Source organism: Littorina saxatilis, linkage group LG13 (genome assembly GCF_037325665.1).
Source record: "Littorina saxatilis isolate snail1 linkage group LG13, US_GU_Lsax_2.0, whole genome shotgun sequence".
In the NCBI taxonomy this organism is placed as follows: Eukaryota; Metazoa; Mollusca; class Gastropoda; order Littorinimorpha; family Littorinidae; genus Littorina; species Littorina saxatilis.
Window position 1 is genome coordinate 40,880,735 of NC_090257.1, and position 72,089 is coordinate 40,952,823.

Sequence of the window (72,089 nt, forward strand, 5' to 3'; positions counted from 1 at the left end):
AGTCTCACACGATCATCAACCTGTAGCCTACCTTTGGGTGTTTTTCTTTGGGGGTTGTCCGTACAAAACTTACCAAACTGTTTCTTTGTTAGTGACTTGTCTTTCTTTCATGTATCAGTCAATAACCACTCTGTTTTTCAACGACCACGCCTGATCAACTCAAACCAGGACTTTCTTTCTTTTCTCGGTGAAATCAGTGACCATGACATTCTAGAACAAGTTAGACTCGAACGCCCAAACTCTCGGTATTCTGTTCACACCATCATGTCTTCCAGTTTCTATGTCACGCCTTTGTCTGACTTTCCTATCGGATGAGTCTGTGGTAGTCTACCTAACTACATCACAAACACACAGTTCTTGCACAAGTTACAAAAAGACGAGCATCATCATTTTCCTTATACTGACGGTCTGTGTCTCTTTCGCTGTCTTGCTTTGCACAAAGGACCCTTGCCTCATTCTTTGCAAAAACCCACAAAAACCTTGTTCAAACAGTGGACCGGACATTCCCACCAGTTTGTCAAATTAAACAGACACACCTACTACAATATAAACTAGAAAAATCTGATCAACAAAACAAAAAAAAAAACCAAAAAACAAAAAAAATGTTTTACAAAAATACAATCTCACTACGAGGGGCGCGATAACCAAAAACACACCACAAGCAAGAGAATCTCTTGGTATCAGTAGTTGTCTCTTCTAATACGTTAGTAGCAACAGTTGTATCTTCAGCAGACAAGGCGTCCTCAGCCATAACTACTCTGAATACTGTCTAAGACTATCAGCTGAGATCCATGTGTCAAATGACGTTGGGTTTTGTGAACAAGAAACAATTAACAATTAAGTGTCTCTATCCCATTTCCCCCCCATTCCCTGTCGCGATATAACCTTGAACGTTTGAAAACGACGTTAAACACCAAATAAAGAAAGAAAGAAAATGACGTTGGGTACCCAAACCAATGCACTAAATACTCTTTTTTTCCTCCCTTACCAAGTCGTTCTTTTAGTACTTTGTCAATACGATACATTTCTTTCTCTCCTACTTTTTGTAGTTCTTCTTTGTAAAAAAACAAACTACCTTGTAGTTCTTCTGCGTGAGCGTCTTTCAGCTTATAGGTCACTGGAGTTGTTTTCAACACATTGCTAACTGTAAATAATTCTTCTGTTCACGCAGGTAAATAACCTTTTTTAAAGAGTCGCCGTGTTTTACTTAGTCTCACACGATCATCAACCTGTAGCCTACCTTTGGGTGTTTTTCTTTGGGGGTTGTCCGTACAAAACTTACCAAACTGTTTCTTTGTTAGCGAGGCAAACTTTAACAGGTGTTGGTTTTATACTTCTGTGAAACGAATGGTTATACGCGTGTACCAGGTGTTGTAATTCTTCTATATATCTTACACGATTAGTGTGTGTAAAAAAGCGCCACATTTTCTCTTTTAAGAGGAACCCTTGTTCTGATTTCCCTGATTGGTACGAGTCGCTTCTTGATCTGTTCCATGAGCAAAACAAACGCTTCAAAATCAATTTTTCTCACTCCTTTCTTCTCAAAAACAAAGAGTCGGGTGACTTGTCTTTCTTTCATGCCTCAGTCAATAACCACTCTGTCTTACAACGACCACGCCTGAGTTGTCAAAGCAGGACTTTCTTTCTTTTCTCGGTGAAATCAGTGACCATGACATTCTAGAACAAGTTAGACTCGAACGCTCAAACTCTCGGTATTTTGTTCACAACATCATGTCTTCCAGTTTTTATGTCACGCCTTTGTCTGACTTTCCTATCGAACAGAGGGAAAAAAGAAGACCCCTAAAAGACCTCCTTTCAAGTTTGTTGTTAAACGTAACAATCAATATATGTGTCTTTGTACAGACAAACTTCGGTTTCTCGACATCAACAATTTTCTTGCGCCAGGTTTTAGTTATTCCAAGTACCTCTAGGCGTTCGGTGTCGAAGAGGAAAAGGGTTTTTTCTGCTATGAATACGTCACTAGTCTAAGTACACTAGACGAAAGAGAACTCCCACCCCATGCAGCTTTTTTTAGTAAGCTCAAAAACTCAAATATTTCTGATATAGAGTACGCTTTTTGTCAGCGTGTGTGGACTGAAAACAAAATGACGACTTTGAAGGCTTTTTTTGGTGTGGTACAACAACCTAGACACAGTACCGTTTCTGGTTGCTTTGCAGCATCAGATTAGTATGTACGCTAGTCTGCGAGTTGATTTGCTGAAAGACGGTATTATTTCTGTCCCCCGGTGTGACACTGAAGTGTCTGTTTGACACGTTGTCTTCAGATACCTACTTTTCACTTTTTAACGAAAAACAAAAAGACGTTCAAGCACTTTTGCGAAAGAACATTGTCGAGGGTCCGTCTATTGTCTTTCACAGATACCACGAAAAAGACAAAACACACATTCGTGGTAATCAGGACAAACCGGTACAGGCTGTTCAGGGATTTGATGCGCTGTATTTAGCTGCACTCATGCAAGACATGCCCACAGAGCACCCTGTCATTCGTAGAAAAGAAAACGCTTTTAAAGCGGAAAAAAACAGATCCCTACGGTCAGCTAGCTCGGGAATGGTTGGAGTGGGTTATGGATTCAATCGGGTTGATATAGTGTGATATTTATGTACCTGATCATCTAAAAGAACATTTCAGTGAAATGTAGCCTATTTTCAAAAATGAGTCTGTCAGCTGAGAACAGATCGGGGATTTTATGAAAGACTACGCTGAAAAAACACAAGCTTTTATCCCAGCCACACCGTACACTTGTAGGGAGTTACCACGGTGAACAAATTCTGCTAGCTACACCCCTCTTGTTTTGGTACGTGCAACACGGGTTGATTGTTAAAACATCACGCTGATCGTAGAGTATCAACCCAAAACCTGTTTCCGTCAGTTTGGTGACAGCGTTTCAAACGCAAGACGAGTAGGAGACCAAGACTCATCAAAAACTATCTTAGCTGAAACTTTCAAACTGCTCGGTAACTCAGTCTACGGGAAAACCTTAACTAACGTGGCCAACCATCGTGATATTCATTACGTTTTGTCTGATAAGGCCTCAAAACTGATCAACAATGGTCGTTTTCAAAAACTAACAGAAGTAACAGATTCTGTCACTGAAGTAGAGATGGTTAAAAAAATCAACTGGTCACTCCCCTCTCAGATTGGTTACTTTGTTTACCAGTACGCTAAACTACGCATGTTGGAGTTTCATTTTGATTTTCTAGATAAGTTTGTGTCCAGAGCCGACCACCAGCTTTTGGAAATGGATACAGATTCTCTATACATGGCGCTTAGCGCTTCAACGTTAGAAGAGGTGGTTCGTCCTGAACTGCGAGAGCAGTTTTACCAAGTGTATAACCAATGGTTCCCCGCACAAGCCTGTGACCAACCAACATGTTCTAGCATGTGAGGTCTTGTGTCTCTGTGGACAACCAATACTCAGACGTGATCAGGCTCTAACCTAACATTATGTATGACTGACTGTAGAACAACTCGTGTTCGGTGTAAAATGTACTTGCGATGTTTATAACACCTACATAAAACCAACAGGTAGCTATCTGAGTCTAGTTGTTAAAGCTTTTTATATTTTTGTAAATCAGCTCTCATCTCTCCCGCCTCACCAGTCGAGCTAACTCCTCCACCCACCCCACACCATTTGTCTAGCACTAATCTAAGCATTAAAACCTAATCAACCCTCGGGGTAGGGAAACCAGGTCCTATTAAACTTCTCTAACTGCTGGCCACCTCTGGTGGTTTTATCGGTGAGGGGGCTCCGCAAAGAGTAGGGGTACCATTTTTATCGCCTTATCCTGACACCTCCCCTGACAGGGCACCAAACTACATAGCTATTAAAGAGAGAGGGCTCCGTGAAGCGCGGAGAAAATGGGGGGAATTACTGCTTTTTATTGGTGCTTACCCCAGCTGGAGTGGTCATTAGTACCGAACAACAGGTACAGGCACATGAAATCACATGACAAAATATAAAACGCAATAAACCGTTTAAACGCAATCCCTCTTTATCACTACTTAAACACAGGCACCTTAACCTATCACTTTATGATGGACCCTACCCTTGCGCATTGCGCATTGCGCCGAGGGGTGAGGCATACCTCTCCCTACTACTCTTAACATTTCTTACATACTGCTTGACTAAAATCTTTACAAAAATTGGCCTGTCATGACAGATGTTCTAGTAGAGATAATAAAGGGACTACAAATGTCCTTTACTGGGAGGTGCCCTCTCATGTACCACTGTAAATTATTTGTAATTCCAGGCAGGGAAATTGTCTGTATAAATAACATTGAGGGTCTGCCAGGAAAATAATTTGTTTTACTGCATGCCCTATGAAATTTTAAAAAACCAAGTAAGCATCCGGTGAACATTGTGTGTTTTACTTGGTTTTATTTGTGACTTTTTTCTCTCAATGGAAATGAAACCCTAAAAATACCTCAAGCTGCTTAGATGTTTGATTGATGAGGGAACTTGTTTGGTTTGTTTGTTTGTTGTTGGGTTTTTGTGGGGGGGAGTGGGGGTGACAATCCGAACCCCATGGTGTTTTTTTTTTTTTTGGGGGGGGGGGTTCTTTCTGTCTTCTTCTTCTTCTTCTGCGTTCGTGGGCTGAAACTCCCACGTACACTCGTGTTTTTTGCACGAGTGGAATTTTACGTGTATGACCGTTTTTTACCCCGCCATTTAGGCAGCCATACGCCGTTTTCGGAGGAAGCATGCTGGGTATTTTCGTGTTTCTATAACCCACCGAACTCTGACATGGATTACAGGATCTTTTTTGTGCGCACTTGGTCTTGTGCTTGCGTGTACACACGGGGGTGTTCGGACACCGAGGAGAGTCTGCACACAAAGTTGACTCTGAGAAATAAATCTCTCGCCGAACGTGGGGACGAACTCACGCTGACAGCGGCCAACTGGATACAAATCCAACGCGCTGCCGACTGAGCTACATCCCCGCCCCAATTCTTTCTGTCAAATCCCATGCCTTTCTTGATCTTATTGGCCAACACATTGTCACCATGTTGCCTCCAAACTCCAAACAGGTTTATACACTGCATGTTGCCTCCAAACTCCAAACAGGTTTATACACTGCATATTTCATTTGTAATACTTTGCATACGTACAAGCAGTGCCTACAACCACATCAATGTCACTCGGATTATTTCTACTATACAATCATATTCACTACAAATTATTTGTGTATCAAATAACATTCTAACAAGAAAACAACACTTTTTCAATCAACATGTTCTTAAAAGGGGTGTTCTTCTGTAAATACCAGTGTATTCATACACACTTCTGAGATTCATTCTAGGGCAAAGATACTCTGAAAAACATGTTTAGGCGACTGACTATAGACCAGAATCCAAAAATTAATAGATAGTTATTTTAATCAAACGTTCCATAAAATAAGCATTTAATTTTCATATTCTCGCCAGTATGTGTCAGATTTTTGTATCACGACAAAGCTGGAACAAAAGTTATTGTTATACACTTAAAAGTGTACGCCGAAAAGTGTGTCATATCACAGAAACAAACACACAGGTGCACAAATCCAATAAAATTTAAAATTCATTAGTCAGATAAATCTAACTAAAGTCACAACCATACAGGAAATACTCTTAAATCAAACCAAGGTCCCTTAAGAATGACATTGTAACTAACTAAAAACAACAACAGCAAAAACCTTGTTTCTTTTTTGATAAAATTGAAAATAAACAAGTTACATGTATGAACGACATTATACAGTGTTCTAGATGATCAAACGTGTAGCAAAGACCTGTACGCGTACGTGTAGATATTGCGTCACCGTGACTCACTTTTTTCTCCAATGTTCCAAATCATACGTTGTTTTGCTCCCACCAAGACTGCGGATCTTGGGAAACGCGTGACGTAAAAACTAGCTTTGATGACGTTACCCGTACACGTTACCTTACACGTGCTGAAAAGCTCCACATCTAGATCTCGCTAATAACAACAGCAACCACAAGAACACATCAATATGTACAGAGTATCACAGATGTATAACTATTAAATGAAAATTAACAGTGAATTGTCTTGTGGACCCAGAAGAAAAAGCATAAGGCAAACACTCGGCTGATCCCAAATAATATCTAACACCAGGCATACAAATAATATCTAACACCAGGCATACAAATAATATCTAACACCAGGCATACAAATAATATCCGCTTGTGTGCATACACAAATTCTAAATACTTCTTGTATGAAAACAGGACATGCAGTGATGGCGCTAGTATTTTTTTCAAACCGGTACGCACACTTTTATGATGCAAACTGTCCAGAACAAAACAGTAGGCTGGTCATTGGAACCAGTAAGAGTCCAACTCAGATTACTGGTTTTGTTGTTTTCCAAGCGAAAAAATACGGTAATATTAAAAATCAACCGGTAGGTCATACCGGCAGCCAATTTTGTTCCGGTATTTTATCATTTCATCCAGTAAAATACTGGTAATTACCGGTTAACGCCAATACTGTACATGTAGCCTAATGGGTTATACATACATGCAAACTAGGTTCCAGGGTCTTTTATGTAATACAGTGGAACCCCTCTTTTAAGGCATAACAAAAGCTGAGAAAGTCAGGTCTTTTAAAGGAGGGAATAACTAGAGATAAATTGACAGAGGTTATGAACAGAACATGGAACAAATCAAGGTCTTAAAAAGGGAGAAGTCTTAAATTGGGTGCCTTAAAAGGAGGGTTCCACTGTATACTTTAAAATGAAGCAGTTGCTGAAACTCCCACATACGTGTTTTGCATGAGGGTTTTTACATGTGTGACTGTTTTTTACCGGCCGTTTTTAAGGAATGTATACTTTGTATTTTTATTGTTTCAATAATTCACCGACATGGATTACAGGATCTTTTCCGTACGCACTTGGTCTTGTGCTTGCATGTACACACGAAGGGGGATAAGGCACTCGCAGGTCTGCATGGAAGTTGACCTGGGAGATCGGAAAAATCTCAACCCACCTGTGAAGCCGGCGTTCAAATACACAACCATCCACATTTGGAGGCTGATGTCCTATCCACTAGGCCATTACGCCCATTATAGACTAATCTGTGAGACTTTGCACATATCATTTGCTAAAAACACACACACACAATTCCAATGCAATTAAAACAAATATATCATACTGACTGAGTGAAATGCAATACTCCACACTGCGCGAAGAGCACTCACTAACATTTAGTAAATACTTGAAACAAAAAACACAAAACTGTCAAAACATTAGAGCAAACGATGTACATACTCTACAAATGACGATTAAACTTGTTATAGTGGCACCTTGAAATCTTGCACTCGTCCACAGTTATGGCGACAACAACAGAAAGTTACAATGGCAAGACAAACGTGTGGTTTACGCACCACCAGATTGGTGTTTTCATTTCACGCAAAAACTGTTCAAGGTGCAAGAAATAGCACATCCAGTCTTCATGTGCAAACACAAGTACTTATGGACAAAACACGAAAATAGTAATAAGATCAGTAAAACTATTTTCTCCTCCAATAAAATAAAACCTTTGAGATTCATACTGAAACACACTGTATGAAATAAACACAATCTGTGACAGTTTGCACCCTCAAGTGGTGTGCCCTGAAGTAAACTGAGTCTCATTGCACATACCTTGAGGTATTAACATACACTGGAACCCCCCTTTAATTTCACGACATAGCACCAGTATACTGGCGGTAGGAAGAAAAATGTATAAAAAAAAATTCACAGACACCAGAGACGGTAAAGGGAGGCAATCGTTTCCACTGCCAGTTTGCTAAATAGGCCAGAAAGGATGAGTTGTTTCCCATGAACCGTTTTCTACCTGGAAGTGTGTTTCCAACCCCACCCAAAAGTGTGTTGGTGTCTCAAAGAGCAAAACTTTTTCCGAAATCCAATAATATACCAATTTCTTTGAAAATATTTGGATTATGTGTTAAATTTACCCTTGTACATGTTATGTTAATTAGAAACATTTAAGAATCAAATATTTCACAAAAGCAAACCAATTTAATGTAAGTGCATCAGATATTTAATGATATTTTTTGGAAATGTGTCAAAATTCGGCAAAATTCGGTGTGTTGAAAGTTAAGATCTCAACAAATCTCAGAAAATCAGGTTCTAAAAAGAAGAAATCTAGAAATGGAGATCAATTTACAGATATTATGAACAGAAAATCTGAACAAGCAAGGTCTTGAAAGAGGGGACTGGTCTTCAAATGAGGGGTCTTTAAAAGGGGGTCTTCAAATGAGGGGTCTTTAAATGAGGGGTCTTCAAATGAGGGGTCTTTAAATGAGGGGTCTTCAAATGAGGGGTCTTTAAATGAGGGGTCTTTAAATGAGGGGTCTTCAAATGAGGGGTCTTTAAATGAGGGGTCTTTAAATGAGGGGTCTTCAAATGAGGGGTCTTTAAATGAGGGGTCTTCAAATGAGGGGTCTTTAAAAGGGGGTCCTACTGTAAAAGGCAGATACAAATATTGACCTACTGAGGTAATTTCTTTATACAGTAATGCCAAGTTAATTTTGGTGTTGATAAACACCCAATATTCAAAGGGAAGTATCAGAAGTAGACATGACGAAGATTGTCACAGGAAACATGTTTCCATGTCCCAGCTATGACAAACAGAAAACAGCATGCATTCCTGCAGCACAAACTTTTTTCAAACTCCCACTGACATCTCTGTTTGCCTTTTTCTGTTGACGTAAAGTTATAAACGATGTTCAGAAATAACCGGACCCTGTCGGGTATGTATGGGTTGTGAAAGAGTGAATACCCTTGCTTTTGTTGAGGCAAACTTTCCCACTTGACATTATTGGCCAGTCACTAGCGAGGACTGTGTCTGAAACATGTGGACAAGGAGCATGTGTGGAAAGTTTGCCTCAATGAAGGCAGGAGTATTCACTCTTTCACACCAGATACAAACCCCCAAAGAGTTATTTGCGAACATGGTTTATTTCCCCCACAATATCAAAACACTCTGGCCTATTTTGTTTAAGATAAAATGAACAGCACCCATATTCAGAAAAATGAAATAATTACAATCCATACACAGAGCTCAATAATAGTATCCGTCAAAAGTGCAGAACAAATCTTTCAAACAGAAGTCATTATCTTCTGTGCCCAATACTAAAAACTGTAACAGTATTCTGTCAAAAGTGCACAACAAACATTTCAAACAGCAGTCAATATCTTCTGTGCCCAATACTGAAAACTTCACTGCTGTCACACAACTCAATGACAGGGTGAACACTACAATACAATCTCTTTGGTGACAAAACGTGCACGAGTATCCACACATCAAATGTAAAATAGACAATGGCAGTTCACGCTAGCGGCAAAAAGCACTATAATGTCCTGTACATGTTGGTCAGTGTTATGATATTAATCACTCAAATCAACACACTAATCCAAACGTCTCACGGCTGTTCCCAGGGATTCATTTCTGCCTTCTTTGCTGCAGGCAGACTGAGCTATCTTTAGCACCCGCTGCTAGCCCCCTCAAAGCCTGGTTACACTGATAAGGCCCATTTCCCAGTGTAGCGCGGAAGCATTTGGGTATAACAAGCAAGCGATCCTAATGGTGTGCTGGCTGCAGCTGTTGGTAGCCAAATGATTCCCTCTGCCTTGGCTATTTTTAGAATGCACTCAAATGCAAGCTAGGAACAGCCACGTCTTGCTTTTTCAGCACTTTCAAAACACTTTAACAGCACAGCAGATCCATAGTTTAACAGATTAAACAGTTTTTCTTGATTAAAGTTTGGTAGACTTAACCACCAAGGTTATCAGCTGTTTGGTGTGATGATGGGGACAAAATGATGATGACAAAAGTTCCACAACATAAGTACTTGATTCAAGTAATTGATTCAAGTACTGCAAATACATGCCCTCTACTATTAGTCTCAACTAGTAATTTCGCAGATCTAACAAGTTGTGTTGAATCTTATGTGAATCTGTCAGCATAGCATTTCTCCATGCCTGAAACTCGTTAAACAGCACCAGTGATTCGTGTTAAACCTCTCTAAAACTCTTGTGATTCACTGATTACCAAACTTTCAGGACGATAAGGAGCAACTTTTTTCCTAAACTTTGACCCCTGGGCCCCACTGACTGGTAACGCATGACTAAAGAAGAGTACACATGTACCCACATCGCAATACAAAGAAACATAACTCTCCCTCTGTAATACTATGCATGTTTTCGCCGATGTGACCTTGGCAAAGTTTCTTGGGACAACCCATCTCAGACATCAAAGGTGTCTGTGTCAGTTGAAAATTGTGTCATTGACGTGTCACAGTGCCTGTGTCAGTTGAAAACTGTGTCATTGACGTGAGTCACAGTGCCTGTGTCAGTTGAAAACTGTGTCATTGACGTGAGTCACAGTGCCTGTGTCTATAAACAAGGGCACCACACTGTGTGGGTAGAGCAGTCATTGTTACTATGGCTACTTGACAAAGTTTCTGAAGGGGCTTGGTTCATGGGGCAGCACCACACTGCGAGGATAGAAGGTGTAGTCGCTGGGATAGTTACTATGGCTACTTGACAAAGTTTCTGAAGGGGCTTGGTTCATGGGGCAGCACCACACTGCGAGGATAGAAGGTGTAGTCGCTGGGATAGTTACTATGGCTACTTGACAAAGTTTCTGAAGGGGCTTGGTTCATGGGGCAGCACCACACTGCGAGGATAGAAGGTGTAGTCGCTGGGATAGTTACTATGGCTACTTGACAAAGTTTCTGAAGGGGCTTGGTTCATGGGGCAGCACCACACTGCGAGGATAGAAGGTGTAGTCGCTGGGATAGTTACTATGGCTACTTGACAAAGTTTCTGAAGGGGCTTGGTTCATGGGGCAGCACCACACTGCGAGGATAGAAGGTGTAGTCGCTGGGATAGTTACTATGGCTACTTGACAAAGTTTCTGAAGGGGCTTGGTTCATGGGGCAGCACCACACTGCGAGGATAGAAGGTGTAGTCGCTGGGATAGTTACTATGGCTACTTGACAAAGTTTCTGAAGGGGCTGGGTGCATGGGGTAGCACCACCCTGCGAGGATAGGTGTAGTCGCTGGGATAGTTACTATGGCTACTTGACAAAGTTTCTGAAGGGGCTGGGTGCATGGGGAAGCGCCACCCTGCGAGGATAGAAGGTGTAGTCGCTGGGATAGTTACTATGGCTACTTGACAAAGTTTCTGAAGGGGCTGGGTTCATGGGGCAGTTGCCACCCTGCGAGGATAGAAGGTGTAGTCGCTGGGATAGTTACTATGGCTACTTGACAAAAGTGCATGGGGAAGCACCACCCTGTGAGAATAGAAGGTGTAGTCACTGGGATAGTTACTATGGCTACTTGACAAAGTTTCTGAAGGGCCTTGGTTCATGGGGTAGCACCACCCTGTGAGAATAGAAGGTGTAGTCGCTGGGATAGTTACTATGGCTACTTGACAAAGTTTCTGAAGGGGCTGGGTTCATGGGGCAGCACCACCCTGTGAGGATAGAAGGTGTAGTCGCTGGGATAGTGCAGCATGTTGGTGAGACTGGAGGTGTAGATGTCGGCAAAGCGCGCCAGGCGACGGAAGAAGTACGTCGGGTTGTGATGTGTCCGGAACAGGCTTCCGAAGTGAGGGTTGAACACAGACTTGGCGAACACTCTGCAACCAATAGAATGTAAGGGATGTCAGTCTTGCACACTTATTAAAAGAGCATACAGTGGAAAGCCCTCCCCCCTCTTTTAACATCTGGGCGTCTTTAAATAGAGGTAAATTTACACACATTATGTGCAAAAAGTCTGAAAAAAACAAGTCCTTGTAAACGGGAAGCAGTCTTAAATTTGAGGGTCACACACACGCACGCACCCATGCAAACACCCACACGCACACACACACAAACAAACACAGTGCTATGCAAACAAAACGATCAACAAAATGTAAGTTAACTAACTGAAACATACAATCAAATAAAAAACAAGTCGCGTAAGGCGAAATTACTACATTTAGTCAAGCTGTGGAACTCACAGAATGAAACTGAACGTAGTCCGCCGCTAGTGCAAAAGGCAGTGAAAGTGACGAGCCTGTTTGGCGCGGCAGCGGTTGCGCTGTGCTTCATAGCACGCTTTACTGTACCTCTCTTCGTTTGAACTTTCTGAGCGTGTTTTTAATCCAAACATATCATATCTATATGTTTTTTGAATCAGGAACCGACAAGGAATAAGATGAAATAGTTTTTGAATCGATTTCGGAAATTTAATTTTGATCATAATTTTTATATTTTTAATTTTCAGAGATTGTTTTTAATCCAAATATAACATATGTATATGTTTTTGGAATCAGAAAATGACGAAGAATAAGATGAAATTGTTTTTGGATCGTTTAATAAAAAAATAATTTTAATTACAAGTTTCCGATTTTTAATGACCAAACTCACTCATTAGTTTTTAAGCCACCAAGCTGAAATGCAATACCAAACCCCGGCCTTCGTCGAAGATTGATTTGCCAAACTTTCAATCAATTTAATTGAAAAATGAGGGTGTGACAGTGCCGCCTCAACTTTTACAAAAAGCCGGATATGACGTCATCAAAGGTATTTATCGAAAAAACGAAAAAAACGTCCGGGGATACCCTTGTCTCGATTCCCCCTCTATGTTAAAACATTTAGTCAAAACTTGACTAAATGTAAAAAGTGCACAAATTAAAGTGTGCAGGTAGTGTGAGTACCTGAGTGCGTCTCTCTCCTCCAACCATTCAGCGATGACCTGTTTGGACTCGGCAGACTGCTGATACTGAAAAACAACACGCATGTTCCTTGTCTTCACTACCTATTTTATTCATGTTTTTATTACTTAGTTAGTGGAAGAATCTTTTGTATGTATATTTGATGGTGTGTGCTTTTAATTAAGCGTTGCTGACTATGAATGTAGATGTAAATGCTTGTATAACTGTGTTTAATTTTAAATGTGTCAAGCGCAAAGAGCATAATTGTAAAGTTATGATGTTGCGCTATATAAATGCTCATTTATTATTATTATTAACGCCACACACTTTAAAAACTGACAAATTATCAGCAAAAGAGTCTTTTCTTTCATTTTGCAAACTTTCAGATCCTTGAATAAAGAGCAAGGAAAGAGCAGTATATACTGCTCCAGATATCATTCTCTTAGTCAAGAAAATAAAATAATAATAATAATAAGGCTATTTATATGGCGCAAATCCTAATATAGCTCTAAGCGCCTTAAAATAGCAGTAAAAATAACACTAAATAACATGAACATGAACAAGGAAAGTATATGTATGTCGATGGTACTGAAAAATGTCCCACAGGGGCAAAAATCTTCAGAATTTGAGAACAACATTTAAAGAAATCTTTTTTCTGCCACAATAAGTGAAGGCAAGCAACCACGACAGCGGTGAATAGTAAGCTCCGGCGCGCATGTTTTCAAAAGAAATAGAAATCATATGAAGCTGACACCGCCTTACACGCACAACGGAGCTTATTATTCACTGTAAAGCCACAATAGTTGGATTTAACGTATCAGCGGTATGTTTTCCTCACTGTTTTGGTATATCTAATTGCCCTTGGGGAATTCTCTCAGGGAAATTCGGGCTGCTATCCCTATGCAGTGACAGAATCGTGCTACCCTTTTCTTTCTTTTTCTTTTTCTGCTTTCATGTATTTGTCTTTTCCAAGGCCTGGGACTTTCGCTGTGACCTTGGGATCTTTATCGTGCGCATGCGTGCACATGGATGTGTTCGGACACCGAGGACAGTCTGCACAACGTTGTCGTTGACTCTGGGAAATAAATCTCTTGCAGAACGTGAGAAGGTTGGACCCATGCCGATAGCGACAACTGGTTTCAAATGAAGCGCCGCTACCGACTGAGCTACATCTTCCTGCCCTTGTTTTCAAGGGGCACAACTCTTCCAAAGCCAATAAGAACCCTGAGAGGTTTTATTTAAACATTGTCGGGAGCATGACCCTGGTGGTTTTACCATAAGGGCGTAAAACAACACTTATCATCAATTTCAACCATGGTTATTTGTTTGTTTGTTTGTTTCGTTCATGGGCTGAAACTCCCACTGCTTTTACGTGTTATGACCGTTTTTACCCCGCCATTTAGGCAGCCATACGCCGCTTTCGGGGAAAACATGCTGGGTATTTTCGTGTTTTTATAACCCACCGAACTCTGACATGGATAACAGGATTTTTCAGTGCGCACTTGGTCTTGTGCTTGCATGTACACACGAAGGGGGATAAGGCACTAGCAGGTCTGCACATGAGTTGACCTGTGAGATCGGAAAAATCTCCACCCTTAACCCAACAGTCGCCCGTCAGTGGTGTAACTAAAGAGGACGTACGTACCTGCATCTCTTCAATGAGGTGTTGTAAGATGACCAACCAGCGGACAGTGTTCTTGTACTGCGGGTCATTCTGCAGTGTGATCTCTCTCTGTAACAGTACACAACATTTCTCTCTCACTGCGGTCATTCTGCAGAATGATCTCTCTCTGTAACAGTACACAACATTTCTCTCTCACTGCGGTCATTCTGCAGCGTGATCTCTCTCTGTAACAGTACACAACTCTCTCTCACTGCGGTCTTTCTGCAGCGTGATCTCTCTCTGTAACAGTACACAACATTTCTCTCTCACTGCGGGTCATTCTGCAGCGTGATCTCTCTCTGTAACAGTACACAACATTTCTCTCTCACTGCGGTCATTCTGCAGAATGATCTCTCTCTGTAACAGTACACAACATTTCTCTCTCACTGCGGTCATTCTGCAGCGTGATCTCTCTCTGTAACAGTACACAACATTTCTCTCTCACTGCGGGTCATTCTACAGCGTGATCTCTCTCTGTAACAGTACACAACATTTCTCTCTCACTGCGGTCATTCTGCAGCGTGATCTCTCTCTGTAACAGTACACAACATTTCTCTCTCACTGCGGTCTTTCTGCAGCGTGATCTCTCCCTGTAACAGTACACAACATTTCTCTCTCACTGCGGGTCATTCTACAGCGTGATCTCTCTCTGTAACAGTACACAACATTTCTCTCTCACTGCGGTCATTCTGCAGCGTGATCTCTCTCTGTAACAGTACACAACATTTCTCTCTCACTGCTGGTCATTCTGCAGCGTGATCTCTCTCTGTAACAGTACACAACTCTCTCTCACAGCGGTCATTCTGCAGCGTGATCTCTCTCTGTAACAGTACACAACATTTCTCTCTCACTGCGGTCATTCTGCAGCGTGATCTCTCTCTGTAACAGTACACAACATTTCTCTCTCACTGCGGTCATTCTGCAGCGTGATCTCTCTCTGTAACAGTACACAACATTTCTCTCTCACTGCTGGTCATTCTGCAGCGTGATCTCTCTCTGTAACAGTACACAACTCTCTCTCACAGCGGTCATTCTGCAGCGTGATCTCTCTCTGTAACAGTACACAACTCTCTCTCACTGCGGGTCATTCTGCAGTGTGATCTCTCTCTGTAACAGTACACAACTCTCTCTCACTGCGGTCATTCTGCAGTGTGATCTCTCTCTGTAACAGTACACAACATTTCTCTCTCACTGCGGTCATTCTGCAGCGTGATCTCTCTCTGTAACAGTACACAACATTTCTCTCTCACTGCGGGTCATTCTGCAGTGTGATCTCTCTCTGTAACAGTACACAACATTTCTCTCTCACTGCGGGTCATTCTGCAGCGTGATCTCTCTCTGTAACAGTACACAACATTTCTCTCTCACTGCTGGTCATTCTGCAGTGTGATCTCTCTCTGTAACGGTACACAACATTTCTCTCTCACTGCGGGTCATTCTACAGCGTGATCTCTCTCTGTAACAGTACACAACATTTCTCTCTCACTGCAGGTCACTCTACAGCGTGATCTCTCTCTGTAACAGTACACAACATTTCTCTCTCACTGCGGGTCATTCTGCAGCGTGATCTCTCTCTGTAACAGTACACAACATTTCTCTCTCACTGCTGGTCATTCTGCAGTGTGATCTCTCTCTGTAACAGTACACAACATTTCTCTCTCACTGCTGGTCATTCTGCAGTGTGATCTCTCTCTGTAACAGTACACAACTCTCTCTCACTGCGGGTCATTCTGCAGCGTGATCTCTCTCTGTAACAGTACACAACATTTCTCTCTCACTGCGGGTCATTCTGCAGCGTGATCTCTCTCTGTAACAGTACATAACTCTCTCTCACTGTGGGTCATTCTGCAGTGTGATCTCTCTCTGTAACAGTACACAACTCTCTCTCACTGCGGTCATTCTGCAGCGTGATCTCTCTCTGTAACAGTACACAACATTTCTCTCTCACTGCGGTCATTCTGCAGCGTGATCTCTCTCTGTAACAGTACACAACTCTCTCTCACTGCGGTCATTCTGCAGCGTGATCTCTCTCTGTAACAGTACACAACATTTCTCTCTCACTGCGGTCATTCTGCAGCGTGATCTCTCTCTGTAACAGTACACAACATTTCTCTCTCACTGCGGTCATTCTGCAGCGTGATCTCTCTCTGTAACAGTACACAACTCTCTCTCACTGCGGTCATTCTGCAGCGTGATCTCTCTCTGTAACGGTACACAACTCTCTCTCACTGCGGTCATTCTGCAGCGTGATCTCTCTCTGTAACGGTACACAACTCTCTCTCACTGCGGTCATTCTGCAGCGTGATCTCTCTCTGTAACGGTGCACAACTCTCTCTCACTGCGATCATTCTGCAGCGTGATCTCTCTCTGTAACGGTACACAACTCTCTCTCACTGCGGTCATTCTGCAGCGTGATCTCTCTCTGTAACGGTACACAACTCTCTCTCACTGCGGTCATTCTGCAGCGTGATCTCTCTCTGTAACGGTACACAACTCTCTCTCACTGCGGTCATTCTGCAGCGTGATCTCTCTATGTAACGGTACACAACTCTCTCTCACTGCGGTCATTCTGCAGCGTGATCTCTCTCTGTAACGGTACACAACTCTCTCTCACTGCGGTCATTCTGCAGCGTGATCTCTCTCTGTAACGGTACACAACTCTCTCTCACTGCGGTCATTCTGCAGCGTGATCTCTCTCTGTAACAGTACACAACATTTCTCTCTCACTGCTGGTCATTCTGCAGCGTGATCTCTCTCTGTAACAGTACACAACTCTCTCTCACAGCGGTCATTCTGCAGCGTGATCTCTCTCTGTAACGGTACACAACTCTCTCTCACAGCGGTCATTCTGCAGCGTGATCTCTCTCTGTAACGGTACACAACTCTCTCTCACTGCGGGTCATTCTGCAGCGTGATCTCTCTCTGTAACAGTACACAACATTTCTCTCTCACTGCGGGTCATTCTACAGCGTGATCTCTCTCTGTAACAGTACACAACATTTCTCTCTCACTGCGAGTCATTCTGCAGCGTGATCTCTCTCTGTAACAGTACACAACATTTCTCTCTCACTGCGAGTCATTCTGCAGCGTGATCTCTCTCTGTAACAGTACACAACATTTCTCTCTCACTGCGAGTCATTCTACAGCGTGATCTCTCTCTGTAACAGTACACAACATTTCTCTCTCACTGCGGGTCATTCTACAGCGTGATCTCTCTCTGTAACAGTACACAACATTTCTCTCTCACTGCGGGTCATTCTACAGCGTGATCTCTCTCTGTAACAGTACGCAACATTTCTCTCTCACTGCTGGTCATTCTGCAGCGTGATCTCTCTCTGTAACAGTACACAACATTTCTCTCTCACTGCGGTCATTCTGCAGCGTGATCTCTCTCTGTAACAGTACACAACTCTCTCTCACTGCGGGTCATTCTGCAGCGTTATCTCTCTCTGTAACAGTACACAACTCTCTCTCACTGCGGGTCATTCTGCAGCGTGATCTCTCTCTGTAACAGTACACAACATTTCTCTCTCACTGCGGGTCATTCTGCAGCGTGATCTCTCTCTGTAACAGTACACAGCTCTCTCTCACTGCGGTCATTCTGCAGCGTGATCTCTCTCTGTAACAGTACACAACATTTCTCTCTCACTGCGGTCATTCTGCAGCGTGATCTCTCTCTGTAACAGTACACAACATTTCTCTCTCACTGCGGTCATTCTGCAGCGTGATCTCTCTCTGTAACAGTACACAACTCTCTCTCACTGCGGTCATTCTGCAGCGTGATCTCTCTCTGTAACGGTACACAACTCTCTCTCACTGCGGTCATTCTGCAGCGTGATCTCTCTCTGTAACGGTACACAACTCTCTCTCACTGCGGTCATTCTGCAGCGTGATCTCTCTCTGTAACGGTACACAACTCTCTCTCACTGCGGTCATTCTGCAGCGTGATCTCTCTCTGTAACGGTACACAACTCTCTCTCACTGCGGTCATTCTGCAGCGTGATCTCTCTCTGTAACGGTACACAACTCTCTCTCACTGCGGTCATTCTGCAGCGTGATCTCTCTCTGTAACGGTACACAACTCTCTCTCACTGCGGTCATTCTGCAGCGTGATCTCTCTCTTTAACGGTACACAACTCTCTCTCACTGCGGTCATTCTGCAGCGTGATCTCTCTCTGTAACGGTACACAACATTTCTCTCTCACTGCGGGTCATTCTACAGCGTGATCTCTCTCTGTAACAGTACACAACATTTCTCTCTCACTGCGAGTCATTCTGCAGCGTGATCTCTCTCTGTAACAGTACACAACATTTCTCTCTCACTGCGAGTCATTCTGCAGCGTGATCTCTCTCTGTAACAGTACACAACATTTCTCTCTCACTGCGAGTCATTCTACAGCGTGATCTCTCTCTGTAACAGTACACAACATTTCTCTCTCACTGCGGGTCATTCTACAGCGTGATCTCTCTCTGTAACAGTACACAACATTTCTCTCTCACTGCTGGTCATTCTGCAGCGTGATCTCTCTCTGTAACAGTACACAACATTTCTCTCTCACTGCGGGTCATTCTGCAGCGTGATCTCTCTCTGGAACAGTACACAACATTTCTCTCTCACTGCGGGTCATTCTGCAGCGTGATCTCTCTCTGTAACAGTACACAACATTTCTCTCTCACTGCTGGTCATTCTGCAGCGTGATCTCTCTCTGTAACAGTACACAACATTTCTCTCTCACTGCGGGTCATTCTACAGCGTGATCTCTCTCTGTAACAGTACACAACATTTCTCTCTCACTGCTGGTCATTCTGCAGCGTGATCTCTCTCTGTAACAGTACACAACTCTCTCTCACAGCGGTCATTCTGCAGCGTGATCTCTCTCTGTAACGGTACACAACTCTCTCTCACAGCGGTCATTCTGCAGCGTGATCTCTCTCTGTAACGGTACACAACTCTCTCTCACTGCGGGTCATTCTGCAGCGTGATCTCTCTCTGTAACAGTACACAACATTTCTCTCTCACTGCGGGTCATTCTACAGCGTGATCTCTCTCTGTAACAGTACACAACATTTCTCTCTCACTGCGAGTCATTCTGCAGCGTGATCTCTCTCTGTAACAGTACACAACATTTCTCTCTCACTGCGGGTCATTCTACAGCGTGATCTCTCTCTGTAACAGTACACAACATTTCTCTCTCACTGCGAGTCATTCTGCAGCGTGATCTCTCTCTGTAACAGTACACAACATTTCTCTCTCACTGCGGGTCATTCTGCAGCGTGATCTCTCTCTGTAACAGTACACAACATTTCTCTCTCACTGCGGGTCATTCTGCAGCGTGATCTCTCTCTGTAACAGTACACAACATTTCTCTCTCACTGCGGGTCATTCTACAGCGTGATCTCTCTCTGTAACGGTACACAACTCTCTCTCACTGTGGGTCATTCTGCAGCGTGATCTCTCTCTGTAACAGTACACAACTCTCTCTCACTGCTGGTCATTCTGCAGCGTGATCTCTCTCTGTAACAGTACACAACATTTCTCTCTCACTGCGGGTCATTCTACAGCGTGATCTCTCTCTGTAACAGTACACAACATTTCTCTCTCACTGCGGTCATTCTGCAGCGTGATCTCTCTCTGTAACAGTACACAACTCTCTCTCACTGCGGTCATTCTGCAGCGTGATCTCTCCCTTAACAGTACACAACTCTCTCTCTCACACAACTTAAAGTGGTTAACTGGAAACCCCCTTTTAAGAACCCCAATTTAAGACCACCTCCATTCTAAGACCATATTATCTCAGATGTTCTGTTAATAACCTGTGTAAATACCCCCCTTAAAGACACTCCATTTTCAGACCTGATTTTCTTAGACTTTGGGGGTCTTAAAAGGGGGGTTCCCTTGTACCATCTGAGAAGTTTAAAGGCACATGCGGAATGCCATAAAGGAGAACAGAGTAGCAGAGCAGGGTACTTTCTCCACCCTCCCTCTCTCCACACTCCCTCTCTCCTCCCTCTCTCTCCACTCTCTCTCTCTCTCCACCCTCTCTCTCCACCCTCTCTCTCCACCCTCTCTCTCTCCTCCCTCTCTCTCTCCACCCTCTCTCTCCACCCTCTCTCTCTCCACCCTCTCTCTCTCCACCCTCTCTCTCTCCACCCTCCCTCTCTCCACCCTCTCTCTCCACTCTTTCTCTCTCCACCCTCTCTCTCCACCCTCCCTCTCTCACCCCTCTCTCTCTCCACCCTCCCTCTCTCCACCCTCTCTCTCTCCACCCTCCCTCTCTCCACCCTCTCTCTCTCCACCCTCTCTCTCTCCACCCTCTCTCTCTCCACCCTCTCTCTCCACTCTCTCTCTCTCCACCCTCTCTCTCTTCCACCCTCCCTCTCTCCACCCTCTCTCTCTCCACCCTCTCTCTCCACTCTCTCTCTCTCCACCCTCTCTCTCTCCACCCTCTCTCTCTCCACCCTCTCTCTCTCCACCCTCTCTCTCTCCACTCTCTCTCTCTCCACCCTCTCTCTCTCCACCCTCTCTCTCTCCACTCTCTCTCTCTCCACTCTCTCTCTCTCCACCTTCTCTCTCTCCACCCTCCCTCTCTCCACCCTCCCTCTCTCCACCCTCTCTCTCCACTCTCTCTCTCTCCACCCTCTCTCTCTCCACTCTCTCTCTCCACCCTCTCACTCTCCACACTCTCTCTCCACCCTCTCTCTCTCCACCCTCTCTCTCTCCACCCTCTCTCTCTCCACACTCTCTCTCTCTCCACTCTCTCTCTCTCTCCACCCTCTCTCTCTCCACTCTCTCTCTCTCCACCCTCTCTCTCCACTCTCTCTCTCCACCCTCTCTCTTTCCACCCTCCCTCTCTCCACCCTCTCTCTCTCCACCCTCTCTCTCTCCACCCTCTCTCTCCACTCTCTCTCTCTCTCCACCCTCTCTCTCTCTCCACCCTCTCTCTCCACCCTCTCTCTCCACCCTCTCTCTCCACCCTCTCTCTCTCCACCCTCTCTCTCCACTCTCTCTCTCTCTCCACCCTCTCTCTCTCCACCCTCTCTCTCCACTCTCTCTCTCTCTCCACCCTCTCTCTCTCCACCCTCTCTCTCCACTCTCTCTCTCTCTCCACCCTCTCTCTCCACTCTCTCTCTCTCTCTCCACCCTCTCTCTCCACCCTCTCTCTCTCCACCCTCTCTCTCCACTCTCTCTCCACCCTCTCTCTCCACCCTCTCTCTCTTCACCCTCTCTCTCCACTCTCTCTCTCTCTCCACCCTCTCTCTCTCCACCCTCTCTCTCCACTCTCTCTCTCTCTCCACCCTCTCTCTCCACCCTCTCTCTCCACCCTCTCTCTCTCCACCCTCTCTCTCCACTCTCTCTCTCTCTCCACCCTCTCTCTCTCCACCCTCTCTCTCCACTCTCTCTCTCTCTCCACCCTCTCTCTCCACTCTCTCTCTCTCTCCACCCTCTCTCTCCACCCTCTCTCTCTCCACCCTCTCTCTCCACTCTCTCTCCACCCTCTCTCTCCACCCTCTCTCTCTTCACCCTCTCTCTCCACTCTCTCTCTCTCTCCACCCTCTCTCTCTCCACCCTCTCTCTCCACTCTCTCTCTCTCTCCACCCTCTCTCTCCACCCTCTCTCTCCACCCTCTCTCTCTCCACCCTCTCTCTCCACTCTCTCTCTCTCTCCACCCTCTCTCTCCACCCTCTCTCTCCACCCTCTCTCTCTCCACCCTCTCTCTCTCCACCCTCTCTCTCCACTCTCTCTCTCTCTCCACCCTCTCTCTCCACCCTCTCTCTCCACCCTCTCTCTCCACCCTCTCTCTCCACCCTCTCTCTCTCCACCCTCTCTCTCTCCACCCTCTCTCTCCACTCTCTCTCTCTCTCCACCCTCTCTCTCCACCCTCTCTCTCCACCCTCTCTCTCTCCACCCTCTCTCTCCACTCTCTCTCTCTCTCCACCCTCTCTCTCCACCCTCTCTCTCCACCCTCTCTCTCTCCACCCTCTCTCTCTCCACCCTCTCTCTCCACTCTCTCTCTCTCTCCACCCTCTCTCTCCACCCTCTCTCTCCACCCTCTCTCTCCACCCTCTCTCTCCACCCTCTCTCTCCACCCTCTCTCTCCACCCTCTCTCTCTCCACCCTCTCTCTCCACTCTCTCTCTCTCTCCACCCTCTCTCTCCACCCTCTCTCTCCACCCTCTCTCTCTCCACCCTCTCTCTCTCCACCCTCTCTCTCCACTCTCTCTCTCTCTCCACCCTCTCTCTCCACCCTCTCTCTCCACCCTCTCTCTCCACCCTCTCTCTCCACCCTCTCTCTCTCCACCCTCTCTCTCTCCACCCTCTCTCTCCACTCTCTCTCTCTCTCCACCCTCTCTCTCCACCCTCTCTCTCCACCCTCTCTCTCTCCACCCTCTCTCTCCACTCTCTCTCTCTCTCCACCCTCTCTCTCCACCCTCTCTCTCCACCCTCTCTCTCTCCACCCTCTCTCTCTCCACCCTCTCTCTCCACTCTCTCTCTCTCTCCACCCTCTCTCTCCACCCTCTCTCTCCACCCTCTCTCTCCACCCTCTCTCTCCACCCTCTCTCTCCACCCTCTCTCTCCACTCTCTCTCTCCACCCTCTCTCTCCACCCTCTCTCTCCACTCTCTCTCTCCACCCTCTCTCTCCACTCTCCCTCTCTCTCCACCCTCTCTCTCCACTCTCTCTCTCCACCCTCTCTCTCCACCCTCTCTCTCCACCCTCTCTCTCCACCCTCTCTCTCCACCCTCTCTCTCTCCACCGGGGTTCCACTGTATTGCCTAGAAAGACTTATACTTGGAGGAAAGAAATCGGGATTTGACATACATTTGTTTCTTGTGAAACCAGTATTTGTTCAAACCGGTACGCAAACTTTTATGATGCAAACATTCCAGAAAAAAACGGTACGGTAGGCTGATTGTTGGAACCAGGGAGAGTCCACCTCAGACTAGTTTTGTTGTTTTACCAGCGAAAAAAAACGGTAGTTCTAAAAATCAACCGGTAGGTCATACCGTCAGCCAATTTTGTTCCGGTATTTTCTCATTTCAACTAGTAAAATACTGGTTAACGCCAATACTGTGAAACTGACCTCCAGTTCTGGGATGATGGCGCCTGTTCTCCAGCCGTACCGCAGGGAAGGGTCCTGAAACATAGTCATTTTTTCACATTTTCATATCTTTGTTGTCCCATTGCTGGGAAATCCGGGTAGCTTCCTCTCAGTGGAAACCTAGCAGCAACAGAGTCGCGCTACCCAGGTGTATGCGTGTTTAGGTGTTATCAGCACTTATGGCACAATGACCGAAGTCTTTTACGTGCCACTGTGGTAACACAGGGATGGAACATGGATACCGTCTCTGAGTCTGCACACAAAGTTGACCCGTGTCCGTCCCGGCCCGGATTCCAACCTGTGAGCCCAGGATCACAAGTCCATGCAGTGCTCTACCAACTGAGCTACCGGGCCCCCAGCATAGCATCTTATTACCATTTCAGTGCACCATATGACTTTGTGACCCACTCAATGTCATAACGTTCAGAAAGGGACTCTTTTTGTTTATCACGCTTAAAATAAACAAGACAAAGTATAAATTGGAATTAACAATATCAGCGTGATCTATTCTAAAGAATGACATTTCAAATGCTGTGTGATCTATTCTAAAGAATGACATTTCAAATTCTGTCAGATAATACACTCTTTATCTGCTGGCTCATGCTGATATCCATTTTCTCCACACGTCTGTTATCATTTGCTAACAGTCAGCATGGTATAAATAACTTAAATATCACATACAGACAAATTTCAAATCTTGTATTGGTGAGTGCATGGATCCCCAACAATTGGCTAAATGTTTAAAGCAGCAGGACAGTCAGACCATTTAACCTTCAAAGTTGTAACTTTGTGAACTTTTTATCCATCATCTGCAATTGATGCATACCAAATATGATGCAATTTGCTTAATAGATGTCGAAGTTCTTAGCATTTGTATGGGTTGCACTTTTTGGGGGGTCACCCTGTACCAACTGAGCTACATCAATGCGCTGTGACTTTAACAAAACTGAACCTAAACATAAAATAAAACATGAGAGTATTCAACAGTTTTTTTTTCCATTTCAAATTAAACAAGCATGCAAATACTACCAACGAAATATTGGGTAAAATCAGAAGTGGATTAAACTAGAAGTGGACAACCACCATTACATCCAGTCAACGCGCGGTGATACGTCCTATCGGGATTTCCCCAAAAGCTGACGTTACTTAAAACAGAATGAGTAATTCTGGGAAATGTTACCAGCGGTAGTCGATAATTATACAACCCTTTGATAAATGTTATCTTCAATACATCACTCAAACCTTTGGAATTAATTAAAATGAATAAAATACAAGAATGAAGAGTTCAGAAAAAGTTGAGAAAAAATCCAAAATATTTTAAAACAATTGTTGCCAACTATGCATATGGAACCCGTCACCGGGTTCATGGGCGAGCATACTACCACTAATCCAATCTGGCACACAATTCTCTACGGTGAAAATTCTATTTTCACCTTGAATGTTACACATGAGTTCTCAAGCATGTGTCGACTCCTCGGTTTCTGAGCTTCTCCGTTCGTATTCGTATATTGTACGTTCTGTCGATCTCACTCGAGGTAAGTTAAGTTAACAACTGACCCTATGCGCCCGTTTACTTCGTATGGAAAGCAATTTTAAGTAGCGTTAATTTCAAGTGTGACATTATGTTGTAGTCCGGCACCGAAATGCATTGACCAATCACCCAAAAGGCTTTCAAAAGGATTTTGCTACCCAGAATTCAATATTTTTGATAAAATACAAAGGATTTAGTTCCGGACACCGCCGCCCTTAGGTCGGTTTATCATATAAAGGGAAGCAAGCGGATAAAAATGGGCGTCTACAGAGCCAATGAAGGGGGATACTAACTTGTAGTTATCACTCGCTGGTATTAAAACAAAATGACATCAGGAACCCAAACAATGAACAGCTAACAGTAACAACCAACTTCAACAATGTCTTACTATTGGTGAGGCTCTCTTTCCAACCTTTGGCCGTGTGTAATAGCTAGTGTCAACATGAGCATGGAAAAGCTTCTCTTTTTGCTGGCCTGACGTATTGTCCTGGAAGGGGAATACTTGCTTTGACAAACATAGGCATGGGCTCAAAAACAACCACTATTTAAAAAAAAAAAATTCAAAAAGGAAGTTAGACAGGGCTCCCCACGGACGACCCTCCAAGTGCGTCCCGGGACCCCCACTTTTAAATTCTAGAGGGTCCATGGACCCCCACTGCAGTATTTTAGAGGCTCCCAAGGGTCCAAAAGCCGAAAAGTCCCAGCGTACTTATAAAACATTGTGGTCACGTATCTGCGAAGTGTCGATTGCAGTCTGAAAATGGTATCTACGGTACGCACGATAAAGGAAATTTAGTGCGTCCTTGGACCCGCTCTTTCAAAATCTAGTGCATCCAGGGACCCCCTCCATATATTTCTACTACGTGTTTTCGGCTTCTAGTGCGTATAGGACGCAGGGACGTGCGCTATGGGGAGCCCTGTTAGAGGGCCATGTGCCCTTGGCATTTAACAACGAGTGAAGCACCATTAAAATGCAAAAAAAAGGAAACAAGGCAGAGATGACATTCCTGTCAATGACATTGTCATTTTTCTCAAAACGCAAACATACGTGTTAATGAAGATTTCCAACGACACCAATCATAAGAATTCTTGAAGTCAGGAAAGTGCACTCACAAAATCGCATGCATTTAGAAAGGATTTTCACACAGAGCAACTTACGGCCAGATCACTGTAGACATGGTCGCCAAAGTAGAGCACCCGAGGACCAAACCAGCCCGTCATCTGTCTCAAGGTGTACAGGTTACCCTGGAAAACAAAATAATGCCATCAATGACAAAGAGTATTGGCGTTAACCGGTAATTGCCAGTATTTTACCGGTTGAAATGAAAAAATACCGGAACAAAATTGGCTGCCGGTATGACCTACTGATTGATTTTTAGAACTACCGGGGTTTTTTTCCGCTGGTAAAACAACAAAACCAGTACTCTGAGTTGGACTCTTACTGGTTCTGATGACCAGCCTACCATTTTTTGTCTGGACTGTTTGCATTATAAAAGTTTGCGTACTGGTTTGAAAAAATACTAGCGCCATCACTGGACAAAGGACATTGACTAAAGAACAAGACGTCTCTGCTTGGCTCTCTCTTCCAAAGGGAAATCTTTGACGTCATGTGCAAAGCTGGAGACGTCCCAACTCAAATAATTTCGCCACGTTACAATTCTGTCAATTCCTCTGCATGTCTACAAATAACTGACAAAGAATTTCAAGAACAAAATTTGTCTCAGTTACTTTGCCATGGCTTAAGTCATACCAGCAGAGGAAAATTACTTGTCCCTGACAAGACTGTGCAAACATCCACATCGTATCTGAATAAGACTTTCTCGGATTTCTCGTAATTTGGTTTAAACAATGTTTTATTAAATCAAACGTGATACAATAATACAACAATAAGCAATAGGTACGCGAACTCAAGCGAACGCTTATATTACGCGCCCTGCGTAGTTGGAAAATAACACAAATATGATGTTGGACAAACATTACTTATAAACTGTGGAACTCTAAACAACGAAGTGACTGTGGTAAGATGAACAAAGTTAAAAAACAAAGGAATACTGTACTCACCAATTCAAGAACGAGACAAGACGGTACGAATTTTACAACTGTGGAACTATTGTAACCGAGTGCCGTAACACTACGATCACCTAGGGAGGCGAAGTGCAATCAAACAGGATTGAAAATGTTAGGGCTAATTTGTTAGCCCTATAAAAACTGTTATGCAAACCCGAAGGTTTCCATGAACATACAGACAATCGGAAACCACCAGACCCCATCACAAACAGAATTCCACAATCCACCGGTGTTGACTTAAAGGCCAACAACTCGGGTGCAGAGTCTGCTGTGAAAGGAGCGGTAGCCTCACCTGTCACACTATCTAGATCAAAAGCATAGTTAATTTGGTAGGAGTGTTTCACTGCAGTATGAAATACAGTGGAATCCCTTTTTTTTTCTCCAAAACCTCCTTTTCAAGACCTGATTTTCTCATATTTTTGGACGACTTCAAAGGGGGGGGGGGGGGGGCCCACTGTACCAGGAGTTGTATGTCCAAAGCAGAACTGACCTGTTGGTAGACCTTGCCTTTCTCCAGTGTGGTCACCCTCCCCCACGTGTTTCTCCCCATGCCAGGGTCATACAGACGGAACGGTCTGAAAGAGGTCACATCACTGGTTATAGTTCATGCTACAGTCAAACCTGCTGTGGAGACTATATATATATACACACCTGGCAACCCCCGTTTTGCACTTGGAGCATTCTCAAAGAAACTTGGCATATTTTTAGAAAAATGAGTGAACTCCACACAACATTCGAACATCCAAAATATTGTGTCCGAGATGCTCCTGTGAGGAAAAGTAGTATAGGATTTGTTTTTATCGTACTTTTTTCCACGGACCGTACTGAACGTATTTTAGTCAATCAAGCGTACAAAATACAGAGAAATCGTATTGGTTCCCAGGTCTGCGACAGCCTCTCGATAACGACCACCTGCACATCACAACCACCCCAAAGGATCCCTGCCAAGTTTTTCCCCTGAATAATTCACCTTTCCACAACAATCACCTGTCTATAACGACCACTTTTGGTCGCTGCCTTGCGTGGTAGTTATGGACAGGTATGACTGTACCACCACAATAACAAATGGTTTCATTAAGATTAACTAGTAAGTATCTTTCAGTCGCGGAAGACTATGGATTTCGTGGTTGTTTAATCATTATAATATGTCCTGACCAATACATACATACTAGCAAAGTTGAACACAGCAAGAGCAGATATCATTGAAGTACAGTGGTGCCCGCCATGTAAGGTCCCTCTGATGAGTGGACACCTCCCATGAAAGGACACCATCTAGAGTCCCCTTGTCTATTATCTCTACCAAAGTATACCTGTCATGAAAGGCCACCTGCAATGTAGGGACACTTTTAACGGGTCCCAAGGGCGTCCTTTTGTCGCAGGTACCACTGTACCGCAATTTTGTTATAACAATGAAATCTTTAAAAAAATATATAATAAAAAGAAGACAGACCTGTTTCCAGCATGGAAGAACTTGGGTTTGCGTGCACTGACAATGACAATGTCAAAGAGATCTAGCCAGTCGGGTCCAATCATGTACCGCATTCCTGCATCTCTGGAAATGAAATACAGTGTAACCTCCCTTTTAAAACCACCAAAGGAGGGAGCCTTAAAATGGGGGTACGTTTACAGAGGTTATGAACACAGAATCTGAGGGTCTTGATAAAGAGGGAGCCTTAAAATGGGGGTACGTTTACAGAGGTTATGAACACAGAATCTGAGGGTCTTGAAAAGGAGGGAGCCTTAAAACGGGGGTACGTTTACACAGGTTATGAACACAGAATCTGAGAGTCTTGGAAAGGAGGGAGCCTTAAAACGGGGGTACGTTTACAGAGGTTATGAACACAGAATCTGAGGGTCTTGATAAAGAGGGAGCCTTAAAATGGGGGTACGTTTACAGAGGTTATGAACACAGAATCTGAGGGTCTTGAAAAGGAGGGAGCCTTAAAACGGGGGTACGTTTACACAGGTTATGAACACAGAATCTGAGAGTCTTGGAAAGGAGGGAGCCTTAAAACGGGGGTACGTTTACAGAGGTTATGAACACAGAATCTGAGGGTCTTGGAAAGGAGGGAGCCTTAAAACGGGGGTACGTTTACAGAGGTTATGAACACAGAATCTGAGGGTCTTGGAAAGGAGGGAGCCTTAAAACGGGGGTACGTTTACAGAGGTTATGAACACAGAATCTGAGGGTCTTGGAAAGGAGGGAGCCTTAAAACGGGGGTACGTTTACAGAGGTTATGAACACAGAATCTGAGGGTCTTGGAAAGGAGGGAGCCTTAAAACGGGGGTACATTTTCGTCATTTACAATAATAATGCAAACTTTTATAGCGCTATTCTAGAAAAATGTCTACTCTTAGCGCTTTACAATACATACATCGACAAGCATACTATACACGCACAGGCAAAGAAACCGACCAAACATAACCAACAAACTATACATGCACAGGCAAAGAAAGCGACCAAACATACAATACACGCACAGGCAAGATAACGACCAAACATAAACAAACATACTATGACCAAGTATTTACAGAGGTTATGGACACAGAATCTGAGGGTCCTGAAAAAGAGGGAACCTTAAAACGGGGGGTCTTAAAAAGGGAGGTTCTGCTGTACGCTGAAACCCTCTTATATAAGAATACACCCTTTTAAGGTGTTTTCTTAGACTTAGTCCATGACGTCTGCAAATGTACCTCCATTTTAAGATTCTCTCTCTTTCAAGACCTACGTCATTTTTTGTCGGGGCGAATCCAAAATGGGTTTTCCGAGGCAACCTTAATCAACACCTCTGCTTGAATTTCAGGACAAAACATCACACCTGCACTCGGCAAATCCAAGTCTGGTGCAATAACGTCATATTTGAATCAAACATATGTCAATCAATTGCAAACAGAAAATCACAACTTTAAACTCTTTACTGCCAGTAACTATTTGTATACAAAGCATTTTATCTATATTTACCTGAATTGACAACTTACAATGTGCCGTTGATGTATAAATAAATATACCAGACACGCACACATTGTTTGTTTGTTGTTGTTCTTCTTTTTTGTTTATTGAACGATTTGTTGCCAATTAGGCCAAAAAGAAAAATATGTCTGTTTTCGGTAACATCGCCGAAAAAAACAGGGTCGGTCGGTCGGTCAGTTTTTTTAATTTTATTGTTTTATTTTTTTTACCTTTTTCTTACGTTTTGTAAACGTCTTTTTCCGTGGTTTTTTTCCCCGGCGTCATTGGCCGCCATGTTTATTTCGCGTGACGACGGAAACGGGAGGTAAGTCTCTTCGATTGTAAAGTCTCATCGACCGATTTTAATTACCTCCTTTTTTTTCCTTTTTTTTTCTTTTTTTGTGTGCGAAAAGCGAAAAAAAACTTTAGGGTCGGCGCTTAAAAATAGGGTTGGTCGGGTTACCGGAAACAGACATATTTTTCTTTTTGGCCTTAAAGCAAGTTACTCAGGATGTCAGCTGACGTCCTACAGGCAATGACAGGGTCAAGGAGAGGAAGGGGCACGAGGGGGAGGTATACCATATATGATAATTAAGCTGTTAACTAGCATACAAGAATGGTGCCAAATGATTAAAATTATGAATTCTCAAAATGCAATTTTCCACTCAGACTTACATGAAAGGGAAGCCACTGTTGCTGATGAGGAAGAGTTTCTTCCCTTCTGACTGTAGTCTGGTCAGCAGCCCTTTAGTCTCCTCAACTTTCTCCACATATATGTCTGTCAGCGATACAATTCTATCATAAAATTGCAAGTAAGGTATATCTCTGAACTTTCTCCTGATACATGTCTGTCAGCGATACAATTCTATCATGAAATTGCAAGTAAGGTATATCTGTGAACTTTCTCCAGATATATGTCTGTCAGCGATACAATTCTATCATAAAATTGCAAGTAAGGTATATCTCTGAACTTTCTCCAGATATATGTCTGTCAGCGATACAATTCTATCATGAAATTGCAAGTAAGGTATATCTGTGAACTTTCTCCAGATATATGTCTGTCAGCGATACAATTCTATCATAAAATTGCAAGTAAGGTATATCTCTGAACTTTCTCCTGATACATGTCTGTCAGCGATACAATTCTATCATGAAATTGCAAGTAAGGTATATCTGTGAACTTTCTCCAGATATATGTCTGTCAGCGATACAATTCTATCATAAAATTGCAAGTAAGGTATATCTCTGAACTTTCTCCAGATATATGTCTGTCAGCGATACAATTCTATCATAAAATTGCAAGTAAGGTATATCTCTGAACTTTCTCCAGATATATGTCTGTCAGCGATACAATTCTATCATAAAATTGCAAGTAAGGTATATCTCTGAACTTTCTCCAGATATATGTCTGTCAGCGATACAATTCTATCATTAAATTGCAAGTAAGGTATATCTGTGAACTTTCTCCAGATATATGTCTGTCAGCAATACAATTCTATCACACAGTCAGTCAAAACCTGCTTTGGCAACCACCTCTCGGTAACCACCCCCTGCCCATTACGACTACCCAAAATGCTCTCCAAGGAATTTTTCCCCATATCATTCACTTTTCTCTAGCAACCACCTACCTTTAACAACCACTTTCGAAAATATGAAAATATAAGACTCTATCATTAGTGCATGTCCCTATATAATTGGCCACTGCTCCCACTGCCGGTGTCACGATCGAACTGAAACCTCTGCTGAACAATACTTCTCATTGCGGTCAATGCGCATGCGCCAATCTTGGACTTAAAAAATGCGACCCTTAGGGTTAGGGTTAGGATTAGGGTTAGGATTAGGGTAAGGGTAAGGGTTAGGGTTAGGTTGTTCACGACCTGATTAATCTCCCCATGTTAGCGCATGCACATTGACCGCAATGAGAAGGATTGTTCAGGCAGAGTTTTCAGTTCGTGACACCGGTGTTCAATTTCAACATATCACCTCACCCCCTCCTGTGCCAAGGCTTAGGTAGGCCAAACTGGTCCTAAGAGGCTTTTACACTCCAACCATTCAAGTCAGATGCAGACGAGACACAGTCGAGCAACTTACCCAGACTTTCCATGATCTTTTGATGAAGGACCCCAGACTTGTGTACGCCCTGCACTGCATTCTGCAACATCAGCAAACTTTGGCTGAGAACGTCACCAATACAGTTGTGTTAACAATGTGAACCAAGGCCATACAGTGGTACCTGTGATAAAAGGACACCCTTGGGTCCAGCTGAAAGTGTCCCTACATGGCAGGTGGCCTGTCATGACAGGTACATTTTGGTGAGGATAGTAGACATGGGGACAACAGAAAATGTCCTTAATAGACGGTGTTCCGAAATAACTCTGTCGCGTGAATACTCTTGCTTTTATTGAGGCAAACTTTCCCACGTGACATCATAGCCCAGTCACTAGCGAGGGGTGTGTCTGAAACACGTGGACAAGGAGCACATGTAGAAAGTTTGCCTCACTAAAAGCAAGGGTATTCACTCTTTCACAACTCATACAAACCGGACAGAGTTATTGCCAAAGTTGGTCTATTGGAGACATGCCCTGTCATTGGAGACATGCCCTGTCATTGGAGACATGCCCTGTCATTGGAGACATGCCCTGTCATTGGAGACATGCCCTGTCATTGGAGACATGCCCTGTCATTGGAGACATGCCCTGTCATTGGAGACATGCCCTGTCATTGGAGACATGCCCTGTCATTGGAGACATGCCCTGTCATTGGAGACATGCCCTGTCATTGATTGGAGACATGCCCTGTCATTGGAGACATGCCCTGTCATTGGAGACATGCCCTGTCATTGATTGGAGACATGCCCTGTCATTGGAGACATGACCTGTCATTGGAGACATGCCCTGTCATTGGAGACATGCCCTGTCATTGGAGACATGCCCTGTCATTGGAGACATGCCCTGTCATTGGAGACATGCCCTGTCATTGGAGACATGCCCTGTCATTGATTGGAGACATGCCCTGTCATTGGAGACATGCCCTGTCATTGGAGACATGCCCTGTCATTGATTGGAGACATGCCCTGTCATTGATTGGAGACATGCCCTGTCATTGGAGACATGCCCTGTCATTGGAGACATGTCCTGTCATTGGAGACATGCCCTGTCATTGGAGGACATGCCCTGTCATTGGAGACATGCCCTGTCATTGGAGAAATGCCCTGTCATTGGAGACATGCCCTGTCATTGGAGACATGCCCTGTCATTGGAGACATGCCCTGTCATTGGAGACATGCCCTGTCATTGGAGACATGCCCTGTCATTGGAGACATGCCCTGTCATTGGAGACATGCCCTGTCATTGATTGGAGACATGCCCTGTCATTGGAGACATGCCCTGTCATTGGAGACATGCCCTGTCATAGGAGACATGCCCTGTCATAGGAGACATGCCCTGTCATTGGAGACATGCCCTGCTGTCATTGGAGACATGCCCCGTCATTGGAGACATGCCCTGTCATTGGAGACATGCCGTGTCATTGGAGACATGCCCCGTCATTGGAGACATGCCCTGCTGTCATTGGAGACATGCCCTGTCATTGGAGACATGCCCCGTCATTGGAGACATGCCCTGTCATTGGAGACATGCCCTGTCATTGGAGACATGCCCCGTCATTGGAGACATGCCCCGTCATTGGAGACATGCCCTGTCATTGGAGACATGCCCTGTCATTGGAGACATGCCCTGTCATTGGAGACATGCCCTGTCATTAGAGACATGCCCCGTCATTGGAGACATGCCCTGTCATTGGAGACATGCCCTGTCATTGGAGACATGCCCTGCTGTCATTGGAGACATGCCCTGTCATTGGAGACATGCCCTGTCATTGGAGACATGCCCCGTCATTGGAGACATGCCCTGTCATTGGAGACATGCCCTGTCATTGGAGACATGCCCTGCTGTCATTGGAGACATGCCCTGTCATTGGAGACATGCCCTGTCATTGGAGACATGCCCCGTCATTGGAGACATGCCCTGTCATTGGAGACATGCCCTGCTGTCATTGGAGACATGCCCTGTCATTGGAGACATGCCCTGTCATTGGAGACATGCCCTGTCATTGGAGACATGCCCTGCTGTCATTGGAGACATGCCCTGTCATTGGAGACATGCCCTGTCATTGGAGACATGCCCTGCTGTCATTGGAGACATGCCCTGTCATTGGAGACATGCCCTGCTGTCATTGGAGACATGCCCTGCTGTCATTGGAGACATGCCCTGTCATTGGAGACATGCCCTGTCATTGGAGACATGCCCCGTCATTGGAGACATGCCCTGTCATTGGAGACATGCCCTGTCATTGGAGACATGCCCTGCTGTCATTGGAGACATGCCCTGTCATTGGAGACATGCCCTGCTGTCATTGGAGACATGCCCTGTCATTGGAGACATGCCCTGCTGTCATTGGAGACATGCCCTGCTGTCATTGGAGACATGCCCTGTCATTGGAGACATGCCGTGTCATTGGAGACATGCCCCGTCATTGGAGACATGCCATGTCATTGGAGACATGCCGTGTCATTGGAGACATGCCCTGCTGTCATTGGAGACATGCCCTGTCATTGGAGACATGCCCTGTCATTGGAGACATGCCCTGTCATTGGAGACATGCCCTGCTGTCATTGGAGACATGCCCTGTCATTGGAGACATGCCCTGTCATTGGAGACATGCCCTGTCATTGGAGACATGCCCTGTCATTGGAGACATGCCCTGCTGTCATTGGAGACATGCCCTGCTGTCATTGGAGACATGCCCTGTCATTGGAGACATGCCCTGTCATTGGAGACATGCCCTGTCATTGGAGACATGCCCTGTCATTGGAGACATGCCCTGCTGTCATTGGAGACATGCCCTGTCATTGGAGACATGCCCTGCTGTCATTGGAGACATGCCCTGTCATTGGAGACATGCCCTGTCATTGGAGACATGCCCTGTCATTGGAGACATGCCCTGCTGTCACTGGAGACATGCCCTGCTGTCATTGGAGACATGCCCTGCTGTCATTGGAGACATGCCCTGTCATTGGAGACATGCCCTGTCATTGGAGACATGCCCTGTCATTGGAGACATGCCCCGTCATTGGAGACATGCCCTGTCATTGGAGACATGCCCCGTCATTGGAGACATGCCCTGTCATTGGAGACATGCCCCGTCGTTGGAGACATGCCCTGTCATTGGAGACATGCCCTGTCATTGGAGACATGCCCTGTCATTGGAGACATGCCCTGTCATTGGAGACATGCCCTGCTGTCATTGGAGACATGCCCTGTCATTGGAGACATGCCCTGTTATTGGAGACATGCCCTGTCATTGGAGACATGCCCTGTCATAGGAGACATGCCCTGTCATTGGAGACATGCCCTGTCATTGGAGACATGCCCTGTCATTGGAGACATGCCCTGTCATTGGAGACATGCCCTGTCATTGGAGACATGCCCTGTCATTGATTGGAGACATGCCCTGTCATTGGAGACATGCCCTGTCATTGGAGACATGCCCTGTCATAGGAGACATGCCCTGTCATAGGAGACATGCCCTGTCATTGGAGACATGCCCTGTCATTGGAGACATGCCCTGTCATTGGAGACATGCCCTGTCATTGGAGACATGCCCTGTCATTGGAGACATGCCCTGCTGTCATTGGAGACATGCCCTGCTGTCATTGGAGACATGCCCTGTCATTGGAGACATGCCCTGTCATTGGAGACATGCCTTGTCATTGGAGACATGCCCTGTCATTGGAGACATGCCCTGCTGTCATTGGAGACATGCCCTGTCATTGGAGACATGCCCTGTCATTGGAGACATGCCCTGTCATTGGAGACATGCCCTGCTGTCATTGGAGACATGCCCTGCTGTCATTGGAGACATGCCCTGTCATTGGAGACATGCCCTGTCATTGGAGACATGCCCTGTCATTGGAGACATGCCCTGTCATTGGAGACATGCCCTGTCATTGGAGACATGCCCTGTCATTGGAGACATGCCCTGCTGTCATTGGAGACATGCCCTGTCATTGGAGACATGCCCTGTCATTGGAGACATGCCCTGCTGTCATTGGAGACATGCCCTGCTGTCATTGGAGACATGCCCTGTCATTGGAGACATGCCGTGTCATTGGAGACATGCCCTGTCATTGGAGACCTGTCATTGGAGACATGCCCTGTCATTGGAGACCTGTCATTGGAGACATGCCCTGCTGTCATTGGAGACATGCCCTGCTGTCATTGGAGACATGCCCTGCTGTCATTGGAGACATGCCCTGTCATTGGAGACATGCCCTGCTGTCATTGGAGACATGCCCTGTCATTGGAGACATGCCCTGTCATTGGAGACATGCCCTGCTGTCATTGGAGACATGCCCTGTCATTGGAGACATGCCCTGCTGTCATTGGAGACATGCCCTGCTGTCATTGGAGACATGCCCTGTCATTGGAGACATGCCCTGTCATTGGAGACATGCCCTGCTGTCATTGGAGACATGCCCTGCTGTCATTGGAGACATGCCCTGTCATTGGAGACATGCCCTGTCATTGGAGACATGCCGTGTCATTGGAGACATGCCCTGTCATTGGAGACCTGTCATTGGAGACATGCCCTGTCATTGGAGACCTGTCATTGGAGACATGCCCTGTCATTGGAGACATGCCCTGTCATTGGAGACATGCCCTGCTGTCATTGGAGACATGCCCTGTCATTGGAGACATGCCCTGTTATTGGAGACATGCCCTGTCATTGGAGACATGCCCTGTCATAGGAGACATGCCCTGTCATTGGAGACATGCCCTGTCATTGGAGACATGCCCCGTCATTGGAGACATGCCCCGTCATTGGAGACATGCCCTGTCATTGGAGACATGCCCTGTCATTGGAGACATGCCCCGTCATTGGAGACATGCCCTGTCATTGGAGACATGCCCTGTCATTGGAGACATGCCCTGTCATTGGAGACATGCCCCGTCATTGGAGACATGCCCTGTCATTGGAGACATGCCCTGTCATTGGAGACATGCCCCGTCATTGGAGACATGCCCTGCTGTCATTGGAGACATGCCCCGTCTTTGGAGACATGCCCTGTCATTGGAGACATGCCCCGTCATTGGAGACATGCCCTGTCATAGGAGACATGCCCTGTCATTGGAGACATGCCCTGTCATTGGAGACATGCCCCGTCATTGGAGACATGCCCCGTCTTTGGAGACATGCCCTGTCATTGGAGACATGCCCTGTCATTGGAGACATGCCCTGTCATTGGAGACATGCCCTGTCATTGGAGACATGCCCTGTCATTGGAGACATGCCCTGTCATTGGAGACATGCCCTGTCATTGGAGACATGCCCTGTCATTGGAGCGGCCTCACATTGCAGGCACCACAGTATAAATGCACTGCTGTGTGTAGCTAGGAAGCAAGGTAAGTTTCACTCCACTGAATGAGTCCAAACAGAAAGCAAATAGAGATACCCTAAATCACTACAGGTTTGCACTCAGAGCTAGACACCTGTTAACAAGTAACCTAAATCACATGAAAATTTAGCCTATATTGTAAGGGTTGTGGTGGAGTTGCTTTTTCTTGCAAACATTGAGAAAAGCTACACGTGACGCCTCCACACGTGGTCACTCGATCTGTGCACTGAGGGTCGCGATCACATCCACAATGCCGATTGTCAGCTCCGATGTGCTTGCTTTCGAACAAAAAGAGCGTTATATCGAGCGGACAGTGCAGAGAGCACAGGCCCGAGCTAATCCTCACTGGGATGTTAGTCGTTTGCATGATTTTACTGGCACAGAACGTCGCCACAAGCAAAGAGATGTATGCAGTTCGCTGGTGATTGGCCTACAATATCACATGTAGCTTGACTTAGTGTTTCCATGAAAAAGCAAGGGGAACAAAGGGAAATCACTCTTCTACCCCCCAAAAAAGCTGATTATAAGTTATTTCTGAACATTGTCGATTTAAGCTTAAAGGCATAGCCACACGCACTCATGACAAAAATGTACACAATCACATTCACATATGGAGCGATTAAAAACTCACCCGGATGTCAAAAAAGACGTACTCTGGATCATATACAATGTTGTTTTGGTTGAAATACTGGAAGAAAAAAGATGATGATTTATTAATTACAATCCCAAACTGAACAAAAACTATAAAAAGAAAAGCAGCTTTTCATCACAGATTTACACAAGGTGTCATAAACACAATCAGTATTATTTAGAGCAGAAAACTACAACACAATTATTTTGCAGCAATATTAGTCCAATTAATGTATTCAAGATTCAATCACAAATGATTTGGATACATTGTATATAACAAATTGGAGCTGAAAGACTAAAAAAAAAATAAAATAAAAAATCCCAACAAAAACAAACAATAATAATAACAGTGGTTATGAGTGAATTAAGCCATTTAAAAACAAGTCGCGTAAGGCGAAAATACAATATTTAGTCAAGTAGCTGTCGAACTCACAGAATGAAACTGAATGCAATGCCATTTTACTCGTAGCATCGTCAGGCCACCGCTCATGGCAAAGGCAGTGAAATTGACAAGAAGAGCGGGGTAGTAGTTGCGCTAAGAAGGATAGCACGCTTTTCTGTACCTCTCTTTGTTTTAACTTTCTGAGCGTGTTTTTAATCCAAACATATCATATCTATATGTTTTTGGAATCAGGAACCGACAAGGAATAAGATGAAAGTGTTTTTAAATTGATTTGGACAATTTAATTTTGAGAATAATTTTTATATATTTAATTTTCAGAGCTTGTTTTTAATCCGAATATAACATATTTATATGTTTTTGGAATCAGCAAATGATGGAGAATAAGATAAACGTAAATTTGGATCGTTTTATAAATTTTTATTTTTTTTTACAATTTTCAGATTTTTAATGACCAAAGTCATTAATTAATTTTTAAGCCACCAAGCTGAAATGCAATACCGAAGTCCGGGCTTCGTCGAAGATTACTTGACCAAAATTTGAACCAATTTGGTTGAAAAATGAGGGCGTGACAGTGCCGCCTCAACTTTCACGAAAAGCCGGATATGACGTCATCAAAGACATGTATCAAAAAAATGAAAAAAACGTATGGGGATTTCATACCCAGGAACTCTCATGTCAAATTTCATAAAGATCGGTCCAGTAGTTTAGTCTGAATCGCTCTACACACACACACACACGCACGCACACACACACGCACATACACCACGACCCTCGTTTCGATTCCCCCTCGATGTTAAAATATTTAGTCAAAACTTGACTAAATATAAAAACCAGAATGAGATCCCTCATTTCACGACAAGATTACATCCATGAAAATACAAACCTCTGTGATATCCGATATCAAGGAAATTTCGGGAATAGCAAACAGGTCGATCATTTGATGCATTGGTCCCTGCAACAACAAAATCCCCGAGTTAAACACTTGTCAGGTCCGGTGATGCACACAACTATTGCGGTGATGTGTAATACGCTGACTTGAATTTTTAGCGAAAGAAAGAGGAAATTCATCAAGATATTAAGATATATATATCCATTACAGTAAAATCTGACTTTCTTCATGCACATCTGCATAATTTTGCAAAGTCTACTTAAATTTACCAAAGATTTCACAGCCCACAAAAGGTGATGCCTTGAGTTGGAAGGCACATTCCTTCTCGTGAAAACACATGGCTCACCATCGCAGATTTTGCCAGGCTTTTGCATGAGAGGAGACCATCTTTCCACTTCGTTGCAAAAAAAAAACCCACCCTGATTGCTTGCTGTGGCGAGTTGGCATTTTGTGATGAATTAATTATGAATTTTAATCAGTTAAAAATTCCAAATGTGCACAGAAAGCACCCATGCAAGCTGTTAAATGTTGGTATGTGACCAAGTATCCCACACCTGAGATGATGAGCCAAACGGTTTTCATGAGAAGGGGTATGCCTTTAATCTGAAATCTGTCAGCAAGCTGTTAGACAGAGAATTATCAAGAGATACTAACTGTGCCATAGAAGGAGTTCATGTAGTCCAGAGAGATGTGCGTTCCTCCGTACAGCTCATGCACTTCATCATCCGACACAGGCTGGTGTCCTCTGGAACGACAAAAATACTGACACTGCACACATTTAACATTTTACTGTGCCTTCTCAATCCTATGGAGCAGCAACACTAGAAACAAGCCTCAGCTGGGCTATACTGTCTGTGGAACCCCTCTTTTAACCCTTAGGCTGGTTGTCGCCACATATGTCACGCTACTTTACGTATACTGTCACCTGGTTGTTACGACATACGTCGCGCTAATGGCTCAGTCTGTTTGGTCGGTTCCGATTACCTCCCATGGATGCGAAAACCTATGACCGTTTTTCTTTATTTTTCTCTCTGTTAATTCACCAGTGGCTATGTATCATGTGTTACAGAACTGTAAGGGTTAAACTTCCCTTTTTTCTCTCCAGATGTTCTGTTCATAATGCCTGTACATTTACCTCTCTATGTCCTAAAAGGTGGGAGGGGGTTCCAATATACACAGTGAAATTGTCCTGTGCTTTCAAGTGTGTGATTGTAAAGGATATTTGTGACAAACTCTGCAGTGCAGATACTCTGAATATTTTATGCTGGGATGTCCCATTGGACAAGTGTTTTTAAGCTTTCTTTTTTGTGCGCATACACACAATAAAGATCCTATTAGCTCAAAGGAAAAGTCTAACGGCTAGGAACATACAAAATAGAATTGGTAGTGCGATTCCGTTGCTGCACAGGGAATTCTTCAAGGACAAGAAGATACACCAAACAACAAATTATACCCCCCCCCCCCCCCAAAAAAAAAAAAAATGAACACAGGAAAAAATCATGATCAAAGAACAAAATCAAGAGGGGCTAAATTCTTGTTTTTCCTCACCTATAGACGGTGCCAAGCTGGATGTTGTGGAAGGAGTCGATCTTGAGCAGCAGTCCTTTCTGCGTGTCGAAATGAAGACCTCGCACCGCATGGTTAGGGTCGTACTTAAAGTCCATGATCTCCGCTGGGTACTGCAATAAATGAAGGGTGGTACTAAGCATGATAACGGCAACGATTACAGTGAAATCCCCAAGTTAAGAGTTCATCCTTTTCAAGACCTAGTTTTTTTTCAGATTTTCTGTTTATAACCGTAATAACCTCTGTAACTTTACAAATTAAATCTATTTCAATTTTAAAACTCCCTTCTTTTTAAACAATCTGATTTTCTGTTTATAACCGTAATAACCTCTGTAACTTTACAAATTAAATCTATTTCAACTTTAAAACTCCCTTCTTTTTAAACAATCTGAATTTTTCCGATTGTTGAAGGCCTTAGAAGGGGACTTCCACTGAACTGCTGGAACCAATTTCCCATAAACATCCTTTTTTCCACAAGATTTGTTAAGGCCTTGATGAAAGGGGTGCACCACTGTATTTAATACAACATCACTGCCACTAAATCATGACATACAGTGGAGACCCCCTTTTAAGACCCCCCAATTCAAGACTTCCTCCCTTTTAAGACCCTGTTTTCTTAGACATTCTATTCATAACCTGTGAAAATGTACCCCCATTTTAAGACTCCCTCCTTTCTAAGACCTGGTTTTGTCAGAGTTGTGGGGGTCCTATAAGGGGGTTCCACTGTACCTTGACATTGTTGATGAGCGCCTTCTTGCCCAGGTCGAAGAGCAGCTCGTGCAGTGCTGATGTGTACGTCGCCAGTGTGTAGTCATAGTCAAAGCCGATGACATCGATGTGGGACAAGGACATCTCATTGTTGGCGTAGATCGCTTCTGGATTAAGGTCGGGCGCAGACGGGGATTCTTCAAAAGTGCAATTTGGAACCAGGTTCAAATCCAACTTGCAATACGTGAAGTTTTCATTACAAAACTTTTGCTTGATCACTGCTTCACAAAATACATAGTCAAACCTGTCCTGGCGACCATAATAATAATGATGATAATAATTTAACATTTATACAGCGCTGCCCTCCACAGCTCAAAGGGTTTTACAAGGTCAAATGAAAAACAAACATGATATATATACAATTTGCATTACTTATGTCTAACATAAAAATGGAAAATATTCATCAACTCTTGGTAATAAACATCTGCCCAAAGAATTTCCGACAAGCTTTTCTCCCTTTATGTAATTCATCTTTCTATAACCCGACTACAAGAACCACATTTGGTTGGTCTTGGGTGGTCGTTACATACAGCTAACAAGTTCAACTGTATACATAATTACCTTCTTTACAACAGGAAATGGAAAACAGCTAGTAGTTTACAGACAACTGATGGAAATTAAAAAGGACAAACTTTGAACAAACTAGAACAGAGGAGAAAGCACATTTACACCAAGGTGCCAGGACATGACAGTTCTAACTCACATTGATCACTTTATTAGGCACACCAACAAAAAGAAAAAAGTTTCTTTCCTATGATAAAGGAGCTGGTTCCACTATCAAATACTGCAGCATCGATTTTCATCAGAATGCTAGCGATTCGTAGTTAATACTTTTATCACTGAAGCTTTACACAAATGTGACTATCGTGCCATTTAATTTTAAATCAATGTGATGTAATGTTAAATCCTTTCAGTTTTGCACTCAGCTTAGGCTTAGCTAAAGTCTGATAACGTAAGCATGATTCTTCTAGTTTTAGATCTATAGATATATATATCTATATGTGCACGTCCTAGATACTGGGAAATACTATGGGTTGTCAACTTTGAATGACTGTCACAATATCTCTGAGCAATGGATGACAAAGGGGATGCTTTGATGTCAAAGGGGATGGATTTGACTTACTGTAACAACCAAGTTTGGGTTTCCAAACATTGCTGTGGGTTTTAAACGATTTAATTTTTAGCCAAAATGCCCCCAAAACAGCACCTAAAACTGGGACAAAAATACACCAGTCTGTGTTGCAGCTGTACATAATGGAGAATAAAGCTCTGTGAATTTTATTGTGATGTTTATGGGTCAGCTGAAGGATTATTCTCGACATACACACTCAAGAATTACATCTATTTTTCTTCTTCTGGGAGTTTGATCGGCAAAGAAAACACGTAATCGTGGGTTACCGTCGTTTCCGGTTTCAACTTCATCAAAAAATGCGATCTGCTGAACAAAGGAAACCTCAAAGTTATTCAAAGTCATTATTTATTTATTTCAACAACATTTAGGTTTTCAAAACACAGCACTACGGTAGGAAACAAATTTATTTCAGCTTATAATCGCGCTTGAATGTACCCCACCCTTGTTTCGTTTCCATCTGTAATGCACGAAAGCATGGCCACAGCAGACGACAAATCCCGCATTGCCTATCACACACGCGTTGTGAGATCGCGGGAACACCGTGGAAAGTTCCATTCATGACGTTTGACCCGGTCATGTGAATAGACAATGAGAATTTATCCACCCAATCGTATTCGTTTCCGGTTTTTGAGACGTAACTCACGACAGACCACGCTGTATCTTCACTGTTTGAGACCTGTAAAATCTTTTTTGACAATTGTAGCATATATTCATCGACGAATTTTGCGATATTTTGCTGATTAAAGCTTGATCTGGTGCAAAGTTTGAGCAGCACATGTGTTCTCATGATCGGCGCCATTATGAAATTTTCGATTCTTCTGCAACGCACGATCGACAATCGATTAATTCTCTCATTTAGGATTGTCGCTTATGGAAACTTGAAAATTTCAAACTTTCATGTATGCATAGTTATTTATCTATGTAGTCCACATGCAATAATCAAGTTTTAGTTCTTTTCTTTGGAAATAAAAGACATTACAAACTATGGTTTCCATGTAACTCACGACAGTATTATCTCTATACACATAAACCCAGTGAGCACAGATCGAAAACTTTTTGCTCACTTAAATCTTTCTATCATGTATTAAAACCCAAAAGGGTGCCCAAAAGGCTAGTTGCTACATTTGACCTACAAGAAAAACTTTTGCACCTGGAAATTGCGTGGGTTACGGTTTCCACTTTCTACTTCGATCTAGTTAACTTATGGAAACTTGTAATTTCAAACTTTCATGTTTGCATATTTATTTATCAATGTTGTCCACATGCCACATGCAATAACTGAGCTAAAGTTCTTTCCTGTGGGATATTGAAGCCTAAAGTGGAAACCATGTAACCCACGACATAGAGCGTACTGCATGTGTCTAATTGTCATTTCTAAAGAAACCCCGATATGAAAGGTCCTCTCTTTGACAGAAAAAGATACAGGCATGTCTTTTGCACTTAAAAAAGAGTATTTCACTCAATTCAGTCCTACTTTTTTTCCTGGTGTCCATGTCCCATAGTTGTGACCCAGTATCTAGGATGTGCACATATATATTATAGATTTCATTGTCTACCAACAAAGCCTAGCTTCTGCAGTCTATGCTAGCTACAGTAAGTAATGATTTCACAAATCGATCAAGACTGCCAGTGCATGCATGGATCTCCTAAATAATTAACTTTAGCACCAAGTTAAGGAGATGCATGGTTTGCATTACTGAATTAAACCAAAGGTTTGTGACTGGAATTGTTTTGCACCTTGAATAATTTCATAGTCAACCTCAGTTGAAGCCTCACATCCTAGATCTATAACCGGGCCGGCCCTCCCCCTTTCCAAAGCCCCCTCCCCCCCCCCCCCTAAACCCTACCCCCTCGAACCTACCCCCCCCCCCCCCCCCCCCCCCCCCCCTTTACCCTGAACTATGAAACTGGTCATACAGACAGCTATATTATACCACTTCCAAGTTCCAGTGCACTGAAACCCTCCGGCATTCTTTGCACATCAGAACCATCAAAAAATGATGGCGGATGTTCCAAACTTCCATACAAGAACAAGAAACGTTTAGCAAAACTCGCAGCCTTTCTCTTGGCCTTCCCGAAATGAACGCTGGTCGAGTTTTTTTTAATGCAAACCTGCAGAATACTGTAAGTCTGCATCTTCATAATGTTGTTAATTGCCTTTTTGCAAACAACAATAGTTCGCATAGGAAATGCATTCATAGTAACATGATGTGATCGTCTGGACGATCACGTTCTCAGAGTGTGCTCTAGACTACTGTTATTGGCCTGTGGACTGTGGTGTAAACTCGATATGTTTGAACGAAAATCTTACCTGCCGAGGCCCTTTTTTTGTCATTGTACAACCCAAGAAGCTCTGATCTGGATGTCACATACTGTGCACGACCAAAAGACAACCATGGTTTGGAGAAAGTCTGCATAGCAACATTGCTGCATCGCAAAAAGAGGCATGTACACGCCATGTTTGTTGCCAGACGTGTGAAGGACGTAAAGGGAGGCAATCGAAACGTTTATGCGTTGCGGGATGGTACAGGCGCACAACAGTGAAACAGGTTTATACAAGCTCATTTACCTGACCGTTTTCCCGTGCTTTTTCTTAGCTATTTGTTGCTGTTGTTGTTGGTGGTGGTGATCGCGATGGTGTGTGTGCAGAGACAAAACAAGACAAAATATTTATTATTGAGGGTAATAGACAAGCAAGAATATATCACCCAGCCCTCCCCCCGAGCAAACCGCTTTACACATTATTACTGTACGTACAGATAAAAAGATGGAGAGTACTTCACAAGATGTTGATTAAATTATCAAAAGGATCAGTCACGATTGTTTTCGAGATTGTGTCCCTTACCCCATCGCAATTAATGAACCGTATCAAGTCAGTTTTACTCATGGTTGAACTTTCTGAGAGAGAGAGACACACACACACATACACACACGCACACAACCACAACCACACACACACGTCAGTGACACGCGCGCACACATGCGCAGTCACACCGACGCGGGTGCACACAAAACAGGGCCGGACCCAGGGGGGGGGGGGGGGGGGGGTCCAGGGGTTCCGGAACCCCACCCATGGAAAAACTGAGCATGTACCTTGCTTTGAGTGGTTTTTTTTTACTAGTTTTAGCACCAAAACAATGCTGCTCTTAACCCTCAAAACAAGGCTCAGAATGCACCAGATTGCCCAGATTTTAACTGTTTTTCAACAATTTTCCGGGGGAGCATGCCCCCGGACCCCCCTAGTTCGCTTCGCCACTTCGCTGATTTGCCCCCCCAAAAAAGGAGGAACCCCCCCCTTACAACTCATTTGGTCCGGCCCTGCAAAAGACAGACAGATATAGGCCGCTACGTATACAGACAGGCCGGCAGACACGCACACACACACACACACATACACTGACACGCATGCACGCGCACACACAGCCCACACCCACAGAAACTAAACAGTTAGACCCTGCACAAAAGCGGATACCAAGCAAACAAGCCACAGAGGCGAACACCCGCACACTGTGACACTGAAAGAAAAACTGAATTGACGGGAGACGGACAGTGAGACAGACACACTGAGTCACACAGTCAAACGGTGCGGTACATGTATAATCAAAAGTTGAAAACAGTCACTCAGTGTATCACTCGGTTCATCGATTTATTTCCAAAGAACACAGCATCAGTCAGTATTTCATTTTGTCAGAGTGCATGCGCACATAAGTTGTGTGTGTGTGTGTGTGTGTGTGTGTGTGTCTGTGTGAATGTGAATGTGAATGTATATATATGTGTGTGTGTCTGTGTGTGTGTGTTTCTTAAAAGGGGGGTTCCACTGTTGAAGCACCGTTAACATGGACGATTCGAACATGCCGTACAAGCGACAGCCTCAGAGCAAACTCCTTTCCGCACTCTGAGCAACGCTTGCTGGAAGCGCCATCCAGTGGTGTAGTCATCGCCAGCCCTGACCTGCGCCAGGGACGCCTTTTTCTGGCGCTTAAAACTCTCAATCTCATCTTTTGGCTGCTGCCAACAGAACCGCGGTTCAGCTTCAGTGACCGAGCAGTTCTGACACTGCATTTTCGTCGAGAATGATTGGACTCTTGGACAAAAGGAGTAGCAGAACTGTGAGCCATGTCTTGTCCGAGATCTGTGCTATCGGCTTTGCTGTTTTCTTCGGCGTCCTGTGGTCTTTGTGAAGTTAAGACAGAGACGTGCGAATCACCATCAGTGCCACAAGCATTGGTTTCTGTCTCAAGTCCTTCACACTGCAAACTATCTTCAGCGTTTTCGAGTGGTGTTGGTGCTTTATTAGACACAAGGCAGTGAGAACCGGTCTGATCATGATCACTATCTGCTGGGGGTATTACGTCATACGGAGAATCCACGGTGGTGTCGGTTAACGAAGCCGTATCCCGAACCTCTTGAGCCTGATTAGCAACGTGGTTACCGCCTTCACGACTGCTGCATGCAGTCTCCAAGTCTTGTGCATCGTCGCTGTGACGACTTACTTCCTCTTCTGCGTCATCTTCATTCATTGTGATCATGGTGACGTCACCGTCTTGCCCTGGTGATCTCACTTCCGGTACATCGCTAGTTTCCGCTTCAGACTGAGAGGTGAGATCTACAGGACGCGGCTCACAACTTGTAGCGGGATTACACCCATCCTGCGATATCTGAGCTGAAATGTTTGTCTTGGAAGATGCAAAGCAACCACTATTGACTCTGCTCTCTGAATCACCCAAAACCTCCTCATCATCCTCTCCCCCCTCCTCCTCCGTCGCTAAAGATTGTTCGTGGCCATTACCAGCAGGTTCATCTTCAAACTCACAGTCCTGATCATCATGCTTTTGTTCCAAAGCTACCGGGTTATCAATGGCAACATCTAATTCAGCCGCACCTTGGGTTTCCAAACTAATGGGCGCATTTTCAAAGGGAATACTCGATTGTTCGGCAGGTGGAGAATCAAGAGCCATGGGTTCACTTGTATTTCCAGCAAAACCGTTGGAATCTGCAGCAAGCGGAGAATCTAAGGCTATAGGCTCGCGCTCATTGTCAAACGAAGCAGGCAAGTCACCATTTCCGTCAGAAGCGTTAACAGAGAGAGGGCTTGGCGAGCCTGCAGACGACACTGTAACAGACTCCCTCAAGGGTGACGTGGCACGCTCCACGTGGAACGATTCCATTGGTCCAAAGCGGGCTGTCTCTGGTAGCGGGCATGTGGCGCCACCTGTCAGATGGTTGTTCGCGTGACTTGCCAGTTCTACGAGTCTAGCCGTGCGGAAGAAGCAAAGAGAACAGGCGTAGGGCTTCAAAGAAAACTCGTCAAAATCTGACACAAGTTTAGCATAACGTCCTGATGACGGTGGATGTGACAGTACCCTTGGGTTGTAGAATTCAGCGTACATCTGTTGAGCGAAGAGTTGGTTTTCTGCAGAGTGGACACCGGGTGAATGTGAATACTCTGGGGTTTGGATCTGAGAAGTTCTGTTCGCTGCTGAATCGGGTACTGGTAGGGCTTGAGCAGATTCTGCTACAAACGGTTTCATTTTTGAAAGCTCACGCCCTTGTAGCCTGGGTCTGACAATTTCATCCTCTTCCGTCTCACTGGGACGTCTGCCAAGAGAACGGCATCTGAAGTCCAGGTTTAAGTCGTGGCTGAATCTCGTTCTTAGTCCATGTGCTTCAAGTAAATGTTGGATGAGGTGAATCCTGCTTCTAAAATGTTGGTCGCATAGAACACAAACTTCTAAACGTTCACTGTATCTTCTACAATTACTCAACTGTGGAGTAGGGGAATCAGATCTGAACTGGTATGTTCTTGAGGAAGGATTTCTTTCGTATTGAAAAGGCTCAGGTTCCACTGAAGAGTCAGGGCTTTGGGGTTCTTCCTTTATGGAAAGGGTTCTGCAGCTAAATTGATGTCCAGCCTGAGAACTTACATGATGCTCTATGCTTTGATCACTGGGAGAGGTATCAACATTTCTTGCAGATTTTGTCATTCTCTCTAATTGCCTAAGATTATGGGCCGACGTGTGTAAAAAATGGCAAGAGTCTTGGATGTTTGATGTGTCACTGGACATCCTCTTGAGCTCACGTGTTCTTGTGAGGTCTTCAGCGATTTCAGATTCACCATTTTTGTTTTGTAGACTGTCCACGTCAGTGTTATTCTTGTCTTTCAGTTCATCTGCATCTCTCAATTGTTTTCTTTCATCTGCACCAGGTGTCCTTCTGCAATCTGATTTGGAAGGCTGAGGATCGTCTTCTTCGAGCGGAGGCTCTTCAGTATCATTTTCAATGATCACCATGGGTTCTGGAGAACTTTCCGAACTTAGAACCATGTGCACAAGAGGCGTTGAAGTCGGTTCATGGTTGGAATCATCATCAGGTCTTCTATGAGTCGTTTCAGATACAGTGCTTTCCACAAGAGGGATGTGCGGCAAGACCATGCTCATTTTTTTCCTCGCCACAGGCTTGTTCTGATCCGGATTACATCGAGAGCCTGAAACGGAACCGGTTTCAGCTTGGTTTGTAATGGTCCTCCTCAGTTTCTCAATGGTTTCCTGGCGTGCTGAACCAAGCTTCTCTGCATTTCGTTGACCAGTAGGACGCTTTGCTTGGGAACTTTGGAGATGTTCTGAGTGAGCGGACTTGAGAGAAGTGTGCTCTTTGGTCTGGTTCTCGGCAGGATTGATGCAGGATTGTCTGTGAGCCTGGAGCTCGTCTATAGAAGACACTACGACACCGCAGTAGTTACACCCCAGTCTGGTCACAGTAGCCTCAAACTGTGAAGACCTCCTGCCTACATGGGATGCGTCAGATTTTTCAGGGGACTGCAGACGGTTCCTGCTGACTTCTTCTTCTGCCGGGTGTGTTAGAAGGTGGCGAGCGAGCACCTCAGAGTCACTGCAGACAAAGGGACACACGTGGCAGAAGAGCTTGACTGGAGACAGCACGGCATGGGAAAGCGCCGGAAAGTCCTGCTGCAGCTGGGGACGCAGACCGGGGTGATGCCGCAGGAGGTCAGGCTGGTGGATGTCAGGCGTCGCAGCAGTAGCGGGGAAAGCCACGACTCCCCTGGCCAGGGCTAGAGGGTTCACCAACGCTGCTGCTGCCTCCCCTACGCACAGTCCGGTGGGTAGAATGCTGGCCGCCATGTCTCCATGTGCCTGCCGCATGTGGTTCTCCAGGTTGCCCGTGGTCTTGAAGGGCATGTTGCACAGCGGGCAGTGCTGGGGCGCGATCCCGTGCTTCCTCAGGTGGCGGTTGAGGTCCGACTTGTAGCTGGTCTTGTACACGCAGAACCGACACCGGTACTTCTTGGGCAGCAGCTTGGAGTTGAGCTCCTCCTCTGTGTGCGAGATGGTGTAGGTGGCGTACTCCGTCACCTCTCGTCGCCTGTGACCTCTGCCCCGCGGTGGTAAAAACATGACGTCATCGTTCATGGGGTCCACGACCATTTCCGGCCGTCCTCGCTCCGTGAGGAAATTCACGGGGTGTGACGTCAGGTTAAGAGGCTGTGACGTCACGTCTGACATGGAAGTGTTATCACTAGGCGATCTTCTCGATAGTCTGCCGCCGGAGTCGAAAAAGAAGGACTCTGCTTCACTGTCGATTGGTTCTCGTTTCATGGCCATGATGAGTGAGTGTGATAGGGTGACGCTGTAGTGCCCCTTTCACGGCAATCTTCTCTGCATTGACGGAGTCGTCCACCTGCCTCAAGTTGAGCGTGAGCTATTTACGGTAGTTCAACGTTTTTGGTTGGCGGTAGACAGCACACCCGTGAGATGTGGAGAGATGTTTCTCTGTACCGATAGTGATAGTTTTGCTGACAGTAAACTTTTAAGTCACGATAGATGGAGTCGCCTCCGCGCAAGTGTGCTTAGGAGAGAAGCTAATTTTCCAGGTAGCTGTCGTAAAAATGACGTAAGGTATAGTCGGAGAAGAACGCTGCCTCAGAGAAACAACCCCGGGCATATAATGCCGTCAGCCCTGATCGGCAGATCATCTACCAGAAGGAAACTGGGATAACGAGAAAACCAGGAGAGCTGAAGACGGAGGTACTAGGCCATTGGCGCTCTCCAGACAACCATGGTACCACGCATCTACACATCAAATGATATTGTCATATCACAGTCGCCTCTGCGCATAAAGGCTTTGATTAAACAGTAAGTTCCTTCAATAGCTGACGTAGCCATGACAAAAGAGTTGTCCATATATATACGGGTTTGGTAAGAAGCTTAAGAAAGTGTCGATTCTACGCGGGACCAAAATAAAGGTGAAATAAGGTTTCAGGCTTGATCGTAGCATGGCTGGTATCGTCCCTAGTGTTCATCACAGGTATGTCGCTCCCATTTCTGCTTCAAATGACATCTGGAAAAAACAAAAAACCCAGAGAGGTTACTTAAAATTGTCACGAAACAAATTACATAGAGTTTGCGACCTGTTTTCAGCGGCGCTGTGTGTGTGTGTGTGTGTGTGTGTGTGTGTGTGTTTGCGTGTGTGTGTATGTGTGTGTGTGTGTGTGTGTGACTGAATGTGTGTGTCTGCGTGCATGCGCGCGCTCGCTCGCCGTGCCGACACTGGCTCAGTAAATCCAAGTCTAAAATCGTCTGGAATTGAATGTCTGATTGTAACAAAGTTGTCGGCCTCTATCTGGGCTTCTCTGTTGTAACTTCTTCTGTGTGCCGCTGCACGAAACTCTACCACTCACTAAACCTGTGATCTTCCGTCCAAACTTCTCCGCAAATCCCTGATAAAGAAAACCCAGCTCTGCCCCCACCCCCACCCCCTCACCCAGCCGTTACAAACAAAAATGGACTCGCCCAGATCCGGAAAACTTGAAACCCGCGGGGAAGCAGTGTGGTACGCACATCCTAACCAACCTCTTGACAAAGGCTCAGCCTTTTGTGGACTCTCCCAGCTTAAGTACTCTAAATATATACGGTAAAGCTGACTTAAGCTTTCATCCTGAGCTTGCCACAGGCGGTCGCCACAGGCACTCACGGCTTACAATTTATTTTAGTAAAGAAAAGACCTGTACTGACTATCGATTTAAAGACTGGAAGAATAAAAGAAAGAAAAATAGAATAAGAAGAACAAATATTTCGTCAAGAAAGAAAGAAAGAACAGTTAAACAAAGTAAGGAGCAACTACAGAGATTGCTGTCCTTCCGTGGTACCTGCTTTCACGACCACCTCTCAGTAACGGCTATCTGCCAATTATGACCACCAAGAAGGGTCCCTACTGACAAGACTTTCCCCCGATATAATTCACCTTTCCATAGCGAGCACCTTTCTATAACGACAGCTTTTGGTTTGTCCTCTTGGTGGTCGTTTTAGACAGGTTCGACTGTACCAGGCTGTGATGAACGGACACCCTGTGCCGGGACCACCCCAAAGTGTCCCTATTGTGCAGGTGGACTGTCATGACAGGTACATTTTGGCAAAACTACGAGGTAAAGAACAACAGAAGGTGTCCTCTCGTCGGAGGGACCGACAACGGCATGGAAGAGAACATCTGTACCAGTGTCAAGTGTATCTCTATGTGGAGAGAACATCTGTACCAGTGTCAAGTGTATCTCTATATGGAGAGAAATCGATGATACAGCGTCATGCAGCCATCGACAGTCGGAATAACAACATTTTGAGACTAGTGATACAGCTTCAACCAGCCATGGACAGTCAGAATAACATTCTGAGACAAGCTCCTTGTGTATACAATGGTTACCGAGACGTTCCTTGAAATGAATAGGGCTCGAAGCCCGCCTTTTAATGATATACGACACCGATACGTACACAGCCTGGCGGTCAACTTACGATTACTTTTCTCCTTCTGATATGATGAAGTCACCGAGACAAAACTTCATACTCGAAATTCTTTGTCACTTGTTCGACAGACATATATATATATATATGCATGCAGAAGAAGTGACAGAACTTTAACGTGACGCTTTTCGGCCATTGTTTAGCTTTTGACGTCAGAGATTTCCCTTCGAAAGAGAGGATAACAAAAAAAGACGTCTTATGTTTTTAAATGTTTTTTTTTTATTTTTTATTTTTTTTTTTAGAAAATCGAGTTTAACTGCAAATTAGTCTTAAAATGGAGGTGCATTAAATTTTGCAGATGTAATATCTAGAGAAACCAGGGCCTTAAATAAAAAAAACAAGTCGCGTAAGGCGAAAATACAATATTTAGTCAAGTAGCTGTCGAACTCACAGAATGAAACTGAACGCAATGCCATTTTTCAGCAAGACCGTATACTCGTAGCATCGTCAGTCCACCGCTCATGGCAAAGGCAGTGAAATTGACAAGAAGAGCGGGGTAGTAGTTGCGCTAAGAAGGATAGCACGCTTTTCTGTATCTCTCTTTGTTTTAACTTTCTGAGCGTGTTTTTAATCCAAACATATCATATCTATATGTTTTTGGAAGCAGGAACCGACAAGGAATAAGATGAAAGTGTTTTTAAATTGATTTCGACAATTTAATTTTGATAATAATTTTTATATATATTTAATTTTCAGAGCTTGTTTTTAATCCGAATATAACATATTTATATGTTTTTGGAATCAGCAAATGATGGAGAATAAGATGAACGTAAATTTGAATCGTTTTATAAAATTTTTTTTTTTTTTTACAATTTTTAGATTTTTAATGACCAAAGTCATTAATTAAACTTTAAGCCACCAAGCTGAAATGCAATACCGAAGTCCGGGCTTCGTCGAAGATTACTTGACCAAAATTTCAACCAATTTGGTTGAAAAATGAGAGCGTGACAGTGCCGCCTCAACTTTCACGAAAAGCCGGAAATGACGTCATCAAAGACATTTATCAAACAAGTCGCGTAAGGCGAAAATACAACTTTTAGTCAAGTAGCTGTCGAACTCACAGAATGAAACTGAACGCAATGCCATTTTTCAGCAAGACCGTATACTCGTAGCATCGTCAGTCCACCGCTCATGGCAAAGGCAGTGAAATTGACAAGAAGAGCGGGGTAGTAGTTGCGCTAAGAAAGATAGCACGCTTTTCTGTACCTCTCTTTGTTTTAACTTTCTGAGCGTGTTTTTAATCCAAACATATCATATCGATATGTTTTTGGAATCAGGAACCGACAAGGAATAAGATGAAAGTGTTTTTAAATTGATTTGGAAAATTTAATTTTGATAATAATTTTTATATATTTAATTTTCAGAGCTTGTTTTTAATCCAAACATAACATATTTATATGTTTTTGGAATCAGAAAATGATGGAGAATAAGATGAACGTAAATTTGGATCGTTTTATAAATTGTTATTTTTTTTTTACAATTTTCAGATTTTTAATGACCAAAGTCATTAATTAATTTTTAAGCCACCAAGCTGAAATGCAATACCGAAGTCCGGGCTTCGTCGAAGATTACTTGACCAAAATTTCAACCAATTTCGTTGAAAAATGAGGGCGTGACAGTGCCGCCTCAACTTTCACGAAAAGCCGGATATGACGTCATCAAAGACATTTATCAAAAAAATGAAAAAAACGTTCGGGGATTTCATACCCAGGAACTCTCATGTCAAATTTCATAAAGATCGGTCCAGTAGTTTAGTCTGAATCGCTCTACACACACACACAGACAGACACACACACACACACACACACACACACGCACATACACCACGACGCTCGTCTCGATTCCCCCCTCTACGTTAAAACATTTAGTCAAAACTTGACTAAATGTAAACAAGTCGCGTAAGGCGAAAATACAACATTTAGTCAAGTAGCTGTCGAACTCACAGAATGAAACTGAACGCAATGCCATTTTTCAGCAAGACCGTATACTCGTAGCATCGTCAGTCCACCGCTCATGGCAAAGGCAGTGAAATTGACAAGAAGAGCGGGGTAGTAGTGGCGCTAAGAAGGATAGCACGCTTTTCTGTACCTCTCTTTGTTTTAACTTTCTGAGCGTGTTTTTAATCCAAACATATCATATCTATATGTTTTTGGAATCAGGAACCGACAAGGAATAAGATGAAAGTGTTTTTAAATTGATTTAGAAAATTTAATTTTGATAATAATTGTTATATATTTAATTTTCAGAGCTTGTTTTTAATCCAAATATAACATATTTATATGTTTTTGGAATCAGCAAATGATGGAGAATAAGTAAATTTGGATAGTTTTATAAAAAAAATGGTGTTTTTTTTACAATTTTCAGATTTTTAATGACCAAAGTCATTAATTAAATTTTAAGCCACCAAGCTGAAATGCAATACCGAAGTCCGGGCTTCGTCGAACATTACTTGACCAAAATTTCAACCAATTTGGTTAAAAAATGAGGGCGTGACAGTGCCGCCTCAACTTTCACGAAAAGCCGGATATGACGTCATCAAAGACATTTATCAAAAAAATGAAAAAAACGTATGGGGATATCATACCCAGGAACTCTCATGTCAAATTTCATAAAGATCGGTCCAGTAGTTTGGTCTGAATCGCTCTACACGCACGCACGCACACACACACACACACACACACACACACACACACATACACCACGACCCTCGTCTCGATTCCCCCCTCTATGTTAAAACATTTAGTCATAACTTGACTAAATGTAAAAAGGGGGGGGGGGGGGGGGTCTACTGTACCGACCCTTTCCATTCTCAAGTGTTCTTAGCTTAGCAGGCTTAGCTGGATTATTGTCAGGTCATGTGATTGTGAACATTGCATTGAGATATATAAGCTTTGCCACTAGAACATTTCTGGAAATTCAGACGGCATTGTGTGTTTCCTGTTTGTCGTTCCCAGAATAGAAATAGGTTGATCGAATCAAAATAAATCTGTCTGAAAATGTGTGTGTGTGTGTTTGTCTGTGAACTTTATTTTAGAAGGATGGAGGTTTAAGGCCACACCTTTTCTTACAACCTGTCCTTACAGAGTGGGGATGGGAATAGGGAGGGGGGGCGAGAATAAACCGGGGGGGGGGGGGGGGGGGGAAGAAGCAGTGAAGGGGGCGAGGAGAGAAAGCGTGAGTCCTGATGGCAACTGAGTGGAATGGCAAGACATAAATCATGTGAGCTTCTCGGTTCAGTTTCGTGCGCGAGTGTGTGTGTGCGTGTGTAGTGTGTGTGATTGTGCGTGTGTCTGTGCATGTGTGTCTGTGTGTGTGTGTGCGTGCGTGTGTGTGTGTGTGTGCATGCTTGTGTGAGCGTGCGTCTGTGCATGTGTGTGTGTGTGCGAGTGTGTGCGTGCATGCTTGTGTGTGCGTACGTCTGTGCGTGTGTGTGTGTGTCAGTGTAGTGCGCGCGTGTGTCAGTCAGTGTGTCACGTGACGGTCACAGGCTGCAAGCACCGAACCAAAAAAGACAGAGGGAGACAGACCCGCTTTTCCATGCCGAGACGATCGACAACTTGAAAATCACCAAAAAACACATAAACAGAGCCTGCACAGGAGAGTCAGTTTGTAACAGTACTCAGTGAAACTTAAAACCACAGTCACAAAGACACTGTCATTCGACCATCATTTCATCGATTGTGAACAAAAATCAAACAGCAATCGCAAAATCATCAAAAAAGCAAAGTGCTTACCCATTTTCTTCAGTACAAAATGCAGCACGTCTGCGACAGTGTCGGTTCTAACTCGCACAATCATACCGCCCCAAAAGCAACATATGCTGGCATTTTACTGTGGCTGCTTTCTCGTCTGCTTGCCAGTGCTTTTTGGTGACGGTTTGGCAAAGGCGACCTACTTTGCCTGGCCTGGCTTAGGCGGGCTTCGATCGACTTTGCTCAAAAGCCAGCTTAGTGTGCAGACGGACAGAGAAACTTGGACTTGGAATGGGACTCAGGGCTAGGCTCGGCTTGAAGGGGGGAAAAATCAATGCCGGGCAAAATTGTGAAATGTTGTGCTCTCACTTTTCGCCGTTCTCTGTCTCTGTATGACTAACTCTGTCCGTCTGTCCGTCTGTCAGTCTGTCTGCCTCTCTGTCTGTATTTCAGTTTTGTATGTCTTTCTTTGCCTGTCAGAGTCTGTCTGTCTATCTTTGTATGTCTGTCTGCCTTTATGTATATACTACGTTTGTCTGTCTGTCAGTGTCTCAGTCTCTGACGTTTCCTCAGCCGTGACACAAATATTGCGACAGAGAGACAAACAGGCAGACAGCCGACAGACGCGGAATTTGATAGACCCTCCGACACAGAAACTGACTCGACAAAGACACACGATTGGCTACACAGACACACACAGACACACACACACACACACACACACACACACACACACACACTGCACACATACACGCGCGCGCGCGCGCGCTCGATCTCTCAGTCTCCTTCTCTCCCTCTGCTGAACGTGTTATCTTACTCTCTCTCCATTTCGGGCTCTCTCTCTCTCTCTCTCTCTCTCTCTCCCTTTCTCTTTGTCGATAATAGGCTGTGGCAACGTCGTTCTGAAGATCGTGATATTCGTGCATATGTGACAGGGTGAACTCTATCCTAAGCGGATTATGACTTTATTCAGTTATTCTGCAGAAAAACAGAAATATACAAACAATGTAAAATACGTCTAAGTAATATATTGTTTACGTAAACAATATATTATTTAGACTTATATTACATTGTTTATAAACAATCAGCAATGTTGCTAAATAAATCATTATTTACGTAAACAATGAATTATTTACGTAAACAATGAATTGTTTAGCCAACACATTTTCCATTATTTAGGGGTTTCTAGGATTCGCTTCTGAACTAAGTTTTATGTCTTTCAGTGATTACTATAATTGAATACAAGGTCTCTCCACACACTCTTATCTTAAAATAGCTGCTGTTTGGATATTATTTTGTTTATTTTACAAGCCGAAATTGCTGTACGAAAATAACTGATCTCAAACACAGTCAAAGGTCAAGGTCAATTAAGGTTTTTCCCTTCCGGGAGTGTTTAGTGTTTGCATTTTCTTGCTTGAAGTTGTTGAAACACAGTTTTTTCCCCCTTATGTTCTCTGTAACTTACAGATAAAAAAAAGTTTAATCATGCAGTAAGAGAAATGGAAAGAGAAAGTTTTTGTTGAGACAGAACAGAAAACTTAGGACGGAAAACTTTTTTTCAACAACTTCAAGGGAGAGAATGCAAACACTAAACACTCCCGGTCATGACCTTGACCTTTTGTTTGTTTTCGCATTCAGTTCTTTTCGTACGGCAATTTCAGCTTGTAAAATAAACAAATTTACGTACATTTTCTGATAAATAATGTTTGGAGATACCTTGTATTGAATTATAGTATATACACAAAGGAAAAAATTAAGCTTAGAAGTCAATTCTTGATTCTCCTAAATAATGAAAACTGCTTTCCCTAAACGAATCTGCTAAATAAGTAGAGGTTACATGCCGAGTCTCAGTGATTATTAAAAATAATGGTCGAAGTTAGCGGATCATGAAAAATGCGAGCTTCAGCGAGCTTTTTCATGACCGCGAACTGAGACCATTATTTTTAATAATCACTGAGACGAGGTGTGTAACCTCTTTATTCCTCCTTTCTTCAGTTATTCAAAGAAAACAGGAGTTTTTGTGCGAAAGTTTGATCGAATCCGAATCACTCAACCAGTCAACCTGCGCAGGCGATCGACTAATGCGCGGTTGTATAGTTCCGTGCAAATCATTCCATTCTGTTTACACTTCTTGTCAGTTTCCCTGTTTTGGACTAAAATCAAGTACACAGATGTAGAGGTTACATGCCGAGTCTCAGTGATTATTAAAAATAATGGTCGAAGTTAGCGGATCATGAAAAATGCGAGCTTCAGCGAGCTTTTTCATGACCGCGAACTGAGACCATTATTTTTAATAATCACTGAGACGAGGTGTGTAACCTCTTTATTCCTCCTTTCTTCAGTTATTCAAAGAAAACAGGAGTTTTTGTGCGAAAGTTTGATCGAATCCGAATCACTCAACCAGTCAACCTGCGCAGGCGATCGACTAATGCGCGGTTGTATAGTTCCGTGCAAATCATTCCATTCTGTTTACACTTCTTGTCAGTTTCCCTGTTTTGGACTAAAATCAAGTACACAGATATGCTGTTATTCTGCTGTGGCGGTAAAGGCAGATATTGTGTGTTCTTTTTATGTTTTAGTATCGCTTAAGATAATGTTCTTTCGTCAAATGGGACTAGCAGACGAACATTTGCACCCGTGTTCTAACGTTAATTACTGTATGAAGTTCAGTTTTCTGGGGAAAATAGTGTATGAAACCGCTTTATGTTGTTTAAATTGATGAGATGTGTGCATTTGGTTGCGTGTGATCTGTTTATAAAATGAAATACTGTTAAAAACTGACCGTCGGATTGCAGTCAGTGTTGTCGAAGAAACTGCGTTAAAAGAAGGGGAACTACTCTTGTCGCTAGAGTATGAGTTACTTGCCTTGGGAATTTGCTTGTGATGAACGCTTTGTGCACGGCAGATCTAGATTCAGAAAACAACCGAACTCATGGATTTTATATGGAGATTCATGTGTTCAGGCCTGTAGTTGTTAATTTAAATGCGGTATGTTTGTATTGTTTGCTCCAGAAATGTATACTTCGTACATTAGAGCGTTCGGAACTTTTCAGTCGCAAAAGTAGTACCGAAACAGAACAGCTTCTCAACCCATTGCACTATCGAGGATTCAGGCTGTTGCTGGCTCGTTATTTGTTTGGTTGCTGGGTCATTATCGAAAAATAACTAGCTCTACAAGTTTACAGAGGTAAAGAAGCAGAGGGGGGAATAAATGCTGTTATTCTGCTGTGGCGGTAAAGGCAGATATTGTGTGTTCTTTTTATGTTTTAGTATCGCTTAAGATAATGTTCTTTCGTCAAATGGGACTAGCAGACGAACATTTGCACCCGTGTTCTAACGTTAATTACTGTATGAAGTTCAGTTTTCTGGGGAAAATAGTGTATGAAACCGCTTTATGTTGTTTAAATTGATGAGATGTGTGCATTTGGTTGCGTGTGATCTGTTTATAAAATGAAATACTGTTAAAAACTGACCGTCGGATTGCAGTCAGTGTTGTCGAAGAAACTGCGTTAAAAGAAGGGGAACTACTCTTGTCGCTAGAGTATGAGTTACTTGCCTTGGGAATTTGCTTGTGATGAACGCTTTGTGCACGGCAGATCTAGATTCAGAAAACAACCGAACTCATGGATTTTATATGGAGATTCATGTGTTCAGGCCTGTAGTTGTTAATTTAAATGCGGTATGTTTGTATTGTTTGCTCCAGAAATGTATACTTCGTACATTAGAGCGTTCGGAACTTTTCAGTCGCAAAAGTAGTACCGAAACAGAACAGCTTCTCAACCCATTGCACTATCGAGGATTCAGGCTGTTGCTGGCTCGTTATTTGTTTGGTTGCTGGGTCATTATCGAAAAATAACTAGCTCTACAAGTTTACAGAGGTAAAGAAGCAGAGGGGGGAATAATGCATTATATAGGTAAACAATGATTTATTTAGCAACTGCTCACTTTATCCACCCAAAAAATATTATTTTGTGAAATAAGTGATTATTTGTGTAAACAATACATTATTTACGTAAACAATGAATTATTTACGTAAACAATGAATTATTTACGTAAACAATGAATTGTTTAGGTAAACAATGAATGGTTTACGTAAACAAAAAATTATTTAGATTTTTTTTACATTGTTTATAAACAATTACTTATTTAGCACATGAGCTTCTAAATAATGATTATTTAGCTAAAACTGGTGAAAAAAACATGAAAAAGTATCCAAATAATTATTTGACAAATGGAATGCCATAGGCGAAGAGGAGGAGGGAAGAGAGTAAACAGGAAGAAAGTTTGCCATGCCAGTATTCTGCTGTTGTCACAATGTTATCTGAGTGAAAGTTCAGAGAGAGTCCTTTAACACATCAAACAAAAGATCTTGTTTCACGAACCTTTCACACATAATTATAAACTTCCTACAGACAGACAGACAGACAAAGACGGACAGACAGGCAGAGAGACTGACATTCTGACAGAAAGGCACACTCACACAATTACACACACACACTGCGCGCGCGGCGCACGCACGCACACACACTGCACACACACACACTGCACACACACTGCACGCCCAAGACCCCCCCCCACACACACACAAGCCTAAGCCCCCCCCCCCCCCCCCCCCCCGCCACCACGCACACGCATGATTGACAAACACTGACAATCTCTCTCTCTCTATCTGTCCCTTTCTCTCCCACTCTGCTGAAACTGAATGTCATATCTCCCTCTCACTCTTCTTTGTCTGTCTCAGTCTCTCTCTCCTCTGTATTTCTCTGTCTTTGTCTCTGTCTCACTCTATCTATGTCTGTCTGTCTATCCACGGACTTATGTACGTCCGTGGTCTGTAGGAGAAGAACTTCGGCAGCCTCAGTGAGGCGGAGGGGTAATCATGTGTTAAACATGACGTCAAGTTAGACATTTTATGCTTACAATAGCAATTTTTGCAAAATCACAGGCTTAGATTTCAGTAGAAAAATCCCTGAATTTACAACGCACCGGAGGAGGAGAAACAGCAGAGACGCTGTGGCAGCGACGATAAAGACTGAAAGGGAAAAGAAGCATGCGCCTGTGACTCGCACTTGGTTTGTCGTCTGCAAGAGCACGGAGTTCGCTCCCTTCTTGGGATTTCATGCGGGGAAGTCACAAGAAGTCAGCGTGGGAGGGACTTGTCATCTTCGTGTGACCAGTAACGGCAACAAAAACATTGAGACAGCAGCCTTTGTTTGCAGATCGTCGTTGCTATTCTGACACAGTGTGACAAAATACTCGCACCATGCAGAACATAATTAATTCTGTCAAGGGGACGGCGCTTGGAGTGGCGGATTATTTCTCTCCAGTGCTCAAAGTAAGCAGAATGATCATAGTTCTGTGTAAAGTGTGTTCGTTGCTTGTTCCAGAAACTGCGACACGATCGTACTATTATTAAACGATATATCTGGGTTCAGAACTACCATTCTACTGCACGAAAGATAGGGAGAGAAACATTTCCTTCTTTCATTCCTGATGTAGAGCTAGATAATGTCGAAGAGAAGCTGAAAGTCCGTGTGGCGTTTGCCTTCCGGTTGCTACTAGTTCTAGTCGAACTGGAGGGGGAAGGTTTGGACTTAGTCTTAGAGCAATGTTGGTATTGACTATTGATGCTCAACATGTGTTGCGGCTGACAGGTTCATGAATGATTAAATTATACAGTGCATATGTTTTCTGGTGGTGTTTTACTGCTCACTCAAAGGCATATTGTGCTGGAACTTGTATGATGCATAGAATGCAACTTTTGCAGGAACGGCTTAAATTTAACATTTTGGTAATAGTTGATGTGTTTAAAAAAAACCCACAATAAATCATAAGATACTCTTATTTTTCTGCAGGAATCAAAATTCAAAGAAACAGGAGTGATAACACCAGAAGAGGTAAGATTAATATCCCTAGGAGCGCACACATGCACACACACACACCACATTGAAACCATCAGGAGCGGAAACAGTCAATGTTCTACATCATACACATAAATATATACAGATTAACAGGTATTGAAACTGAAAGCCGAACACTATACAGTGGAGTCCGGGTACAACGAATCTCAAGGGAGATGCATTTTAGTTCGTTATATCAGTAATTCGCTGTAGAGTTTTCAACCTCACGAGAGGGGTGACCACACCACCCCCTCCCCCATACACTCACACAGAGATACACAAACAACAGGATTGAGTCTATGCTAACCACTTCTTGTGGCTACTAAACAATAACAACAAACTCCTAATATTTCTTTAAACGTTCTGTGAAAAATGATTTGTATGAATGGTGTTGAAAAGAAGAGATAAAATAAATCCTCAAGGCAGTGACCGCACTCACCATGCACTGACATACGAAAGCAGCCACACAAACACAGCACAGAGGCACATGTGCAGATGCTTTGCGAGAATAACCTTGAAAACCAGTTTGAATAAAAAAGCAGCATAGCGCTGCATGTCATAATCAAGTTATTTATTTTCTTTTTGTCTGGCTTTATTGACTGCATGCCGATCTTGTGGCAGTGACTTTTCACTCTTCAGTCGGAAATACACTAAACACAACACCGCTCTCACTCTCCCTCGCTGCCTACCCTAAAGCCCTGACAACTTATGCTTGGAAACTGTGTGGAAGAGTGCACCTCTCTATTTCTCTCCAATGATCTTCCTGCTGACAGTGACACCAGACACCCCACTGAGTTTAGCCAGCTACCCCCCTCTCTCTCTCTCCCTTCCCCCAGCCATATATATATATATGAAAGGTGAACCACCTCTCATAGCTAAAACTAGGTCAATGACCCCTGGGAAGAAGGTCGCTGAGTGTCTATAAACAAGGCCACCCAGCTGCCCTGTGATCTCGCCGCACACGCAGATCCTTGTAGCCTTGTGACTTTTAGAGACAAAGCGGCTCTGGGGCGATGAAAACGTGTTTGTGCCCGATGTGTACTGGTGTGTACTGAGCACAGTCATAGCTTAGCAGCTGATTGGAATAGTGAAAACACAGTGGCTGTGGCTGTTCCGTGCACCTCCCGCGGTTTGTTCCGAGTTCGCTCATCACGCGATGTGCACTTGTGTTTGTGTATTTTTGTCTTTGGAGACAATTATTGACATCAGTTCGTTGTAGCCTTGTGACTTTTAGAGACAAAACGGCTCTGGGGCGATGAAAACGTGTTTGTTATAAGAGGGGTTCGTTATGCAAATGAGTTCAAAAGGTTCGTTGTAGTCGGAAAGTAACAAGTAAGAAATAGAAGGCTGTCTGCCGGGAAATCAATGGCAGTTCGTTAAAAGCGGGATTTCGTTATACCCAGGTTCGTTATAGCTGGACTCCACTGTATATATGTATTTCTTTGTTTTTTGTGTGCATTGTTCTCTCCCACGACCAGTACCAGTTTTAATTCTCAATTTCGTATTCACCCAGATCTTATTTACATACGATAAAAGTGCTTGACTTACAATTTACTTGATTTTAACTGTCATTTTCACTGTTATGGTTATATAGTTTGTTGCCGCCGGCGACCATATAGTGCATCATTGCCCAACATGGCAATGGCACAAAGGAGAAGAATCCAAAGTGAAACCATTCCTACCACCGGAAAAGCAGTTTCTCATCACACGCAACGGTACGTCTCTAAAGCTTTTATTTTCATTTAAAACAAAATTCCTTTCTCAGACAATTTCTGTTCATAACCTCTGTAAATTTACATCCATTTTAAGACCTGAATTTCTCAGATTTTTATAGGTCGTAAAAGGGGGGTTCTACTGTAAGCACTGTGTGACACAGTTACAAATGTGACTGAGCTATGTGTTGATGCCATGCAGTGCCGTGTTACAAGCGTGTGAAGCAGATGGACACACACCAGGAGGAGCAGGAGAAGGTGATCGAGGAGGATGACCAGGATGGAGGATGGGTCGACACGCATCACTTTGCCTGTCAGTAATCACACGCATTTCAACCTTTAGATGCTAGCTGACATGCATCACTTTGCCTGTCAGTAATCACACTCATTTCAACCTTTAGATGCTTACTGACATGCATCACTTCACCTATCAGTAATCACATGCATTTCAACCTTTAGATGCTTGCTGACACGCATCACTTCACCTATCAGTAATCACATGCATTTCAACCTTTAGATGCTTGCTGACATGCATCACTTCGCCTGTCAGTAATAGCACACATTTCAACCTTTAGCTGCTAGCTGACACGCATCACTTCACCTATCAGTAATCACATGCATTTCAACCTTTAGATGCTTGCTGACACGCATCACTTCGCCTGTCAGTAATCACATGCATTTCAACCTTTAGATGCTTGCTGACACGCATCACTTCACCTATCAGTAATCACACGCATTTCAACCTTTAGATGCTTGCTGACACGCATCACTTCACCTATCAGTAATCACACGCATTTCTCATTTCAAACGCTTACACGCATCACTTCACCTATCAGTAATCACACGCATTTCTCATTTCAACCTTTAGCTGCTAGCTGACACGCATCACTTCACCTATCAGTAATCACACGCATTTCTCATTTCAACCTTTAGATGCTTGCTGACACGCATCACTTCACCTGTCAGTAATCACACGCATTTCTCATTTCAACCTTTAGATGCTTGCTGACACGCATCACTTCACCTTTCAGTAATCACACGCATTTCTCATTTCAACCTTTAGATGCTTGCTGACACGCATCACTTCACCTATCAGTAATCACACTCATTTCAACCTTTAGCTGCTAGCTGATACTCATCACTTCGCCAGTCAGTTTTGGAAACGGGAGAAGATCAGGAACACAATGCTATCATTTTTAAATCTTTAAGCAAAAGTTTGCTTTTAATCATCATTTTGATTAACAAACTATTTAATAGATTTTAAGCTTCCGAGTTGAAATGTAATCCCTTAGTCCTGACTTAGTCAAACATTGCTTGACCAAAATTTCAATCAATGTGATTAAAAAATGGGGCGTGACCGTGCCGCCTCAACTTTCACTAAAAGCTGGATATGACGTCATCAAAGACATGCATTTATCGAAAAAAGAAACATTTGTCTGGGGGGTATCATATGAAAAAATGTGTATGTAAAGTTTCATGAAGATCGGTTCAGTTGCTTTCTCAGAATTGCTCTACCGATACACGCACACAAATACACCACCACCCTCGTCTCGATGTATGGTCTGTGTTAAAACATTTAGTCAAAACCTGACTTAAGTGGGGAGTTGAGCTGCTTACTATCGTGTTGTGTGAAAATATGGTAGCTTTGTGTTTTCAGCATCAGAAGCAGTATCTACACTACAGGAAGGCGTTTCAGAAATGACACTTGATGCAAAGGTAGGTGATTCACAGTTCCATCCAGTCAAAAAATGCTCCAGTTGTTTTTTTAATAATAATAGCAATGACAGCTTATAAAGTGCGAACCACAGTAAACTATGCTCTCCGCGCTTTACATATTAGATATGAATCAAACCGTACTATTTAAACATCAGATACATATACATTCTAACATTTATCACTTGGTATGAACTGTCATGATGCTGTTATAGTTCAACGTAGTTAGAGTGTAAGTGTGGACACTTCATTGAAGATTTCAGTAAATAAGGTGTTATAGCTGCAGTGGTTATTTTTTTCTGGAACTGTATTCTGTTAGCCACATAAAGAGACTTTGCAAGATGTTCTTGAGCTCAAAATGTAATTTTGTTTGTCGCTTTCAGTTTTAAACAGAACATACTTAGCAACAGATGCAGCACAGTCACAATGCTTGTTTTTGCTTTAACCTTCACCGTGCTTCGTGGGTCGTGGACGACCCAGAGCCTCACAACATCGCCTTTGTCTCTGAAACTATTTGGAGTTTTTAATTGAGATTTCATGTAATCTCTAATCACCATACGACCTTCCCATTGCCCAACTTTTGAAAGATTATCTTTGTAAACAAACAAATAAACGATGATGTAATTTAATCTACACAGTCCGGATTATGTGGGTCGTGGACGACCCATATGGAATTAAGTAAGGAATTTTACGTTGTTTATCCTTATTCGGATGGCGTGGGTCGTGTACGACCCATACTCTGCAAAGAGGCAGAAAAACGTTTATCCCTATTTGGATGGCGTGGGTCGTGTACGACCCATACTTTTTGCGTTGAATCCTTCTTTGGAAAGGATGGGTCGTACACGACCCACATCATCCGGACTGTGTAGTCCAACGCGTGATCTGGTGAAGGTTAAAGTGTGAGAAATGTCTGCCAGCAGGTTGCTGCATGCTGCCTGCCAGAGGTTAAGTTAACTATTTCATTTGTATTTATTTTTTCAATATTTTTGCACAGGGCCCTCCTGCGGCTGTGGTAGCATCAAACGATGACGACGATGATGACGAAGAAGCAGAAGACATGGAGGCCTTTGAACAGAGCGGAATGCTGGAACAGCTTGATAAGGTCAGTGGCTGGAAAACAGGTCAACTTGGTTCCTCTGTTAGCAGGTCATTTGTTTCAGATTTACTATATGTATCACCAAGTTGAGTCGTATGATATGAGCATTTGCTCTTCTGGTTGTTTTGTCACCTACCTTCAAAGAAGCAGGATACTTGAATTATGTCTTGATTTCTGCTCTTTAAACATTTTACAGCTGCTGCATCTGAAGAAAGAAGTGAAGAATTCAAGTGAACTCTAGTTTTGAATGTTTGCCAGAGTGCCATGGTGGTGGAGCAGTCGGCGGCAGAAGCCACACCAGAGGGCGCTGCAGGGGGGGACAGCGGAATCATCCAGACACGGACGTACGATCTTCACATTACTTACGACAAATACTACCAGACACCTCGACTATGGCTCACAGGCTATGATGAGGTGGGTCTTTGAACACACGGTGCCAGACTGAAGAGTGACAGTGGTTTCTTTAAAGCTGTAGAGTACCGATAAAACTAAAAACAAATGGCCTTTTAAAGAAAGATGCGACACAATTTATGTTTGCTAACTGTGCGATGTTTTTACTACAACTTTACATCAGTCTGACAGTGTGTAAATGTGTGCACTGTGTGTTGCAGAACAAGAAGCCGTTGACGGTAGAACAGATGTACGAAGATTTCAGCCAGGATCACGCCAAGAAAACTGTCACCATGGAAACCCATTCTCATCTGTCCGGCCCACCCTTGGCATCCATCCATCCGTGCAGGTGTGTTGGTGTGTGTGTGGGTATGTATTGTGTGTGTTGGTGTGGGTGTATTGTGTGTGTTGGTGTGGGTGTATTGTGTGTGTTGGTGTGGGTGTATTGTGTGTGTTGGTGTGGGTGTATTGTGTGTTGGTGTGGGTGTATTGTGTGTTGGTGTGGGTGTATTGTGTGTGTTGGTGTGGGTGTATTGTGTGTGTTGGTGTGGGTGTATTGTGTGTTGGGGTGTGGGTGTGGGTGTATTGTGTGTTGGTGTGGGTATGTATTGTGTGTGTTGGTGTGGGTGTATTGTGTGTGTTGGTGTGGGTGTATTGTCCAGGTTGATGTGAATGTAAAGGAAGCAGAACCTGTGTTTTAAGTCTCCCCCAGTGTAAGACTGCCACTACATTAAGACCCAATTTTCTTAGACATCCTCTTGAGAGTGTTAGTACATTTATGATGTAATTCAAGTTGTTTTAAGATTAAAAGGGAGGAAAAAAACCGAAAAACTTGGCTGATTTATTTGCCAGAAAGAATGACAAAATGTGTGTGTGTATTGCAGGCATGCAGAGGTGATGAAGAAGATCATACAGACAGTGGCTGAGGGAGGCGGAGAGCTCGGCGTTCACATGTATCCTTTCTCTCTGGCTGTGTTCGCGTCCAGAATATACAATGTATTGATTCAACATTGATTTCCCTTATTTGAGCCATGTGACGTAAGAGTCTGACAAAAACTCATATTTAGGCGGCTAGCGGAGACTAAAAAAGAGTGTTTTTTATGTGCGTTCAATCGTAAAAATAAAAGCAATTCTAACTAAAATCGATTGGTACATACAATTTATTTGTATTTTGGACAGAAATATGACATTTTACACAGATTTTGACAGTCATTGTTGACCTCAACCGCTGGCACAGTCTCGGAGCAACACTGACAGTCATTGTACTCTGAGACGCTAGTATGAACAATGACAGTCGAGATCTGTGTCAAATGTCATATTTTGTTCTACATTACAAACCACATTTATGTATTGATCCATTTTAAGTAGAATTTCTTTTAGTTTTTACGAGTGAACACTTACAAGCATTTACTCTCTTCAGTCGTTTGTAGTCTCGGCCTGCTGCTTGGTTCAAAGAAGGGAAATCCAATGTTCAATCAATACTTTTTCTTTTTGCTTACAAAATATGTGTGTGTGTGTGTGTGTGTGTGTGTGTGTGTGTGTGTGTGTGTGTGTGTGTGTGTCATCATGGCAAAATGTGCAGGTTTGGTGTGTACCATTGATTGTTTGCGTATTACTTTTTAACTACGACATTGAGGATTCCGGATTAGAAGGGTGTGTGCATGTCTCTAAGTGTTGACTGTTTAACTCTTAACGTCCTATACCGCGCCATACCGCTCGTTACCGTATCATCCTATACCGCGCCATACCGCTCGTTCTCTGCTAGTGTCATTAAACAAGAGTTACCAGCCTTGCGATGCTCTCCTGCATTGGAAAACAGCTTTAGTCCTTGGACGCACATGTCATGGCTGCCGGTGGATTTTTTTCAGGACTTTTGAATGTGATTTCAATTTTTGTGGACGGATTTTGTTCGGATTTTTTGTGTTAGCTTTCAAAATTCAACATGGAGACGAGTGATAGTGATAGTGACACGTCTTTTCACGGGTTTGAGGCAAGAAATGTGGAGAATGACTTCGATGGTGGACAGAGTGATCAATGGTCAAAAAAAACAACAAGTAAATCCATCCATTAACAATGAAAATATGATTTTTTTATTGAACACACCCAAATTTTGTCTCTTTTTCCCAAATCCTTATGGGATTTTGCACTGGGACATGCAAGTCCAAGTGTGCTTTTGATTTTTCGAACTTATAATAGGACTTGTCCTTTGACATATTATCATTGGAAAAGAATTTGCTTTGACTCATATTTTCCTTAACCAATTTGCAGGTACCTTATGATTTTCCTGAAGTTTGTCCAAGCGGTGATTCCCACAATAGAGTACGACTACACTCGCCATTTCACCATGTGATGGCCAACCGTGCAATAGTAAATGTACCTGATGTGTTAGAACTGTGGACCAGACTTTAGTGTGAATTAAATGTAGGCAGGAAAACCTTAGGACCAAACTTTAGAGAAAAAAACTTTTCAAGCACAAAGACTCTCTTAACTGTTTCTTGTAGATTTGAGAAACAAAGGGAAGTAAGCACAAGTGCAACGAGAGTAAGTGAGAGTTATACGGAACCAATCTTCTAGCACCTTGGACTATAAGCATTAAAGTAAAAAATAAATAAAAAAAGCGATTTTTATCCGTTGTTTCCTGTAAGTAAACGGCTTCTTTGAGTTGTGAAACTCGTGCTGATTGAAATGCTCGAGTCGTTCAAACTCTGGCTGAAACAGGAAACAGTAAAAGAAGAAATAGTTAATGTTGTAGATTTATTCAAAACAGTAGTATCAGAGAAGTGTAGTTTTCATTCTGCTTTGTGAGCTTGTTTTAAATTCTGCAGGGCAGATGAACGTATGGACCTGGCACTATGAGTTAATCTTAAACGTTGCTTTAAATTACAGTAAAATGGCTGACATGTTTATGTGTGTGAATGAAAGGATCTCTTATGTGAAGAGGGACTGTGAGAAATTCTATGTTTTGGATTGTGTATAATGGAAATGATGATTGGGATAAATGTTGTCATGATTTGTATGACTACCTGAAACTTTCTTCACTTGCTTACTTCAATCACACACAACATTATTAAAAGCAATGTGGAATGATAAGATAAAACTGTATCGGATGCCAATAGCCTAACTTGTTCATATAGCAAAAATGTATGCAATTATTCTGGCTTTTGTAAGTTTAAACAAGTCGCGTAAGGCGAAAATACAATATTTAGTCAAGTAGCTGTCGAACTCACAGAATGAAACTGAACGCAATGCCATTGTTCAGCAAGACCGTATACTCGTAGCATCCGAGTCGTCAGTCCACCGCTCATGGCAAAGGCAGTGAAATTGACAAGAAGAGCGTGGTAGTAGTTGCGCTAAGAAGGATAGCACGCTTTTCTGTACCTCTCTTTGTTTTAACTTTCTGAGCGTGTTTTTAATCCAAACATATCATATCTATATGTTTTTGGAATCAGGAACCGACAAGGAATAAGATGAAAGTGTTTTTAAATTGATTTGGACAATTTAATTTTGATAATAATTTTTATATATTTAATTTTCAGAGCTTGTTTTTAATCCGAATAAAACATATTTATATGTTTTTGGAATCAGAAAATGATGGAGAATAAGATAAACGTAAATTTGGATCGTTTTATAAATTTTTATATTTTTTTACAATTTTCCGATTTTTAATGACCAAAGTCATTAATTAATTTTTAAGCCACCAAGCTGAAATGCAATACCGAACCCCGGGCTTCGTCGAAGATTACTTGACCAAAATTTGAACCAATTTGGTTGAAAAATGAGGGCGTGACAGTGCCGCCTCAACTTTCACGAAAAGCCGGATATGACGTCATCAAAGACATTTATCCAAAAAATGAAAAAAAACGTTCGGGGATTTCATACCAAGGAACTCTCATGTCAAATTTCATAAAGATCGGTCCAGTAGTTTAGTCTGAATCGCTCTACAAACACACACACACACACACACACACGCACGCACGCACACACGCACGCACATACACCACGACCCTCGTTTCGATTCCCCCTCGATGTTAAAATATTTAGTCAAAACTTGACTAAATATAAAAAAAAGATATATAATAGTCTTAGATTCTTGAACAATGGAGAATTTGGAAGCACATATAAAGCTCAAAATTCCTTTTGAATGATGGTTCCAGTATCTACAATTTCTCCATAAACTGCTTGTGCAAGGAAGATAATTTTTGTTATGGAATAATTGGCTCATTTTCATATAGACTGACACATATGTACAGAATTGATATTGTGATATTGCTTTTATGTCTTAAATGTGTTCTCTCTCTCTCCGTCTTTCTTTGTGGATACTCGATTTCAATTATGAGTGTCATACTTTATTTAAGGGTGTTTGCTCTCATTCTCTCTCTCTCTCTCTCTCTCCCCCCCCCTCCCTCCCTCCCTGGGACCTGTACAGTAAAGTGTAATCAATCAGTAATTTTACAGGAAAGAATGAGGAGGAATGTGTAACTCTAGTGACAGAATACATCAGTGATCAGCTATTCATTCATAAACATTCTGAACCGTATCTGGCCTCACAGTACCAGTAACTATATTTTGTAAATAGCTAAACACTCATCGACAGCAAAATTGTTCAGAATGTTATCTCAGTTTTGAGAATGTAGATAATAATGTGTGTATTGTAACAACTATCAAGTGTACAAAGCAGCAAATAGAACACAGCTGTAATCTACGTAAAGGTCTATAGGCCATTATTTGTGCTGGTGTTGATAAACAAACAGAAGTGTACATATACCCCGTATTCCCACTCTTCTTGACACCAAAACGGGAGAAGGACTGACTGATTTTTCTTCTTCAAATATTTCCCCAGCCCTGTGACATCTGGCATTGACAACATTTTGGACAGTATGTAATACAGTGGAACCCTCAGTT

General features: G+C 43.4%; 3 protein-coding genes across 3 annotated transcripts in view; 1 reads left to right on the forward strand and 2 right to left on the reverse strand.

Annotated features, from left to right (window-relative positions):
• Positions 1 to 7,140: 7,140 nt before the first annotated feature.
• On the reverse strand, positions 7,141 to 45,336 carry LOC138945752 (5'-nucleotidase domain-containing protein 2-like). Its single transcript, XM_070317251.1, has 15 exons — positions 45,187 to 45,336; positions 41,705 to 41,880; positions 40,958 to 41,088; positions 40,064 to 40,154; positions 39,404 to 39,472; positions 38,119 to 38,175; positions 32,123 to 32,183; positions 30,707 to 30,809; positions 28,532 to 28,633; positions 27,572 to 27,656; positions 26,173 to 26,259; positions 23,466 to 23,519; positions 14,367 to 14,453; positions 12,725 to 12,789; positions 7,141 to 11,662 (listed from the first exon to the last, which is right to left on the reverse strand). Exons 1-15 carry the CDS (start codon positions 45,332 to 45,334, stop codon positions 11,449 to 11,451), a joined length of 1,530 nt encoding a protein of 509 aa, XP_070173352.1. The 5' UTR covers positions 45,335 to 45,336; the 3' UTR covers positions 7,141 to 11,448.
• A 1,300-nt stretch (positions 45,337 to 46,636) lies between these two features.
• LOC138945753 (uncharacterized) lies at positions 46,637 to 56,588 on the reverse strand. The gene is made up of 2 exons (XM_070317252.1): positions 56,419 to 56,588; positions 46,637 to 51,230 (listed from the first exon to the last, which is right to left on the reverse strand). The coding sequence occupies exon 2, from the start codon at positions 50,492 to 50,494 to the stop codon at positions 46,676 to 46,678; it is 3,819 nt and encodes a 1,272-aa protein (XP_070173353.1). The 5' UTR covers positions 50,495 to 51,230; positions 56,419 to 56,588; the 3' UTR covers positions 46,637 to 46,675.
• A 4,908-nt stretch (positions 56,589 to 61,496) lies between these two features.
• The window catches only part of LOC138945754 (ubiquitin-like-conjugating enzyme ATG3), an 11,050-nt gene continuing 457 nt past the window's right edge, over positions 61,497 to 72,089 (forward strand). The window contains exons 1-10 of the mRNA XM_070317254.1: positions 61,497 to 61,711; positions 62,232 to 62,273; positions 63,871 to 63,991; positions 64,191 to 64,301; positions 65,646 to 65,704; positions 66,696 to 66,803; positions 67,056 to 67,211; positions 67,409 to 67,536; positions 68,072 to 68,140; positions 69,456 to 72,089. The exon at positions 69,456 to 72,089 is cut by the window's right edge and continues 457 nt beyond it. Of these exons, the coding sequence (XP_070173355.1) occupies positions 61,640 to 61,711; positions 62,232 to 62,273; positions 63,871 to 63,991; positions 64,191 to 64,301; positions 65,646 to 65,704; positions 66,696 to 66,803; positions 67,056 to 67,211; positions 67,409 to 67,536; positions 68,072 to 68,140; positions 69,456 to 69,537 (948 nt within the window). The 5' untranslated portion in view covers positions 61,497 to 61,639 and the 3' untranslated portion in view covers positions 69,538 to 72,089. The remainder of the gene's footprint in view (positions 61,712 to 62,231; positions 62,274 to 63,870; positions 63,992 to 64,190; positions 64,302 to 65,645; positions 65,705 to 66,695; positions 66,804 to 67,055; positions 67,212 to 67,408; positions 67,537 to 68,071; positions 68,141 to 69,455) is intronic.

Coding starts and splice junctions, on each gene's coding strand:
- LOC138945753 (XM_070317252.1), bottom strand. CDS start 50,494: ATGGCCATGAAACGAGAACCAATCGACAGTGAAGCAGAGTCCTTCTTT.
- LOC138945752 (XM_070317251.1), bottom strand. CDS start 45,334: ATGGCGTGTACATGCCTCTTTTTGCGATGCAGCAATGTTGCTATGCAG. Junction 39,473..40,063: donor TGAACTCCTTCTATGGCACA/GTTAGTATCTCT, acceptor TTGTTGTTGCAG/GGACCAATGCATCAAATGAT. Junction 23,520..26,172: donor ATGTCTACAGTGATCTGGCC/GTAAGTTGCTCT, acceptor ACTATGTTTCAG/GACCCTTCCCTGCGGTACGG.